This window comes from Corvus brachyrhynchos, unplaced genomic scaffold (assembly GCF_000691975.1).
Source record: "Corvus brachyrhynchos isolate BGI_N302 unplaced genomic scaffold, ASM69197v1 scaffold115, whole genome shotgun sequence".
Classification (NCBI taxonomy): Eukaryota; Metazoa; Chordata; class Aves; order Passeriformes; family Corvidae; genus Corvus; species Corvus brachyrhynchos.
This window is the reverse complement of record NW_008239553.1, coordinates 15,458,619-15,519,698: the sequence shown is the minus strand read 5'-3', so window position 1 is coordinate 15,519,698 and position 61,080 is coordinate 15,458,619. Positions and strand designations below refer to the sequence as shown.

At 35.8% G+C, this 61,080-nt stretch overlaps 1 long non-coding RNA gene across 1 annotated transcript; it reads left to right on the top strand.

The window, feature by feature from the left end:
• The first annotated feature begins 11,244 nt into the window (after window positions 1-11,244).
• Window positions 11,245-33,751, top strand: LOC108448599. The gene is made up of 3 exons (XR_001864555.1): window positions 11,245-11,257; window positions 18,104-18,106; window positions 33,625-33,751. It is a non-coding gene; the product is annotated as an uncharacterized LOC108448599 (long non-coding RNA).
• Window positions 33,752-61,080: the final 27,329 nt, after the last annotated feature.

Sequence of the window (61,080 nt, the reverse complement as noted above, 5' to 3'; positions counted from 1 at the left end):
CTGTGGCAAGATTATTGGATCAGTCTCCAGGAGTCTATTGTCCACATTATATTTGTGTTTGACAGAAGGAATTTGAGTTTCCTAATTGCCTCATTGTGCTTTTGGGAACTTTCTGTGAACAGTAGAACTAATGAGACTATGAATACGCATTTCCACTTTGTGCCTTTCTACTGTAGTTGTATATGTTTATGAAACATGTTGATGATACAGTGAAGAATTATGTATTTATAAAAAACAAAATCACTCAGCAATGTTAAAAAAATGTTGCTTTACAAAACTCTATTTATAGAAGATAAATGACTGTGTTTTAGCATTTATAATTAATTAAATATGCAGTATCTTAAATATATATATATTTTAGTGTTCTTATGAGGATACATGGTTATATCCAAAGCCAAATATTTTAGTCAACCAAAAGAAAGCGCAAAAAAACACCCAGCTGAAAGAAGGTGATAGTCTTTTTAAGGGTAAAACTACCATTACAGACAGTGTTCTCTTCAGAAGAAAATAAAAAGGAAAAACCCTCAGATATTAAAGTTGATAGAATGCATATCATCCTATGAATAACATATTGATGCTAATTGTTCATTGTGCTGTTAACCAGTAGAAGACGAATCCATCCCTGCAAAGGGTGTCTTTTTGGTGGAAAAGTTATTGTAGGATAGCAAGAAGTTCTGGAATTGTATTGTCTCTATAGGGGCAAGTTGTCCCAGTATCATTCACAGCCACCACTATTTTTTAATGCCTATGACACTCAGCTTGAAAGTCCATAGAAGAAAAATAAAAATTTTCTCCCAGGTTTCAGAAAAAAGGTCACAGACTTTGAACAAGGAGCAGGTGCAATGCAAATAGTCACCGCACAACTGGATGGTTTCAAGGCAAGCAAAAATCTGAAGTGCTTGGGATCATACAACCTGATTCTTAAATACATATATGCATCTCTATCAGAAATGGGGAAAGTACCTGCCAGCTACCCCATCTTCCTCTGAACCAATCCTATTAGATTCTAGAGACATCTGCCACGGAGTGTGCGTTAGGAGAGATGTGAGAGGTAAGAAGTTGGTGGATTGCAGACCCATTTGGGAGCATTTTGAGCTTTGTGCCTAAGTGGAACAAGGTGCAGAAACTTTTTGATGAGAGGCAAATGAGGACAGCATCCTTAGCAGAGGAGAGGGGATGAGGGATGATGCCATAACAACCTTCTCAGCACAGTTGGAGAGGTTTCAGTCAGTGACCAGCCCCGTCCTCATAGTTTGTCAAAGTGCAGCCATTACATCTTCTGACCAAATAGCTGGTTACAAAGAACTGGGAATAATGAAATGGTCACTGGGCACCTCATTTGCATCCACTGTGCTGCCCTTCTCACAGCAATACACTGGTCAGATATTGTTGCTGTCACATCACAGCTATTCTCATTTTCTACTAAATAAGATGCAGATAAGTGTAAATTTTCCACTCTTAAAAATTTTCCAATCTTCATGCACTTTTATCTGTTTATATTAGAAACCTGACTGTTTACCACCTTGGTTCTCTGCCGTTCTTTCTGAAGACTGCGGGATAGAGAAAGAAGCGAAAGAATTAATCAATGCTGTTGTCTGACAAGAAATCAGATGCAAAACTCCAGCATGTTAGGGAAAATTAGTCTAGGTTTTATATTTCGTTGTCTAGAATACTCTCTGGATTTTGTGTATTCCCTTAAATGTTTCACTACTGAGAAACACTTTTAAATAGCACATAGTAAAAATTAAATCAGTGTCATTTTTTTACTATTGCAGATTTCATTATGAAACATCTCAAGATTAAATTTATTCCAATAATCATTACAATGATGAAAAAATTCCTTGCTTCAATAATTGATTTATGCTTCATTTAAATGTATGGAGTAGTTTCAATATAATTTCTTATTAGCTCTAATGACAAATTTTAAAATAGCAGGCCTCTGAAATAAAAATGAAAATTTGCCATACAAGTTATTAGATTTAAATGGACTTAGTACTTAATATTTAAAAAATCATTTGATGTAAATAGCCATCATGAATCACTGCAAATATGATTAGATGTAATTAAACTTTTTCTTTACCCATATCTATTTTCTTCATAATAAATTATTTTATTTCCTCTTTTTATTTTTTTAGGATCTTCAAGAATTTGAACTGAAAAACCATGACATATCAGCACTGCTTATTCAGATTTTGTTATTTTGATCAGGAAATTAGATGTCTTGTCATAGATGTTTGTTTGTATTATGTATATGATATTTTTTCTTACATGTAATGCTAGTGTTATCTCCCTATGTGGAAGTTACATGCATGCTATTGTATGCACTCCACTAGAGAAGAAAGACAAATAGAACATAGAGATGACATTTGGCAAAAACCTGTGACACTTCTGAAACCTGTTAAACTATAATGGCAGAAATTAAAAAAAAAAAAATTAAAACTCCCCAACCCCTTATTCTGTAATTTGTTTTCCCTTCATATGAGGTTTAAAGGGAAATATTATTCCAACACAGGATCCTGTGTTGGAATAATATTTCCAACATTATTGTGGAAATAATAATTTCCACAGCACAGCCAGAAGGCAGCTCACTTTTTTTGGGAATCTGGTGTGGCTGCTCAATACTGACCACAAAACTCCCATTCAAGTCACAGTTGCTGTAATGCCCAGAGTGACTGTATGCTGAATTTACACAGCATGTTTATAATGCTAAAAAATAAACCATGGCTTTTGGGAAACTCTTTCCTAGAGCAGGGAAATTACTCACCTGTTTAAGCTTAGACACACAAAAGGTTTATCAGTGATGGAAATCTTATAGCAGAAACCATCTATTGACAGAACGCATCTGTTAGCTACCTCATGGTGTCAGGAGAAAGGAGAAAAGTCCCCTTTTAATATGCATGTGCTTGTATTAGAAATGCTGTAGCTTTACTTCCAGCTCTTTAAGAAAATTGTATTAGTTCCATACAAATCCTTAACCGAGAATATGACATTTTTCGAGGCCGGACATTTAATTTCTTTACAGTTTTGGCCATATTTTTTTATACAAAACATCTAAAAGTAATGCAAGTAACAGGACAAAAACTGGGAGTCATACACCTGAAATCATTGAACTAACCACGAAGAGGCTCCAGAGATTTTTGAGGAAGAAAACCACTGGCATTTGAGTACATAAACTGTTGAGAATTGAATTGCTTTTGGAAAGTAAAACTGTGTGATTCTAAGCAGAAATTATTTCATTAAATATTTTTTGCCTAAAACAAACCCATAACAAAAAGATAAAAAGTTAAATGGGAAGGTATACTGGAGTTCCACTGGGTTCTGAAACCCATTCTACTCAATATAGATCATTTGGGAAAGGGGATGAATGGTGTGGTGGCAATTTTCCTCATGTTGCTGGGCTATTAGTAGTTAATATTAGTTCTGTCTGAAGAGCTGCAAAGAAATTCCTAAGACTGAGTGACTGGGTAATAAAATGGCAAATGAAATCCAGCATTAGTATATGTAAAATTATGTCCTGGGGAAAAAACAATCCTAATTTCACAAATAGAATTGATTGTCCCAGTCTGACCATTGCCACTCAAAAGCAAGATCTCAAGGTTAAATAGTTATAAACCACTGATTGCAATTATCTCTGTGCTCAGGAGTCAAACTTAGTATTAGGAATTCTTAGGAAGAAAATGCATAACAAATAATTTTTCCATCTGTATCATGTAGGCAGCTGTCATCCCTTGCACCTCATAGCAGTGTATAAAGCATGACTGAAGAAGAGTAAAGGAAGATTTGGAAAAATGACCAAAGGTGTGGAGCAGCTTCCCAATGCCGGACTGGAGCTCTTCAATTCAGAAGAAAGAAAATCTATTGCCAAAGATAAGTGTGTTATAGACTGAAGAAAAGTATGATATAATGCAGCCTGGAAGGGAAGAACAGGAGTGACTAGGCTGTCTCATGCCTAGTAGGAGCCACAGGGGTGCCAAGGGAATCCAGCAGGTGTCACATTCAGGATAAGCACAGGGGTAGCATTGCCCCATGGGCATTGCAGCTCTGCCATAGCAGTGGACCATGCGGATGCTAGGACTTCATCTGGGGTCAGGACAAAATTGAGCATGTAAGGCTGGCTTAAAAAGTCTTTGAGACAGAAGTAGTTAATAGCTTGGACAGTTTTCTGGGGGAATGTGCTTGTTTCTTGTGTATTTTCTTGTGATATTTCCATGACAGCTCTTTTAAACCAGTGTCAGGTGCAGGATACCTGCTAGATAAATGGACCTGTGGTTTGACACTATGCATCTATTCCTAGCTGCAAGTACTTATTTGCAAAGAGTGTTAAAAATGCTTTGATATGAGCTGGAGTCTTCCTTTTTAATGGTTTTTATGTAAAGAATTTCTTTCCATTTTTTAAGAGGTAAGTATTTAATTCTGTATTTATTAAAGATTTTTCTTTACAAAAAATATTAGTGGTATTTTTCCTTGATCAAAAGTGAAACAACAGAGCTGTTTTGTTTGGTTTTTTGTGCAACATATCTGACTTTATCAATAATATCAGCAGGAGTTTGCATTTGGGATAATTTACTTTAGAGAAATGTCTTCTGATGAGGTAGAGGGCCATCAAAAAATATGACTGCTCAGTAGAAAGGTAGACCACTTTCTAAAGAACTGTTTTGAAAGTTATGGGTGGTTACTTTTACTCAGAAACTGCCTGTCATGCTTATATGTTTTTTCAGTGATTTCCCCTTGCCATAACAACAGAAGTTTAACAAACAGTATTTATGTGCTGCAGGCATAGAAGTGTACATAAACATAAAAGTAACAGAATGCAGGTTGCCAATCACATCATTCAGTTCTCCTGAAGCTTCCAAATAGTTTTACTTTGCTAAAAGTTTCTTTCTTTTGTAAGCTTTTGAATTCTGGAAAATCTATGTTTTCTGTGAGGGAAGTTGTTTTTTTTTTTCCACATGGAAAACCTAACTTTAGAAAAGATTTCTTCTCTTAAAGCATGTACGTAGCTCATACCTATATTTCACGTATCCACTTTTGGTGTTTGTTAATCCACTAACAACTAGCAGTTGTACTGTTTTAAGAAAAACAAAGATAAAAGCCAATTTTAACCATTTTTAACCATTTAGTGTTCAAACTCAAGGTGAATGAAGCAAGTGCATTTGAGAATGTGATGGAGAATAACACATGTGAATACATCTGTCACAATAGCTAGTTATAAAATATTTGCACCTTTTTCATAAAGGTTGCATCAGCACATGTAGCATACATATTCTGCCTTGAGCATTTGCTTCTCAGAAACACAGAAAGAAAAGCTGGAGATGTGAGGGAGTTTAACCATAAGAAATAAGCATTTTAAAATTCCCTTTATGTAGATGAGAAGTATTTCTGGCCTGGCAGCTCTCTAACAAAAACTAACAAATGGAAGATAATCATGGGCGAAACACAAGGAAAAAAGTCAACCCAAGAAAAAATTATATAAACTGACAAGAAGCACAGGGGAACAGTTAAATGTATCAGAGAAAGACATATATTGAAACACAGATGAAAATCTTGAAATAATGCACTTATTGTTGGGGATTATTGAAAAAGGCCATCCCAAAATGGGGGCTAAATTTCTTCATGACCTAAGATGGCCTTTTTACTTCAATCTTTAAAAAATACATTATTTCATTCACTTTAAACTTGTATATATATTCATGATTTTGTCCATAACTTTGCTAACATAAACATCTGAACAGTTTGTCACATTTAAACATAAATTTGAAGTTAACAGTTACTATTATTCCAAAGCAAGCACTCCAAATATACTTTCCTTTCAAAAATGACAATCTTGTAAGTGTGCTGCATTACCTAACGAAAGAACCCAAAACCTTTTGTCACTTTCTAAGTTTCTGATTTCTGATTAAAATTATAGTATGTTCATCTAATTGCCTTAATAAATAAACATCTTTAAAGATTATGTTAACTTTTCAAAATATAGTCATCCAAATTTTATAGAGAAATTGTGGAATTTACAGTTTCTAGCATTTTTGAGGCAGACACAACTAGAATGCTTTGATTTAACTCAATTTCAGGTTTTTTCCTTGAAAAGGAAAGAAAAATGAAATACAGAGGAATGTTTGCGTTGAACCTGAGCTGTGATACAAGATTTAAACAATCTAGCATATTAACTTTGATATTATCCATATAAATAATAGAATGCTAAAGCAAGAACTAAAAAATATGCAGTTTATAAATTAAGTCAATCATTTAACATTCACTATGCCTGAACATAAAGAAGTTTAGCAGCATGTGGTAAGGTATATAATTTTATGTCATATATTTTATTAAGATGGTTTAACAATTAAAACATATTTCAAATGCAATCTATATTTTTGGCATGAGAAAATAATTTGAAAGACATCAACTTGAATCACATAACAGTGATTATTTATAAATGTAAGATAGAGTCACTTTGATTCTAATAAGAAAATGCCTGGCCTGAAATCACACCTTCATATGCATCTAATGGTGCTCTCATTTTATCATATTTTAAAAATCCACACCTCATATTTTCTGTTTCCTTATATGGATGGTGCTAATGACATACATAGTAAACCTTCTATTAGCTTTGTACTTCAATAGAATTTGTTTAATTTCATCTGTCAAACAATATGGAGAAAAAAAATCCAGTTTTTTGATAACCCCAGGATTTAAAATGCATTATCAGTATGACAGCAGTAAATGTTTTCCAAACAATCTTATTTATGGGCCGTGTTCTTTCTTGGTGTAAACACAAATTTGAGCAGCATGTGAAATCCCTCATTTGTTTGCCATAAATTGTGCATGTTACTGATGTAAGATTTATTATGTAAGAGTGGTTGAGTAAACCAGCATTGGCACTGTTGATATGCAACATTTTACCTCCAGCTCCCTTACTGAGATCTGAATGGAGCTGGTGTTATCTGAAAGACATTACCAGCTGGTGACTGTTCAGTAATCAATTCTGTAGAAATAATAACATAAATCATAGAACTATGCAACCATGGAATATGCTGAGTTGGAAGGCACTCCCCAAACTATTGAGTTCAACTCTTTGTGCCTGAGAGCATTTTCCAAATGTTTCTTGAACTCTGTCAGGCTGGTGCTGTGACCACTTCCCTGGGGAGCCTGTTCCAGTGCCCAAACACCCTCTGGGTGCAGAACCTTTCCATAATATCCAACCTAAACCTCTCCTGGCACAGCTTCAAGCCATTCCCTCTGGTCCTGTCACTGGTCACCACAGAGAAGAGATCAGTGCCTGCCCCTCCTCTTCCCCTCACAAGGAAGCTGTAACTGCAATGAGGTCTCCCCTCAGTCTTCTCCAGGCTAAACAGAAAAAGTGACCTCAGCTGCTCTTCACATGACTTTCCCTTCAGAGCCTTCCCCATCCTTGTTGCACTCCTTTGAATGCTAATAGCTTAAATGTCTTTTTTACATTGTGGTGCCCAAAACTGCCCACAGTACTCGAGGTGAGGCTGCACCTGTGCAGAGTAGAGTGGGACAAATATAAATAACATCAAAAAATATATGCTAGTCCGTCTTGTAGTGGAGACTTTAAATGTGTAACATGCAAGTTTGACATTATGCCTCTTATTTTACCAGAGCAATATGTTAATACTGGAGGACTGTGAAAGTTTTCTAAAAAGTCCATCTGTCCTTATCCTACAAAGATATTCAGTAGTGAGAAAATGAGATTTTTTCCAACTGCATGTGCCTGGATCAGGGGAGGCTACAAAGATACTTGCAATGCATCCTCTGCTCCATTGGAGTAACTGAGTAGTGTAGCATGAAGAAATTTAGGCACGTGTCAGTGTTTTGCAGTTTTGCAAAGGATTTGATAGCGTTTCTGATGTCCTAGAATCTGGCCCTAAAGGCAGCTCTGAAGTACAAATCCCCAAGTGCACTATAGAGCCCTTTTGCTTAAGAGAGGGTACATCACTACTCCTAGAATGGCTGCAGACAGGTCTGCTTTAAGCTACAGAAAAGCCCATCAGGAGCCAGGGTCCCAAAGCGGCAATATAAGTTTTACAAAATACTTCTATACTTTATTTCATATTTATCTTTTGTACTTTTTGTACTCATTTCATATTCAATTTTAAATATACATATAAATCCCACTGAATCAATATTTTTAAATAGAAATGGATTTAAATGTAAGGTTGATGTTTTTCTGAGGTGGTGGCTATATGTTTTCAAACACTTTCTGAACCTCGTAACTTTTAGTTATTTTACAGTAAGTCTAATAGAAATGCTGACTTCTAAGGGCTCAGCAAATGCATGGTGCATCAGATAAATTTTTTTAAAATTCCTGGCTGGAAAAAAGCAGTAGCTGCTCTGGTGAGCCAGTGGGAAGTGCCAAGGCTACTCTGCTGGGCTGGCTGCAGGGTCGCTGCCAAGGATGATGCATTCCTCAGGCTTTTGGGCTTTGTGTCCACTCAGGTGTATTCAAAAATCTTACCTCCAGACTTCACCATGTTGGAAGAAAATATTTCTAATGTCATAGGCTTCAGATAAATGCAACCAAAGAGAAACAAACAGGGCAGCTGTCATTCTGTCCTGAATTCAAACTAATAATGGGTATTGTACAAAGAGATTGAAAACATTGTGAGGTTATATTCCACACAATCTTCCTCTTGTTTTCATCTGCATTTTCGCCATCTGACTGAAAACTATCCTTTTCAAGCACATGCTTTCTGCAAAAATGTGGAAAATATATTTATGATTTCTTTCCTTGCACTTTAAAAATATTTCTAAAGGTTGCTTTCATCTTATAGATTTAATAATTCTGGATAGAAGAGCATGCTCATGACAGGTCTGTATTTTCTTGGACATATTGCATTTGATTCTGAGTGCAGTTTTCAGATTTTTTAAAATGGAATTTTGTGGGGTTTGAGCGTTTGTTTTTCATTATGTTAAACATAGAGCATCCATATGTTGCTTTCCTTTGGGATCTTTAAGAAAACATACAGTCATTTAAATCTGGGCTATTTTATCCCTGCAGTTGTAAAATTCCTGTAGAAGATGACTTCTGCCTTATATGATATATTTTGCTCCCTCAGTTGTTCCAAATGCGTGTTCTAATTCCTTTTCTTCATTATACTTTGTATGACAAAGTTGCTGCAGGTAAGTAAATGTGCATAGGATATGAAACAGACTCTTAACTCCTGTGGTGCACAGTATAACTCAAAATCTTGACCAGGGTGCTCAACTCATATCCCTGGTTCATGACCTTCAGCTTGGTAGATCACAATAGGAAGTGCAATATCTGGCTTCTATGGTGTAATCTTTGTTATAGGAATAATACATGAGATCTTACATGCTTCTATCAGTTGCAAATGTTCTTGTAGCTCATTGTACAATATGTCAGATGAAATGGATTTAATGATCTTTTGTATAATGCATATGTTCCAATAGTAATTTAAAACCTAATTTATTTCCTTGGAAATTCATTCATCTTTTGGGTGCCATTTTTAACCATCTTAATTTTCTATTATACAAGCACAGGGGCTAAATTCCTTGCTCTCATATACATGTCCCACTCCCACTGGATTTTATACAAGATTTACACTGTCTAAGGGGAAACTTCAGCTTAGGAGTATTTTTACTTTATCACTACCATATAAGCCTTTTTTCTGTTCAAAACCTAGTAGTTATTTGGCAGTTGTGTTTCATTTCAGTCTTGCTGCTATAAGGAGAAATGCTTTTAAAGATATAATTTTTCCCAGATAATGTATCTCTGTAAATGACAAAGTTGACTTTGTGTCTTTCAAAATACCTCTGTAAGTTATTGGGAATTTTAACATTAGCTGCAACTGTGTCACTGAGAGCAGTTATTGCATTATTCCTTTTCTTTATTGTAGTGGTTGTTGGTGAATGATGAGTGTAGAAAGTGAAGAAAAAGGAACCTGACACATTTCATTGTCTGCAAACTCCAAAGAACTTCTAAGATCATGGGCAGAATTGTTCTTACATTTTTGCCTTTAATAGGAAAAATAAGAGAACAGGGGATTAGGGTAGCCAGAAGAGTTTTTAAAAGTATATTTCATTGGGAAGAGTGGCATCCTGGCAAGAACAAGCACATTAAGCTGCAGGGCATTGTTAAATAGAATAAATGTTTGGGCCAAAGGCAATGTAGAAATGACAGTGCTGGAAATTTAGTTTTTCCCTTGGAAGAGAGATTTTTTCAGAGAGCAATATAATTGGCAAGTTTAAATACATCTTACATAGAGTAGGATCAGTTTACCCATTTTTCTGAAAACTACACAGTAATATTTCAATCCCAGCCCTCTTTCTTATTAAGGAAGTATGAGCTGAGTATGTCTCTAAGGTGTAAGAGTTACAGTGCAGTTGCCTTCCCTTAGACTATGAAGTAGTGTCTGTAATTCAGATCTACAGCTTTATACTCTACATTCTCCTCTACATTATTCTGCTACTTTTACTATTCAAGGCAGTATATGAAAGTCCATCTAAGACATGGCATAATTACCTGCAGTAATCTGCTTGGGTAACAACAAGGAATGATATGATTTAAAAAGTCAGTGAAATTATCAAAGAGACATTGGGGGGTTTTTTTGGTGGTGGTTTTTTTGTTTTTTTGGGTTTTTTTTTTTTTTTGGTGTAAAACAACCAATACCACAGATACTGCAGAATAGTATTCTGTCTCTTCCTGGAAATTATGGTTAAGAAAAAAATGCCAGAAAGTTTTACAGAAATAACTCCTAGGATTTAGAAGAGTACATAGGTGTAGTGGGTTGACCCTGGCTGGATGCCAGGCCTCCTCCAACACCACCTTACCACTCCCCTCCACAACTGAAAATATAAAGTGGAGAGGAAATATAAAAAAGGGTTCATGGGTTGAGATAAGGACTGGAAGAGAGATCACTGACTGATTACCATTGTGGACAAAACAGACTTGAATTTTAGACATTCGTTGAATTTATTACTAACAAAGAGCAGGATAATGAGAAGTAAAAATGGACCTTACAAGCACCTTCCCCCCCAGCCCTCCATCCTTCCCAGCTCTACCTCCTCCACCAGGAGCACAGGGAGACAGGGAATGGGAGTTATGGTGAGTTCATCACCTGTTGTTTCTGCCACTGCCCAGGGAGAGGAGTCCTTCCCCTGCTGCAGCGTGGGGTCCCCCCACAGGAGACAGTCCTCCATGAACTCCTCCAACATTGCTCCCACAGGAAGCAGTTCTTCACAAATTGCTTCAATGGGGCTCACTTTTCCATGGGGTGCAGTCCCTCAGGCACAGCCTGTGTTTCCAGTGTAGACTCCTCTCTCCACAGGTCTGCAGGTCCCTGCTAGGAGCCTGTTCCAGCACTCCAGGCCTCCCATGGGGTCACAGCCTCCTCTCAGGCATCCACCTGCTCTGGCCCATATCTCCTCCATGGGCTGCAGATGGATCGCTGCATCCCCGTGGACCTCCATGGGCTGCAGGGGCACAGCTGCCTCACCATGGTCTTCACCATGGGCTACAGGGGAATCTCAGCTGCAGTGCCTGGAGCACCTTCTGCACTGACCGTTGTGTCTGCAAAGTTGTTCCTCTCCCATGTTCTCACCCCACTCTTCTCTGGACACTATAACATCTGCACAATAACTTTTCTTTCCTTCTTCTTAAATATGTTATCACTGAGGCATTACCAGAATTTCTAATTGGCCCAGCCTTGGCCAGCTGCCAGCCCATCTTGGAGCAACCTGGGATGGCTCTGCTGGACATGGAGAAGCTTCAGGGAGCTTCTCACAGAAGCCATTCCTGTAGGTCCCTCCTCTACCAACACCTGGCCATACAAACCCAACACATTAGGTTAAAAAGACATCACATAATAAAACAGGCCTAAAAAATCCAGTAAAAAATAATCTTTGGCCAGATTTAAAGTCAGAAAACCATACAAAAGTATGAAAATAAAAGTCCAAAACACAACCTAAAGAAAATTATGGCCCATTACAAAAGGTGAATGATACCCACAACCACCAGTTTATGAAAGCATTGGTTCCTCAATCCATTGGTGTCTCTTTCTTAGAAAAACTATTTAATCTCAAAAATTGATGTATTGAAATTGAAATATTTTGAATTGAAATATTTTGTACTTTAAAATAGTGATTCACAAGAAGTCCATCCAAAAAAAGATGGTGACATTTCTTAGCAAGTGTTAATACTTAAGCCTGAGCTGTAGATATCCATCAGAAAGTTTACTGGCTGAAGTTGTGTACTAGTTTGAAAATAAACCAGTGGGAGGCACCAAGTCAGAATAACAATTTAATGGAATTTAAAGAAAAGGAAAAAAAAGTAAAAGAAAACACTGTCAAACTGACAGAGTCAAGGTACAACCTGACACCCTGTTAGGCAGGGTGGTGGTAGCAGTCCGGTAGAATGGTGGCTGCAGTCCTCTGAAGCAGTGATCCTGTAGTAAAACAGTCTGCTCTTCCTCAAAAAAAAAAGGTAAAAGAAAACACTGTCAAACTGACAGAGTCAAGGTACAACCTGACACCCTGTTAGGCACGGTGGTGGTAGCAGTCCTCTGAAGCAGTGATCCTGTAGAAAAATGGTCTGCTCTTCCTCAGAAAGTCCAATGGTGGCTGTGTAGCTCCTGTCCTCTGGAAATCCAGTGGGAAGGGTTGTCTCTGGTGTTCAGAGTCCCAGATTATATCCACGATGGGATTCTTGGTTCCTCCCTCTGGGTGGAGCATCTCACAATGGGGTAATGAGTCATGAGGCCAAGTGTTGATTAGGCTCATTAACAGAAGATGGTCCGGAGGGAGTTATCTCTGAGTCAGGCGGCAGGACAATGATGGGCCATTAACAGAAAGATAGTCTGGGGGGAGGAGGCAAGGAAACACTGCCCCACCTGATTTCAACAGCTCCTGAGGATGGTAATAGAATACACTGCAACCCAGGACAAGTTGGCAAGAAATAGATGCCAGCCACAGGAGTTTATATATAGACACTGCTAGTCACTCTGAAGGAGGTATTGACTGGGACAGCCTTACAAATTTTTACACCTGGGGAGACAAAGGGGGGAATCAGATTTTGATATACCCCATGACATATACATATGAGAAGGGGGGTCAGGAACACGGGTGAAACAATTAGATGTAGAGAAGTAGATTTTTCCCAGTGCAGGGCTCAAGTGCTATGTCAGTTTTAGTATTCTTACCATGATGGTATAATACTGGGCTACACTTCTTTTGGTAAACAGTATTAGCATCTGTTCACATAGTTTCCTGGTAAAAAAATCAATGTAATTTATGAAGGTTCAGGATTATTTTTCTTTTCCTTGTTTTGCACTTAGGTATGTAATTTTTAATAATATCTAGAATCCTAGAAAACATAAGCACTATGATACACATTGGGGGTTTTTCAGCTTGTATACTGATTATGTTCTAGGGTATCTCTGCCTTTTCAATATCTAAAGATGTGAAGAAAAGTATGATAGTGTTATTCATTTGTTCATAGTTTTCAGTTCAGCTAAATTGAAACTGTACTTAGTCATAGCATATTCAACTAGAGGGTAAAATGCAACTGGTGTTCTTTGCCAGCTGGACACTTTGGGCATCTCCGAAGTCTTTTACTTTGCATTAGCAGAGTCTGAACAGACTAATTGTTTGTATAACAGTTAACTGCTGCTTCCTTGGGTTTCAACTCTGTGATCTCTGATCTGCATATTTGTGGGTGGACCACCCTGCTACCCAGATTCTTCTTGAATTTGACAAGTACACAGCTAAATTCACCTGTTACAGGCATCCTGGTGACATGAAGTTCTCTTTGTCTCTAGCAGTTACCAAGTGTCTTTTGAATCTTTGTAGCTTTTGGGCTCAAAAGATACAAGAAAGAATCTTGTTCAGTTTGTCTGAATTCTGCTCACACATGCACATTTATAAGGAATGAAAAAAGAAGGACAACTTCCATTATATAAATACATGAAGAGTTTCAGTTTGCCAATATGTTTTGGAATATTTCCCAAACTGGAAATCTCAGTGTTCACCATGATCCTTAAATAAAAAAGGAATTATTTTGACAATTTCACTGCTGCTTAGTATAAGTGCCTGTCATTGGTGTTACTATTACAGACCACAGATTAAGGGAGGGGGAGAAAAAAGTTTGTAATCTTAAATATTATATTTCTGGAGCTATGTTTTTGGAAGCAACCAGTGTAATTCAGTGATACCTATGCATGGTTTCCTATATGGATAAGGTGAAGCTGTAAGAATATCATGCTATAGACAATGAATGGGATTTTGTCAAATTTACCTTTTTTAGCAAAGCTGTTCTGCTGGCTGTGCCTGCCCGTGTATAAAACACTGCTACTGTAAAGCCATGTCAGTGGATTATACACAATTTCTGTTATACCTTTCAGGGCATCTGCATGGCATATTTAGGCGACACTCTTCTGTGATTCCTCACATTCCTCTTCCTAATGGCAATGGTTCATCACCAGCTGCCACACAGCTACAATTGCCTTCCTCTCAGCACTGTTTACTTTTGATTCTTCCTGGATGTGGTACATTTTGTTTCATGTTGTGTCACTGTTGTTATACTTACATAATGTACTTAACTATTGTTTAGATTGACACAGTGTTAGTTCTAAAATTGAAAATAAAATGTCATTATTGGCAAGAGCAGCTGTTTTCATGCACATCATTTTCTGAACTTCAGTTTATTAATCAGGCTAAGCGGGAGTTTTGTACAAATGGTAGTATTTTTTCTTGAAGTATTCTATGGGCTTTAGATTTCCATCATAACAGAATTGAGTGGTATAATATAGCAGAAATGTTTGATGTGATTAAAACTGTTTATTCTGGGTTTGTAATTGATTTAATTGTAACATCTAGAGGGCTGCAATTTTGAAAAGTTTCAGCCCTGATTGCCTATTATTCACATGACAATGCTATAATAAAATGACACTATAGTAAATGAAAACATAACAAATAACCCTGGTGGTTCAATAACATTTTGAAAGAAAATCAGTAGATATTCTGCAGAAATCACCTACAGGAACAGCAGGAAAAAAAGCCCATGTTTTAAATCAGTTTTTGTAAAAACCTGCTAAAAATTGGCTCTCCCAGAAACTGTCATAATGTTTCTCATCCCGTAAAGCTGTTTTGATTGTCTTTAATTTTAAATAATACCTGCTTGTAAAGTGCAAAAAACATTAGGAAAAAAGTCTTATTATCTATGTTGAAACAATAGGGCTGTATACCCTTAAATCTCACCCCAACTTATACTATTCTCCATGTAAAAGCCAAATGCAAAATTCATCAAATTCACTTGGAATCCAGGAGCGTTTAGATTTAAACCTTGAAAAATTTTAACTGGTCCTTAATCCCACACAGAGCCTAGATTTGCACAGTATCTATAAGCTCTTCTTAAAAACCAGGTTTATAGAGTAGGAAAGCCCTGGACACAGTATATTTCAGCACTGACTGACCAAGAGCATCATGCATGTTATATTCTTATTAATTCCTATAAAGAGAAAATAAAGTACTCAAATTATTTACAGTACAAATGATAATTATTTACCAGTCTTCATAGAATCGCATAATCAAAAAATCACAGAATCACAGAATATTCTGAGTTGAAAGGGGTCCACAAGGATGATTGAGTCCAACTCCTGGCCCTGCACAGGACCATCCCAAGAGTCATACCATGTGCCTGAGAGTATTTTTCCTCTATGAAAAAAATTGGTTCTAGGTGGTTTGCATGTTACCATGAATATTAGTGTCATGTTTTGAGTTGTTGGACTGACATATCTTGGAAGTATTTTTCTTTTCCTTGCTGAACATTGGTGTATATTCTACATTTGGTGATGAAATAGTAGGAAAGAGTTATAATGGCTCATCTTTTAGTGTTACATGCATTTCAGTTTGCACAGGAAGGACCTACATTTAAATTCCCAAATTCAAGCTTTTAAGCTATTAAACAATATCCATTCCTTCCTCTGTTTTCACTCTGTTGCAATTGTGATAAGTTCTGTGAGTGTAATTGGGCTTTATGGAATTGTGCTGTAATGTTTATAAGGACCAGTGAATTCCACTGACATGTTACTTTGCAGTAGGCCTTGAACTTTACATAGTAATGGATTTTACATATTTCCTTTTTAATTTTTAGAATATCGTAAAAATTTCTATAATTGGCTCTTAATAATATTTTCTTTGATTTTTTTACCCCTAATTTTCACAGAGTCATAGACAGATTTGGGTTGAAAGGGACCTTAAAGATAATCTAGTTCTAGATGTCCCACTACGGGCAGAGATGCCACACATTCGATCACCTTGCTCAAGGTCCTGTCCACCCTGGCCTTTAAAATTTCCAGGGGTGAGGGATTCACTACTTGATTGACTTACAAGCAATTATGATTTTTACCAATGGTTAGAATCAGTTAACATTTTTCATAGTTCTTTAAATGACTATGACTGGGTCTTTGACAATGTGTGGGTTTCTTGAACATTGCTATATGTAGTCAATTTAATCTTCAAAGAGAAAATAGTTTTGCAAACTGCTTTTAATTGACATTAGGAGGTGGTGTGTTTGATTTATTTTTACTTGACTAATTCAGTTAAATATTTACTGGAAAAATTCAAAAAATGCTTTACAGATGACACTGGATTAAACATTTGCTGTTGTTTCATCAATGCTAAATGATTTGTGTAGATGTTTCATTGAGCAGGTCTAATTCTTTCACTCTTTGGAACAAGCACTTAAAAATTTAGAGCAACACTGTTATTTCATTGAAAGTTATTTCACAATCTTTAACAGCAAAAATGAGCTATTAGATTTCCATATCACCCAAAAAGGAGGCAAAATGTATCTCTAAATGACTTCCTCTGTACATAAGAAACATAACTTAAAAATTCAGTATTTATTTTTTAATGTTTACTGATTTTGTTTAAAGCATTCAGGAGTTAAAAGGAAAGGCAGAGAACTGTCAAGGAAATTGAGACTAAAGCTACTACTCTGCTTTGTTTCTGTACTGATTATTCTGAAAAAGGAATTGTTGCTGGAATAGTAATACTACCAAGGGAAGGGCAATTGGTCAAAAAATGGAAACACAAAAATGTTCTTTGAAGTAAAAGTGCTATGTATAATTTCTGCAGTCTCAAATCACAAATGAAGATTACAATTTATAGAAAGAAATATAACAGAAGATGAGGATTTAACAAATTCTTCTGACAATGTGATCTTTAATACCATAAAACATATACAACTAATTTTGAACTCATCTGATTTTGTTTTTGACAGCCTCTGAATTGTTTAAAACATTGTATCCTATTATGTCCCTATCACTATGCATTTTGCTATGCATTGCCAAGAATATAAAACATAATTACTTTAGCATCCCTGAAGAAAGGTTAAGTAGGTCTTATGGAGTTTTTGAATACTTAAAAATGTTCAGAAATAGCTGAGAGAGTTGGGGTTACTCAGGACGGATAAGATTTTGGGGACACCTTACAGCCTTTCAGTACTTAAAGGGGGTCTACAAAAAACATGAAGGGACTTTGACAGTGGAGTGTAGTGATAGGGCAAGGGAGAATGGCTTTAAACTGAAAGAGATCAGATTCAGATCAGATATTAGGAAGAAATTCTTCACTGTGAGGGAGGTGAAGCAGTGGGACAGAGGTTGCCCAGAGAAGCAGTGGCTGCCACATCCCTGAATCCATTCAAGTACAGTAGCAGAGAACAAAAGATGGAACAAGAGATAGTCTACTCAAATATGATCCTATTCTATGGGTATAAACTTTCCTTTGTACACTTTATGTAGAGTGTACTACAGATGACGTCTTACAATTTTCTGGTTATCATCTTACTCTATTTTTTCTGTATCCTCAAGTAAGTTCATCTGATTATTTGGGCTGATTATTCGGGCTGATTATTCATTTATGTAAATAAGGGCTCATATCATAAAGAAAAAAATATACCCTTTTCTTTAGAGGAATGATACACTGCCAAAATGCCTTGTTTTACAAAAAGCACCTGTCATGTGATCTTTGTAACTTCACTTTGAGCTATTCTTAGCTGGTCATTGCCTTCAACAGAATTTGACAATGCAGTTGTCCAGACTGGTGTTCACAGCAGAGAAACAATAAGGAAGTGGCTTACAAGGTGCTGCTTCTTCCAGAAAACCTGCTTCTTATGGCCAAAACCTGTGTAGGCAATTTTTAATGCTCCAGCTGTTTCTTGAAGACCTCAGACTTTTACCTCTCTATGTAAATTTTCCTGTTCCTTCTGACCATGACAGCTAATTTTGAGTCCTTCCAATGTGACTGAAGCTTTTTTACTTGTTAGAAAAAAATTTGCTGGCAGAAACAGAAGGTAATCAAAAGGACATAGAAGAATCAGCATCCTTTTTCTTCACGGTGTACCAAACTGTGCCTACTGCTGTACAAAAATGGAAAATGAATTATTAAACTGAGAATTAAGTTAGCTACCTAATCACAGATGAGATCTAGTGCAGCCTTTGGGAGGTCATTCACATTCTTCTACAAAGTTCTACAATAATCTAAATAGGTGGTAGCAGATCATATTAAATAAAACTTCGAGAGTGTTATTTCAGGAGAGTATATTTTTAAGCCAGCCCCGTAGGTCTAAAAGTTTACTTACAAGCCTCTCTGCAAGATCAGAAAGTGGGCTGGTGCTCTTTAGAAAAGAGGATGCAAGTTAGCTGTTTCCTGGGAGGCTATCTCGAGTGAGTGCAGTTGCCCTCTCTCAGTATGCCAGGGTTATCTCACTGTCCCTTTAAACGATACTTGGCAAAAATCCCCATGAGGCAATTTAAAAAAATAACTTCTTGAGATCTTCCTGGATCACAGAGAAGAAGGCATGGAGCTAGAGGAAATATGGGGCTAAAGGGACATCAAAAGAAGTTAATGGAGGTGACCTGTTATTTAATATATGTCATAGTAGGGAGAAATATTTTCAGCCTTGGTGCTGCCTGAAGAGACATGGAACAGAAATATACCTTTTTGTCTTCTGTGTACACTGCTTCAAAGAAATATTTGAGTTCATCTCTAATTTATTTCTTCCAGAGTGACTGGCAAGAACTTTTGGCTGAGATTAAAAGGAGTAATAATGAAGGAGTTATTTGATCATTTAAAATTAGCACGTATACCATTCAGATGTCATTTTGCCAGAAAGTTTACTTGTGTAACTAGAAATGCAGTACAACTGGAAAAGGGGACAGTAACTGCTTCTTTTCAGTGAAATAAGGTGAATATTTTAATCTTTACCGGTGTTTTTGTCTTCTTATGAGTTGTAACACTATGGGAGTGACACTGGCACTGCTAATACTGAAATTTAGACTTGCAGAATTTTTTACTATAGTTTATGCTCCACCTACACATTGAAGTTCAGACACTTACTGTTAAGGGCATTGTTTTACCTAAAAAATTAATTTCATACATTGCTAATGAGATGGCCCTGAGGAAAGATGGGGAATTTGAGACTTGTAAATATACAATGAAATACTTTCCTGGAAGACCTACCAAAGCCTGAGAAATTAATAAACATGATTCAATTCAGAATTATTAAAAACTATTTTAAAGTAGTTGCATTTTAAACATGATATAGGTTATTTTCTTGCTAAAAGTTATCTATTACATATTGCATCAGAAATCAGAGAGCATCTTCAAAGTTGTTCTTTCCACACCCATGCAAATGACAAGGATTTACAGTGACAGGATAGTTCAGTGATTTGGGCATAAAAGATTTGTTTCATTGTCTCCTTTATAGAGGTGCTCCCTTCTCTGGAAGGCTGGTATATAATATTTCTCTTTTTCACGTGAAATAAGGCCTTTTTCTATTGTGGAGTGTTATGGCCATGGTTGATATAAATCCATATGCACGTACACATTAGAAACACTGCACTCAAAGCTACTTGCAATTCTTAATTTTTCAGAGCTAGATTCTCAAGCTGGAGAGTGAGTGAACTGAACATTTCAGTGTATAAACACTAAAGGGAACTGGAAGAAATTCTAGGGTCATTGATTAGGGACAAAATAGGAGAACACTTGGACAGGTGCACACTGGTCAAAGATAACCAGGACATTTATAAAGGGGAAGCCATGCTTGTCAAATGCTATTAACTTGTTTGAGGAGGTGACAATGAGAGCTGACAGGGGTGAAGCAACAAACATAATCTGCTTGGACATCAAGATGGCTTTTGATACTGGCAGACTGAAGAGCAGATACAGAGTTAGTAAGAATCTGATGATAAAGTGACTGATAGAATGTCTCTAAAATCTCTTAAGACTTAGTACTGCTGACATGACACAGCACAACGTGGGATAAAATGTAAAAAAATGATGTATATAAATGAATTTGATAGGGATTTTTCACAATAAAAAGGAGGATGGATGAATTAGAAAGTTTGTAAAGGAGGGAGGCAGAAAAAGAGGAGAGGTGGGAAAGGAAAAGAACTGACCTGATCATTTATTTCTGAAAGAGGAAAGGCCTTGAAGATTAGTCTATGAAAGATAAATGTAGAAGACAGGAGCAAAACCACCTGATATATCCCTCTATATCTGTCCATATCATCCCTTAACTTTGTTGCAAACAGGAAGTGGTTGCTGAAGGGAAGAGATGATTTTAAGTACAAGCTGGATATCTGCTGGGAACAAGACTCCTAAGAACTTTGTGTTGAAAAGGGCAAATTTTGGGGTTTATTCCTATATAGAAAGTGGCCCTGTGCTTGTATCTTCTTATTCTTTTTACTGTAGAATAGAAATAGAAGTGTAAAGGATCCTTGACTTCAGCTTCCCGTACAGTCGTTTTTCAGGACGTGTCCACATTCTGTTTCGCATGGTAGTATTTGCCTTTCAGCACTTTGCATTTGCTAAGAGAGGCAAAGAGAGTATTTAACAAATAGGTACCAACTATAATAGGTCTCAGGTGAAAAAAGTTAGTGAACATGTTTTTGAGACAAAATTTGTGGTTGGAGTGGATAACCATATGGAAAAAATGAAGTAATAATCAAACAATGTATAAGAATTTTCCATTCAATCATACGTTCTTAGTTTCCAGAATGCTGTGTGAAGTCACAATATGCCTTTTGGTTTATAGATAATTAATGTAGTACAGGCATAGAAAAAAATATTCCATTGTGAATAGAGGAAGCATAGATTACTGGTGTGGAATAGCCATGGGCAAAACAAAAAGACATCTAACGAGAAGAACTAAATCTTAATGGATAAGTTATTTTGGCGGGGGTTTTTGCTAGGCTTTTTGAAATACTTTGCAAAATCTTTGACAAATTTGTTTCATGTCCTGTTTTAAATTTTAAAAACAAGAGGAAAAAGTTTTGCAACATATACTTTAAATTAATTCATTAATTTTATTGTTTTTACATTTAAAAGCTTATGTTCTAGCTCAAAATGGTGATCTGTTATAATTTAATGTAGTAATCAGAGACAGAGAAATCTGGTCCTTAGGCAAGAGACAGGAACAGCCTTTGTAATTGAAGAATAGGTAAAACAGGTACAGCTCCTGTTTCAAAGAGAAATGCAGGTGATCAAGAACGTACAAACACTGTGAAGCATGATGGTACATCAACACTCCAAGAGAGGGCTGAGCTAAATTTTTATTTACTTACTGAAATGCATAATTTGTGTAACTTCTAGTTCTTAGCAGCTCTGCAACTGCTCCCAATCTTGACTGAAAACCTTATTTCCATTTAATTTCCTTGAGTAGAATTAAAAACAAGTCTAAGTTTAGGAAGAAATCTGCTTTTGTAGTTTTCTGTCAGTTAAGAGAGAAGGTTGCACCGTGATGATGGCTTCAGTGGCCAAATGTGTCAGAAAAAGAAAACAGAACACAACTAGAAAATAGAGGGTGCTTCCAATTTTTCAGAATCTGACTGTTTGGAGCAGATTCATTACCAAATTTGAATAATGGAAGGATAATAATGGGAAACAGGCTAACATTTTGGGACAACATGAAAACATAGCCCCAAATTTATTAATTTGTTGTTTTTCAGTTTTTTAGTCTTTTCATCATCACACCTTTCATGTGTTTTGGTTTATGTCATTTGAAGTAGTTGACGTATAATTATCACAGTATATCAAATACAAAATAGGTATATTTCTGAATAAGGAAACCCATGTATACTGGAATAGAACAGGAAAGCAGAAAGGTAAACTGGTGAAATAGGGAACATTGTGCATTAGTATATTTCTATGCATTTTATTAACAATCTGAATATTTTAATGCTACTTTGGATGCTGAAAAAAGACAAGGAAATTAATATGTTTTTAATATAGATGGCACCTTATATTTTATGCCTGATTCATTTGAAAATGTAGATTAATTTGCAAACAGTTTAGAGAGGTGAACTATTGAATTGAGTCCTATAAGATTTAGGATTTGTCATCTTTTAAAGTTGACACTCAGTGAGAGCTTGTCAATTACAAAGAAGTGAAATGAAGTGAAAATAAGCCTCGTCTTCATCTTCTTGTTATATGCTTGGTTGGTTATAGAGACACCATTTACAAGCTGAGAATAATTACTTGCAAAGTATTTTTCCCTTTAAACCAAAATTATTTCTTATTTTACCTTACTCCATTTTGAAATAGCAGCTACTGTAATTTCCTAATCTCGTAACCAAAATAGTCTTTCAGTACACGTGGCTACCTGAAACTAAGTGTATTTGAGTTGAAAGTGAAAAACACTGTTTAGAGTAGGATTTTTTTCTCAAACATTACAAATCCTCTTGTGATGGGTTATACAGAATTTCTTCACTTTATAAATCTACAGCAGCATGTAATTTGACAAATATACATATGATAGAGAGAGAATGGCAACAGTAAAAACCTTTTTTATTTACGTGCAAACATATCAACATTCTCTTCCACTTTAAATGGGTATTATGTTATCAGTCTCTTGCTTCTAGATTTAATTTTTGTAGAGCTCATTCTTTTAAACCTTTCCTTAAGCTGTAACGCAGTCTTTCTGATGTGGTTTTTTCAGATTGAAGTGAGGTGGCACTTTTTTTTCTTATCAGCTTTGTTCAGTACAATGAACACTTGGAGGACTTCTGCAATCAAATGACTTGTGTCATCCTGCCTTCTCTGCATCCAACATTCCTGTACTTCACATTTCTGTATTAAATTCCATTTTATCAAAATCCTCTAGCTGTTTTAGAAAAAAGTACTCTGTAATTGAATTATTTTCTTTTAAATAAAATAATAAGGGTGAGTCCAGCAACTCTGCTAAAGCATTACCTTTGATTTTTAACTGGAGCTCTGAGCTGGTTTTTTTCTTACTTTTTCCAGTGGCCTATCATGACCAGTCGAAAACAGAGAGACCAGATAATTTGTCTGTGGTGCTTAGCAAACCAGTGGCTCAACTTGAACTAGAAGAAGTCACCTCCCAACTCAGAGACTTGTGCCCAGACCACAGAGCTCCCTAAAATGAGCTCCTCCCAGCAGGAGTGTTCAAGAAAACATAGCAGCCTCTTCCTGGATGGGAACAGGCACCTGAGGCCTGTCATTTTATTTGTAAATGTACACAGGACTTAGTGAACACATATGCAAAATGTAGATGTCAATTATTAATTAAATTTTTAGAGGATATACCAAATTTTTTGCCATGCAGTTAATTTTCTTTATTAGTTTAATTGCATAATTGTATTTGTACATCATTCTTGTAGTATTTGAAGCACAAAGCAAATCTTATAACACCTCTTGTATTATTTCAATTTTGTCTTTTAGTATTCATACAATTCCCTAGTAGAATTCAGTTATGCTATTTAAATGTACAGTAGAATATTTCCTTTTTATTGCAGAAGAATGCTTTGATCTATCAAAAAGTTTAATTGCATTTCATGCACTAGTTTCTGTTTGCAATTAGGTGTATGTGTGGCAGTTGCTAAGTGTTTCTTTCATGTCCTTCCATTCATTTTTAAAGCAAATTTTCTGTTACACCATCACGTATTGTGCAGTAGGTGCTTCGCTCAGATTGTGGAACTTCATATGCATATCTGATTCCCCCAGTCATTCTTGAAGTGTTTTGGCAGTTTGGCCTTTGCTTATTTTAACCATTTCCTTATTGATTTTGATAGAAAAATGCATGGATTTATTTAATAGTTTTATATCTCTGACTCTGAATAGAGAATTAAAGATCAATGAGGAATAGAGTGCTGTCTGTAGCAACCCTTCCACATTTTTTTTCCTTATTTAAATAATACCTGAAGAAGGAAGTTTGGCTAATAAAGAATGCAAAACAAACAAGAGAGAATTTGGAGATCAGCCCTTAGGCTGATACTGTAATATTCCTAGCCAACTGAGTAGCATGACATTTCACATGGAATCCTATAAAACAGCTTGAGGAAAAAGGAAATAACATATCGATTATTACTAAGAATGTAGAAATACTATCTGCAAAGCATAAAAGACTACTGAATTTTAAATGGGCAGGGAAATATATTTGGTTGAATTGAGACTCTATTCTGTTTTATCACACTCCTGCCCTTACTTATCATCCTTTCTTCTCTCATGGAAAATGCTATTGATTTCTCTACTTCAAATTGCAACAGGTGTGGAAAATTGAAATATATTTGAATTCCTAGATAAATGACATTTGTTTAAATATCATTTAAAGGAAATGGCAAAATCAAGGTAAAACTACTGATTGGTCACACATAATCAATACTTCCTTTTTATTTTATTTACCCTTTTGGTATCTCTGATATGACATCCTTCTTTTTTTTTTTTTTTATGCTAGCTTTTCACTTATCTTTACTTGTAGTGCATTTTTATTCTTACTTTTCTTCTTCTGTTCCTTTGTGTTGATACTTTCCTTTTCCCAGTATAATTTCTCACTCCTCTGTTTCAACTACTACATCTAAAATTTGCTTTCTAAATCTAAGTCCTTTCTCAGTGTTCTCTCATCTACAGCCTTCATGCTTCTTTGTGGCTGCTCAGCCATTATTTCAAACAAAGCTTGTAGTTGAATAAGGTGTGAAAGAAAAGTGGAATGAAAAAAAAAATGGGAGCACACTCAACTGAATCCGTGAATCAAGATGCAGAACTCACACAGCTGCACACTAGGATGGAGAATCCCGGGTCTTAAAAATCACTGTCTTTGGTATATGGAAGTATGTGGAATTTTATAGGGTCTGGCCTATCTCAGTATTTCTTTTTAGAATATAAACTCTGCAGGTATAAAGCAGCAGGATTATATACTAGCCTCTTATCTGCTGTACTGGGGCTATCACAAAGGAAGGAAGGAAGGAAGTTGTTGTTAAAGTGCAGCCTCATTGATTAAAAATAGTTTGCCAATGCCATTGATTTCTCCTTTCAGTTAAACTATTTAGATAAATCTTAGATCCAAAGGAGAGAACAATCTGGATTGGCATTGCTGAATGAATATACAACCAGCTTCAGACAGCAGCCAGAGAAACTGGCTTCTCAATGTGGCTCTGAGAAGTATGGATCAGGTTGAACTGTGGTGATCAGTGGTTGACCAGCTGATCAGCCAGCCGGTTTATTTGTGAGCATGCTAATATGCTCAGAACTGCCCCTTGACATCAGAACAAAGAGGTGGGATGGAATATCAACAAAAGTTACACGATACAGATGTGACTAAATAAACAGCCCATTACAAACCTCACTGCTTTAAAGGCTTTTGTGTTGGTCTAAAGAGGCAGTGGGAAATCTTCAGTTTTGTTTTGGAAAAAAAGTTTTCCTTAAAGCATTGATGCTGGAAAAGAATATTTTGCATGTTCCCCAACAAAATTTATGTCAGAGCCAAGGACTCAAGGGAAAGTGATTACAGATTTCTTAACAAAAAGGGCTCATGATAAAGCAGCTTAACATTTTGTTGCCAAGGTAAATAGGAAAACTTATATTCTAGCTCTAGATAACAAAGTTGCCTTCAGTATCATTACACCTCTGTATCACCGTTTTAATTTAAAAAAATACTTCATGCCTTTTCTATATTTTTTCTTTTGTACCCCAGCTAATAATTTCTGAGCATGTTACTAACGCATTAGATGCTGTTGTTGAACTAGAGGCACTAATACTTCTCCCTCCTGTCCCAAATCCTACTTCAATATATAAAAAAGCAGCTGCTGCAGTCAAGGTAGCATGAGCTTTCTGAGGAGAAATGGAAGTAATTCCAAAAGCGATATGTATTTTTTGTGCATCTGACTGAATGTTTCTCATCTAATTTTGTTGAAATACGTGTTAGAATTTTGCACATAGAAAATTAAGTGAAATTATATAAGTGAAGCACAAAGGAAATGAGAAAGTTCAAAGTGTGCTGTGATTATAAAATGGAGTTCCCATCCACCAGTGCTAACAATAAACAGGATAGAGATTTTTTTACTTTTTTTTTTTTAAGTGTGAGCTAAATGTTATGTAAAATGGTTTATCTATTTTGCAAGAATTTTGTTTCAACTTGTTAAAATGTGTTTCAGATATAAGCATGTATTTATGAGGGTTTTTTTAGCCCCTTTCAATTTTGCTTTTCAAAATCTCAGATTAGGCTACTCAAATGCCTATATATTCATGCAAATATTATTTACTTCTTTATTATTTACTTCTAACTGAAAAACACAAAGTCATTTTTATTTATGAATATTTTTTTGTAATATGACCTGGCATTTCTCATCACTACCGCTTGCAGTCTAGTCTTATAAAATTTAATGGATGTCAAAAATGAGCAAAGTGTGAAAAATAAATAGACAAAAGTGAAATCCTTTACATTTTAACAAATGTCACAGAAAGATCTCTTGAAGTTAAAATCCACATGGAGAAAAATCATTTGGTTTTGACCAAAAGAAACACATCTTTAAGATATATGGCTAAGGGAAATCTTGGAATTTTCTGTCTTTTGAAAAGAGTAGACTTAATTTGTATGTCCTCTCAGACTATGCTTCATCTTTATTAGAGAAATCCTTCCTTTCCAGTGGTTTTAGGCAGATTAACTGGCCTAATTGGACCTAAGCTGCTGTGAAGAGAAAGGGAAAAAAGGTGGAGGCACAAGCTCTCCAAGTCCTCAAGTCACATCCTCCTGGTTGACTGGTCTGCTTAGCCAAGCTGAAACTGGTCTTATTGTCATGTTGGGTGCATTAATTGGAGAGCAGACTAATTTGCAAGAATGCTTTAGTGCCCTTTAAAAGGTGATTTAAAATTCAAAGTGATGGAAATTGTATAAAAGCATGCTGATCTGATCATTACCCAGAATTCAGTTTGACATTTCCTCTATTTATCTGTTTTTATTGTTTAGACTTTAAGTTTACTGTGAAAGACTTAGAAGACTGCAACAATTCATGATATTCTCTGGATTGGTTGATACCCTTCCTTTTTTTAAACTCAGAGAATGCACTTAAAGTAAACAGGTTAAGCAAAAAAATATCTTTTTTGGGGATGATAAAATAAAGAATATATTTACATCATGCAATGTAATAATAAATACAGCAATGGCTTTCTCTTGTTTCCATCAAATACATGAAAATACACTCTTTGGAGCAGTCGTACCAAATAGAGATATTAGCACCTCATTACCATAGGCTCGAATGGTAACAAGGATAATGAATTTATATTTTCCAAGCAAGAGACCACAAACACAAAACTATGCACTGTTTTGGTAAACTCTCTAGGTAAAGAGATATCCATTGCTGAAGTGCAACTGTGTTCATGGGTAAAGAATGGTTTCTGACAGCAGTACCGAACAGCTCTCCACAACATTTGAGGAGATAAAAAGATTATTTGTCATATGAAATTATACAAGAAGCCTTAAGATGGTTCACAATTAAAGTATATAAGTTAGACTCTCATGCAATGCAATAACCATGAAAAATTTCCAGGGCTTTTTGAGTGATGGACTGTAGGAAACTGCAATTGGAACCTTTCTTCTGCATTTTACTCAAAGCCAGCAAATAGATTTTAGTCCCAACACAAAGCAAGTGATGCTTTACCAAAGTGAAGGCAACTGATGCTATCCCTGAATCATACTATATTTGTCTGTACCAGAAACGGTTAACACTGGCTAATACTAGTGCAAAATCCTTGGTAGCCAGCGCTACTTCCTGAAACATTTAGATGCAATGTCCTGAAAACATATTTTTATTTGGAAGTTGCCTCCTTCTACTCCTCTGATAAAGAGAGATCGTGTAGGCAGGAATTTGTGTAGTAATTGGCACATTTGGATTGCAGGATACCCTCTACCCAGGTGTAGAGGCCAGTGTCTCCAAGGCCATTGTCTTCAGTGAAATTATGAAGAATTTGTATTCCATTATACATGGAATGGTTTCTTTTTGCATGTAGCTTAGTTCCTTGCTTCAAGAGACAAATGAAGTAGGTAACATTACTTTCTTATTCTGCACTGAAGAGGAAAAGAGATTCCACCTTCAAACCTAACAGTCAATGGTTTCAAATTTGGGTTGAGAAACAGGTCCACATCAGAGTATGCTGAAGTAATGTAACTCTTCTTTAAAGAAAAGTTTTAGTGTTGCTTTTGGGTTTTTTTCCTGGAGCTGTAATTTGTTCAGGCTGAACTGTGAGATTAATATCCCACTAAGACTGTACTTGCATCAAGTTTGTGTCACTACCTTCAGATGGCATAGTGAGGCAGAGGCTGATTTAGAGATTAATTCTTGCCAGTAACAATACGTCTGCAAGGACTAAAAGAAGGACATTCAGATCTTAAATTGAGTTTCTAGTCTGACTGCAAATGTCAATTTAAAAAGTGGTAAGTGTGACTATTGAAAGGAAATGAATGGGACCTCATGATTCCATAGTATGGAACTAGTCAATTGACATTTTAAAGAATCAACACTAAAATTTTGGCCTCTCTGTTAGCTGAATCAAGCTAGTACTTGTAAGATGTATTACGTGCTTTTGTCTGTGCAGCTGTCTCTTGGCCATTTCAACTTTATTGCATTTGAGGAATTTACAAGTTCAATTTTTTTGTTTTGGTTTAATGTAATGAAGTATTGGGGTTTACTTACTGAAAAACCACTGCCACACTCATAGGTTGAAATAGTATTGCTTAATGTAATGCTGCTTTTAAAAACAAATTTTGCATGTATTTGTTTCTCTATTTCATTTTATTCTCTGTTAAAGAAGAAAATATTTACCATGGTAACCTGGACTACATAAAATATGCATAATTTGTTCTAAGAGTTATGGTGATGTGTAATGAAGTCTGTCCCTGAGATATTAATAATGTTTTCATATCATGCAATGTGGTCCCATTGCTAGTTGCACAAGATTACCTGTGGGCAAAAAGCAAAGCATTAGGAAAAGCCTAAACAACTGATTAGTTGTAATATCATACACTGAAGATGGACAGTCTGTATGACAGGTTGCCTTGCATGAGAATTGTCTCCTTAACAGACTCTACTTCTATTATCACATTGAGTAACAAAAAAACCCCGATATGCAGAACGCATCACAATGAATGCCTCAGCTTCTGTTAAGCAAACAGCACACACTTACTGTCTTCTCAGTGCTGCAGTTTAGGAGAGGAGGGACAAAGGACAGATAAATGACAGTAATGCAACTTAAGAACAGGGTGTGTTCCACTAGTAAGAAATTAATGGTAAGAAAATGTGATAAATAGATGCACTTATGAGCACAGATAGAGTCTTCTGAAAAAGTGACTTAAATCGTGCAGTCAGATATTCACTGAATTCTCTGTGTGAAATATATATATTAGTTATCCATGCAACCTTGAATACGAAATCAGCTTTATGTTCTAACATAGGTAGGCATAGACACATCTCAAGTGCTTAATATCTAACAATGTGCCACTCTGGTACCTTAGATTTGCTGTGGACATCAGTAGGGTCAGAAATTTTCTCAGTATGCCTTCTATTTGTAAGAAGGCTTAATATAAATTTTTAACTCACTCAATATTAAAATCTGAATTTTTTTATAGCTTTTTGACCAAGTGGCAAATAGCACTACCTCTGCATTTTCACCTGAGCAGATTGAAAACTGCGCATCATGCTGATACTTTCTATGCAAACACCCACATATCCACTTCTTTACATAATTTGGAAAAGCTAACTTCTGAAGAAGCTAGTCTGGTATTTATGCTTGTACCCTTGGAATTATCTTTGGAATTGTATGTACTCTTTGTGATCCAAACCCTAGGACACACAGCTGATGCAGCTGGGCTATAGAGAAGATCACTTTTTAAGGAAGAGATGGAGAAAACCTTCCCCCTGTGCAGTGCAGCACAAAGTCAGCACCACCACACTGGTGCTACAGCCACTTGCTCAAACTAGTGCACTGCATGGTGGCATGGGCAAGTGGCAGATGAGTTGGTTTAGCTACAGGGAGCTGGACATGCCAGCTCAACTTCCAGAGTCCCAATCCTAAACTGCATAACTGAGATCTCAGAGTACTGCCTTAGATCTCCACATTTTGGACTTTTCTTTTACTTTGCCAAACTCTCTTCTGGGAGTTCATCTGCATTTAAGGCCAACTGATAAGAGCTCTTGGCCTGTTTAAAAGATGTGTGTGCTCAGCACTACTATGGCCTCAGAATGTTAAGCATGGCATTTTATCTGCTGGAGAAAATCTGTAGAACAGAAACAGTAATGCATGTAAGTCATGGGAACCTGACCACGGCTGAACTAATGGGCTTTCACTACACAGGGAAGGTTGCTGCAGGAGTAGAAGAACTCTATCTTCACAACATCCTTTGTAGAACAGATAACTGAAGGGATTAAATTAATAAAAAATATTATTCAGATTAGGCTGTGGGGAAAACTGTCTGTTAGTAGGGATAGTGAAGGTCTAGACAAGAGTGCCTGAGGATGTTTCAAGAATATCCATCTTTGATAGTTTTTAAGAATGGGTTCAACAAACAATTATCAGGAATACAGGTATACTTGATCTTGTTTTAGGCAGCGGGTGAACTAGATGACTTTTTGAAGTCCCTTCCAGCCATAATTTTCTAACATTCTGTGATTTTAAAAGATGGTCTGTAGACAAAAAAACCAAATATATAACTTAATGCACAAACAGAATCTATTTACTGAACAGAGAGTAGCATGATATTTCAGAATAAATGAACTAAATCAGCTGTCTCTTTAGTGACAAAGACCATTGGGTGATGAAGAACTAATCACATAAGTCACCTGGAAATTAAATAAAATATTTGGGACATACATAGTTTGAAATGCTTTATATTTTATGAAGAAAGTGTAATGAAAAAAGCACAGAGTATTCAATACTCAGGGACTTGAGGTTGCTTTCCGCAAAAACTAATTAGATAGCCTGTGTTTCTTGAGAACGGCTTTTGTTGTGAAATTGCATAGAAGTTTTTTGATATTTAAACTAAATTGTCTCTTATGAAGCAACTACAATATTGACCACCTACTAGACAAAGAATAAATGTGATCAAAAGAATACATTGTCTCACACTGCGCAGTCTACTATTTCTGCACATGCACACTGTACATATTAAAATACTTAAAAAGCATCAACTCTAATTAAAAAAGGTGAAATGTACTTAAAATAATTTACTGAAAAAAACACATATATCATATCATATCATATCATGTCATATCAAGATCATAACATCAGAAATAGCTTTTTGAAATTCATCCTCTATTTCTATTACAGTGGTACTTATCCTGAAGCATGGGCAGGACTTCACAGTTCAGTATGAAAGATAGATGTTAAGCATATCATGTGCAACATTGAATAATATTTTAAAAAATACAGACAAGGACAGGTAGGAGATCATTAGGATGCCATGTCAGTAGCTAATATAATGTGACAACACGTGAAACCAACTGTTAATGCTAATGTTAAGCATTTTGTTTCTTATAGAACTGGAAATCTAGTAACTACTTCACTGAGAAAAAAAACATGACATCACTTCTTAGCAATAATAGTGCTACCACTTTATAAGACTAGTATCAATAGAAACTATAAAAACTAATATGAAAGTTTACTGAAAGTCCAATAAAAAAAAAAAATACATGCCATGACAGATTTCCAGTAGTAGCTACATTTTGGTAAAGCTGTGTGGGTAGGATATTTCAGGATATCTGATGTTACTACATGAATTGTTCTAGATCATTCATTCTAAATGCACTTGGAAAATGAAGTTTTGTAAGTGTTTGACATATAATGTCAGTTTGGGCCGAGGAAAATCTTAAGGCTTGACAAGAGACATAATGCTAGGAGATGAGTGTTGTGTGCCAAAAATTAGCAAGTGCTGTGTTCATCTTGAAGGAACATAATACCCCCCTCACTAGCACCCTTTTTAACAAAAAAAAAAAGTCTTAAATATATCTTTACCCACATGGATACATAGAAATCAGCTGTAGCAACCAAACTAACAATATTGGCAAGTACTCTTAAAATGTACCTGTGTGTCCTCACTAAAATATTTAACCCAGTATAACAGGCTAGAATCAAAATTAAGCATGTTTTAAAATCCGTATCAAAGAGGCTAAAGTTAGCAGACACTGTAAAGCTGTAATACTGCTTCTTAAATTATTTGAACAGAACATAATCCAAAACCTGTGGTAAAAAATTGGATGGGCAAAATGTAACTTGTGTAGCATGTGTCTATTCCTGTTAGCTGAATTGCCAATGAATATAAATATATGTATATATGTATATATATATATATGGATATATTTAAAATATCTAAAGTTAGCAGACACTGTAAAGCTGTAATACTGCTTCTTAAATTATTTGAACAGAACATAATCCAAAACCTGTGGTAAAAAATTGGATGGGCAAAATGTAACTTGTGTAGCATGTGTCTATTCCTGTTAGCTGAATTGCCAATGAATATAAATATATGTATATATGTATATATATATATATGGATATATTTTAAAAACTAAGATATCTGAAGGGAATCTGGAAAGATGGTTAAAGCGTTAAGACAGTGTTTGGTAAAGTAAGGGGGAACAGATTACCATGGAAAATATTTTGACAGTATGTTTTTTCACCTTTTATTTTAAACTGGAAAATTAATTGAAAGCTCGAAAAAAAGAGGACATTACTGCAATCTCCGGAAAATTATACATGGTATATATTATTTATTAGAATAATATATTTTTTTGCATATGGGTTTTGCTCTTAGGGAAAGTACTGAAGTTTTTGAGGTTTTACCACTACATATAAAAGTGATTGTAATTAAAGTAAAGCCTGTAGAAAGAGAATAAAAATAAAATATGTTTGTTCTATCCAATATTTGAATTGCTCTTGTAAATTCAAAAGCTTTTAAATTTTATATTCTCATAGAGATAAGATAAAAAAAAAAAGAACTGAGCTCAAGATGATGGAAAAAGTAATTTTTTTAATTAAATAAAGTCTTTCAAGAATTTCTAAATTGGTTCAATCTTTGGACAAACTATTACTTTTGGAGGAAGAGGGTCTTCCCCTGCAAAGTAACTACTAGTTTAAGATTAATCAGCTTTGGCACAGAATAGCACAGTCTGTTGGTTATATTGTTCCCATCAGAAGGGGCTGAATTTTAAAATCTGTCAGGACAGAAACACTAATGTCTATTCATGCATCACCATTAAATGTTCTAAGGATGGTGCAACTGGCTGTGCTACAGAGAAGGTGCAGCTGAATGTACAGGCAGTGAAGTGGATTGCATGCTGTAGGAACTCCTCGTGGGCATGTCAGATCCACCTGCAGTCCCTGGAGGAGACCCACATTGGAGCAGGTGGATGCCTGAGAGGAGGCTGTGATCCCATGGGAGGCCTGGAGTGCTGGAACAGGTCCCTGGCAGGGACCTGCAGACCCATGGAGGGAGGAGTCCACACTCCTCCACAGGGAGCAGGTTCCCTGGTAGGACTTGTGACCCTGTGAGGGACTCAGGCTGGGGCAGGCTGTGGCCGAGGGGCTGCACCCCCTCGAAGCAATTTGTGAAGAACTGCTTCCTGTGGGAGCAATGTTGGAGGAGTTCATGGAGGACTGTCTCCGTGGGGGGGACCCCACGCTGCAGCAGGGGAAGGACTCCTCTCCCTGGGCAGTGGCAGAAACAACAGGTGATGAACTCACCAGAACCTCCATTCCCTCTCTCCCTGCATCACTGGAGGAGGAGGTAGAGCCGGGAAGGATGGAGGGCTGAGGTGAAGGTATTTTTAAGATTTTTTTTATTTCTCATTATCAGGGTCTGATTTTGATTAGCAGTAAATTCAACTAATTTCCCCAATTTAAAATCCCTGTTTTGCATGTGATGCTAATCGATGAGTGATCTCTTCCAGTCTTTATCTCAACTCATGAACCTTTTGCTATATTTTCTCTCCCCTGTCCAGTTGTGGAGGGGAGTTATAAGAGTGGCTTTGGTGGGTGCCTGGCATCCAGCCAGGGTCAACCCACCACACTAGGAAAATCAAAAAGTCACTTTGAGCTACCTCTCTGCCCAAGTTCTCTGTCTTCTGAAAATATCAAAGAAGTACAGGACATTTGGAGGTGAAAATAAAAAAGGTGAGTTTTCCTTGTAATACCTGTAATTCCCTGTAATCAGTGGCCTTTCTCAAGATATGATTCTACCTTTACTTTTGAACAGAATTTTCATCTTGCTGCAAAGACCCTACCAAATGCCTCAGTTCTGACAAAACCTGATTAGAATCCATCTTGTCAGAAAATGTCTGAACACCACTAATGTTCATTTCTTAGGCTACACTGAAGAGAATCTGCCCGTGTTGAATATTCCCATTATGTTCCTCAGTGTCAGGTGCTTGAAATTTGCCAAGTTTGTGATTTGAAATATCATATGCTTTGTAGGCAAGAACATATCTGCAGGAATTTTCTGCTAAAATATTAGCTATTTCAAAACAAATGGGGGGGAGGGGTGTTTACTAGACTTTTTAAACTAATTTTTTATGTAAAAAAATATAGCTGATAAAGCAAATGCTGATGATTAACTTAATTTCATTGTCACAGATCCATCTCTTAAATGATTCCTTGAAGCTGATCATCTTTTTACGGTAAAGATCCTGAACATTTACTACATTCTTAGGTGTGAGAGGAAGCCACAAGCACAGGAGGTTGAAAAGAGCTATGAATAAACCAGGCATCCTCATCCAAGCAAGAGTTATTCATTGGTCTTGGCATAGACTGCAGCAGCCTACGCACTGCTTTAATTTATGCTAAATGGCTGTTGACCCACAGTGTCAGTTGGCAACCAGGATTGTGCATTCTGTCACAATCTTCTGCCTCCAACAATTCATCTTTCTAGGGTGAGTTGACTAGTAGGGTGAGTTGACTACTTTGTCCCTATTGCCCAGAAGAGAGACAGACGGCCTAAAAATTCATTCTCATGAGTTTAAAGCACTTTTTAAAATAATAATTTAAAATATTAAACCATATATTTTTATGCAAGAAGAAAAAATGTTTAACATGAATAATATTTAGTATAGGAAATTATTAATTGAAATAAATTATCCTTTTCAGCTCCATAAATTCAGTCCAGTAGCCCGCAGTAAAAATAGGCTCTGAGTTGATTTGTAATGCAGGGAAGAAATAAGGTGGATTTCTTCATTGAGAGAAGATTTTTTCCTTTTTGTATGTAAATATATGTGTCAGAACTGGCATATTTTATCAAAAGTTTGCACAAAAGTATAAGTTGCAGCTGTGCTACTGAAGAGTATGATCAGAAGTAGGTTATACTATACAGTCCAGCTACAGAAACACCTTGAAAGAAAGTTCATGGCCCACACAGTGGTGTTTGCCTGCCTGATTGCAGGAGAAGTAATCCATTCCTACCTTCAGAGAAGCAAAATAAAGTCTAACATTTTGTGTATCTTGGTCACAAATCTGGTCCAGGTATGGACCTTATGATAGCGAATAATAAGGGGATAAGATCATTTTACTTTCACTTGTTCTTTTATTTTCTTCCAAATCTTCTGGTTTTCTCCCAAAATCCTGCTGTAACATATTTTAAATCCAAAAGCCATAATAAATTTATCACCAAATGCAGATGTCCATCACTGACTTGTTAATATTGGCTTGGAAGACAATGGCAGCGTTCTAAACTTAAAGAGATTATAAGTGCTTTGTTAGTGTTTACTAAGTGATTGCAAAATGTTGCTAGATACTTTAAAAGCACATCATAAAATAAATTATAAACTTTACTATCAAAGCATTTTCAAGGAATTCTATTTTTAAGGCCTTTGTAAGAAAAGTGAGCTAAAACAAGTAGGATAAACTACACCCAGTCCTGCAGGCACTAACATGTGACTACTCAAATGAACAGTCAGTAGGTGAAAGTACGGACATGCATAAGCATTTATAGGGAGAAAAAGCCAAGCTTCCTGTGTAGTTCTATTAAGGTGGATTAAATTTTGGGGGAATTATTTCATGGCATCTGCACAACATTTTAGAAAAGAAAGAATGTAAGTGTAATCTTGATATCTTCTACAATTAGAAGACTATATTTGTAATTCTTTAGCCCATAGGCATTTAGCATGCAGTTTGCCCTTAAGGAGAATGAAACGTAGCAGAATATGTAGCTATAATAATGACCTTGTGGCATCTCTAGGCACAACCTTTAACCTTGAATCCCAGTGGTAAATGAGCTCATGACAACCGTTGTGCTTGAAACTGCCTTGCTGCTCTTATAGCAATATTACTGTAGGGGGTAAATGTCTTTTCTAGTGAAAAGATGAACTTGGCAAACTGAAATGTTAAATGATAATGTCAGAACTTTCATCACAGTTGTGTGGTTTGTGTTAATACTTATGTTTACCAGCCAGTCTGAATTTTGCCTCAAGTCTAAATGATTTAACACTTCTATTCTCTCTACTTAGTTCTGCACTAATTTTAAAACTAGATTCAAAGGACACTCTTTGATTTTTGTGAAAGATAGTTTTTAGTCAAGTGGACCTATTTTTTTCATTTAACAGCCACTCAGATTTAGTCATCAATAAGATACAGAAAAACTAAGGACATTAATAACCTGGAATTACCAAAAATAACAATGCCAACAACCTAGTCATTAATGAGAATTACTAGTCTTGTTACTATAGAAACAAGACTGAAGCAAATAGAAATTATGTGTAATTTCTCATTCCCAAAAGTGACACATATTTTGTCATTACCATAGTAATGATATTATTACCCCAAATGCAATAAACTTGAAAGCTGCTTACCATGAGAGGACACCTCCACACCTGAAAAAGCTGACATGTCCTTTCTGCTGTTGATCTTCATTGAAGCTCTGCAAAAAAACCCTGAAAGTAAACTGACAAATTTATGAAGCAGTGGAGATGTTGGAGTCATCTCAGGACACTCGCCAAGTTTGCTCTTTTTACTTATGGCAAACCCAAATTTAGCTGTCAATCATTGTAGACCACAAAAGGACAAAGGTAAAATTCAGTTTAGTCTGCTGTCCTTTTTTGGTATGATCAGTAGTAATTGTTGGCTCAAACTGAAAAACAAGACAAAACTTCACTCACAAAATGGTTGGCCATTACCACTGCAGACAGGATTTGGAGAAAGGAATGTCTGTTTGGTTGTTTACTTTTCCTCTAGCTATACTGGAAAGCCAAACTGAGGGTTTCTGTAGGAATGACAATATATGTGTCATGGATGTGATGTGTTAGATAAACATAGGAAATGTTTTCTGAGAATGGGAATAAAAAAATCCTGCCTTGACAAAGGAAACACTGGAAACTTCTCTAACAACCACAACTAGCCTTACCATTCCCCATCAGGTTTGTTTTTCCACTTGAGATGAAGTACCCTGGAGGTCAAATATTTTGAGGATGGTGTCTTCAACTATTGTTGCTATTATCTTTTTTGTCCTCTCTGTAATCACTTTTTCAGTGTCGTGCCTAGGATAAATCCCCTTACATTGGAAGCAGCAGTAGAGTTACTGTGGCTGAGGTCTGACAGTGAAGTTGCCTCACACAATTAGCACAGGAACAAAGAGTATTCATGCATGTGTTGTCATTGAGTCATTCATCAAGTGACTCAGGCAATGAGTTTTCTGTTATTCCATTATTAATTTTTACTAAGACATTTTTATTGTTCCAGGACTTGACACACACCTATTGACATAAAAATGAAAACAAAACTCCATAGTGTCTGTGGAAATCACAAAGCAATCGCAGTGAAACTGAGAGTTATTACTCCTAGCTTTTGCTTCTCCTCATCACTGCTGGTTAATCAGTACTATTTTTCTTAAAGAATTTTTTACTGTGAAGGTGAGTGAGCACTGTCACAGACAGTGGGTTGTGTAGTCTCTTGAAAATGTAGTTCGGAAATACTCAAAAGACGTCTGGACATAGTCCTGGGAAGCCTGCTCTAGGTGGCCATACTGGAACAAGAAGGGGTTGGACGAGATAACCTCCAGAGGTCTCATCCAAACTCAAATTGTCATTCTGTAATTTTTGAGATTTCTGGAAAACCTGGGACAGTAGTTGATTAACTATCTAGATTTACCTTTTGGAGTGTCTCAGAATGTTGTGGTAACTCATGTCTCATCGATTCAAGTTGAAAACTGTTATTGTTAGTTTGGTAAATCAGGCTGATCATTAATTTATGAATTCCTTTTTTTGGCACAGAGAGCTGAACAGGCCCTTGCCCAGAAACCAAGTTGCTTGAGACTAAGGGCATAAAGGTAAGAGCTACTTAAAGGCAAAGGTATGCAAGGATTTTACGTCCCTTTAAAAAGTTGTGTGCAATCACATTTGGAAGGACCAGTAATAAACAATAAATAGAGTAGAAATAGAATGTCATAACTGATGAATTCCTGAAGATATTTTAACAGTACCTTATAGAGTTTACAGTGTCATTGCTTCTAATAACATAGAGCTACAAGGAGGGAGAGAAACCCAGGTCTCATTCTTGTTTTCCATTATATTTGCTTGTTGTATCCACACAACTTAAGAAAATCTGCACTAAAAAGCCCAATACGCTTAGAGAAATGATATGCAGTACAGTTCTAGATGAACATTCTGTTTATGATAACAGAGAAAAATTACACATCCGGGTATTTTCTGTTAAAATTTTGTCTTAAAATAACAGAAGATTTAAATGCAGCTACACATAGCTGTTTATTTATATGCCTCTATTAGAACTTAGAATTGTGTACCTTCTATTTTTACCAAATACAACAAATTTGGCAAATGCATAACCTTGTGCCTGCAGCGCAAAACACTTCTCAATTTCTAAGGCAGTGCAGATGATTACCTAAATACTTTACATACACAGAAGTGTGGTTGCTTTCCTCAAGCTTTATGCTTAAAATTTATGCAAGTCAGCTTTTGTTGCAGAGCTGTGTTGATCTATCAAAAACTGCAAATCATCTTCAGTGGTAGCTCTGCCCCTGAAAAGCACAGGAGTAGAATGAATGATAAAAATGTTGATTTTGCTCAGAGCACTGTAAGGGAAGGAGCCAACAATCCAGGCCTTGAACAAGCTAATGGTATTTAGGACTCACTCTGCATCACTGAGTTACAAAAACATGAAGAGACATGATGAGTATATAAGCATGAGCGGAACTTGGAAAAAAGCCCTAATGACTGACAAGAGTTATTTTAATGATAATACTCCAGCTCTGGTGTAAGTTGCATGAAGATATGTGCACACAATATTCTTCTGTCACTATTTTTGGACATAGTGGCTAGCTAATAATTAATGAAGCAGCAATTCATGTCTAGTGGCATAAACAGTCAGTTATTCCTTTGGATAAAAATCTGAATTTGATTGACTCAGATCCACTGTTTGCAACCCATAAAATCACAGTCATGAACAATAATTGATTTATTCACCTCCCAGTTGGCAAAACTGTATACTGAGAAACACTGAAGTTGGTACCTGCCTCTTACGTACAGCTTACAAAGCGGATTAAGGTCATTACCTCTATTTATGGATCATATGATAATATTACATTATTTAATAATGCATTTTTCAGTGGAGAAAATCTTGACGAAACATCACTGAAATTACAAGAAGCACCCAGAATACTTGACTTTTCTGCTAACCTGGGTATTTCACTAACCAGCTACATCTTTTGGGACACATCTGAATTTTTTCACTTTGGTGGTTATGTTGCAGGATCTGGTTAAAACCATACTCTTATATTTTACTCTTGTTGAGGCTTTCCTAAAAATATATGTATGTATGTAAATCACCTGATTTCTTGCCTGATATTTGAAATAATTTACTACCTTCTGAAGCTTTTACAGATGAGTTTAAGCAGCAAATTCTGCTTTCATCAAATAAATGGATTTAAGCATGAATAACACTGCCATCTATATCAGTATCATACTGAGGCCAAAAGACTGTGGCAAATGAACCAGGAAGGCTCACCTCTATGCAAGATACAGATAAAGGCATGTAAACACTTGATTTTGATTGCAAAGTCAATCATTCACAATCTGATTCTCTGGCTCAGAGAGGGCCAGTTTACTCTTCTTTTAAGGGCATGTGCATTTCTGCTCTGTAAAGGTATTTAATGCGGAGTGTGAACATATTTCCTCCTTAGGGCAGAATGTACAGTAGATGCAATAAGGTAAGCACTTGCAGGCCAGGAGAAACAAGAAGAGTATGTGTTTAAAAGGTGTGGCTTTATTAGTCTTATCCACGTATGTCAGTCTTGCAAAAGTATTACAAAATTTTAACAATGCAAGGCACAAAACTGACTTGCTCACCACACTTTTGAATGAAGAGGAGAGACATAATGTCATTGTGCTTATCAAAGAAAAAACAAACCCACAATTTCTGAGGAGAATGTCTTTTACATCTTCTGTATCTTCAAGATTTTCTAGTCAGTGCCACAATTAGTGAGATTGCAGTCTATTGTTCTGGTGTTGGGAAATACCAGTTGTACAGCTGCACACTGAAAGTGAATTATATTCCATGGTGTAATGCATTATTATGCAGGCTTTAATTATAGGATAATTGACTGGTCTTTTCCACAAAATTCTGACCTCATTTACTTTGATTCTAAATATTTGCAAAACTGGCTTTGACATAATCATGAAATATCTATGTTACTTTGACGCATATGACCTGAAGAAAGACTTGCCTGACCGAAAAAGTTTGCATTTTCTGGCCATATTCTTTGAGCTAATGCATTATTACACTTATTTTTGCAAACTTCTGTCTGCCTATACACTTAGAAGATGGTGGTAACAAAGAAAATTCTTCTTGCTGGAACAATTGTCTTGTCTTTGGCATATGAAGAATCTTATATGTTTGCTTAGTGTTTCATGTTAATACCAATGTCCCAGTTTACGACTGAGGCACGCAGGTACTGTCTTAAAGAACTATTACTTTTAAATTTCAGTCTTATATTTGTCTTGTAGATAAATTCAGCCACTTCATTATATGGTTTTTAAATTTATGCTTTTTTTCAGACTCCTAATATAGTACAGTTATGTAAAATTCTTTTTTGTTTTTGAGATACCTATTCAAATTGCAGAACTCATTCCTTTCCCTGTTTAAACACATAAACCAGAATTATGAGTTTCAGAAGTCTCAGTCATGAGAACTGTCATTAAAAGAAAATAAAACTCAGAATCCAGTTCTGGATGTGACAATATTTAAAACTTCCTTTATACTATTAACTAGAGGAAGCTGTTGAAAAAATAATTATTTTTATCTGTATTTATATAGCTTTTCTAAGTGAAAGATTTTTGCTCAGATATTCGTTTCAGACTATGAGACAAATGCCTATACTTTGAAGATATGTTCTTTAATGATTTGTTCCCAGGATTTTAAATTCTTGAATTTTCTTCTCTTTGCTGGTTTTGGTTGGGTTAAATATTTCTGTGCTGCAAATATAATATTTTCACATTGCTGAGTAGATCAAAATACATTTTATCTGTAATAATAGTCCTTAAGTCAGCAATATTAAAAGTTTTTTTATCTTGGTAGTCAGCACTGAGTTACTCTTAAAAGATCCTCCTTTTTCTAAAGACACAAAACCCACCCTAATCTAGAAGAAGCCAAATACTATGAGACAACTAGCCAGATTAAGATTTTTTTTTTTAAATTGGAACTCAAGATGACAAGTAGGCTTGGAGAGAAAGGAGATTAAACAAATCTTATTCCTTACATGGAGTCAGGAAAGCAAGTAATCACAGTGACATTAATAAAAAGTCGTATTTGAAATATAGTTGAAAGAGCATATAGCATTGGCTGGCTGTTCTTTTTAAGAAGACAAATATGAAGAAAAGTTGCACTTTTCTTATTTGAAAACTAGGTAGAGTCTATAGATGCTCTCCTCTTTAGGTATATTGAAATTTCTTTCCAGGTTTATTGGAAACATTTAACATTTATTGAAGTAATATCTGTTCACACAATACTTCATATTGTAAGAGTGTCAAAATCAGAGAAAGATTTTTGGGTCACAGCTGGAAAGACATTGACTCTAGAAACTTGTGGCATTTTCCCGTATTCCATTGACCATCGCACTGCATCTCATTGTCACATTCTTTGCTTCTATTTTTTATCTTTCAGAAGAACTTTGGAAATTTCACTTTTTCTTAGAGCAGCCTCCTGCTTCCTCAGCAGAAGAGACAATGGAAATTTTTTTTTTCTAAGGATGAGGATAAAATAGTTTGCATCATTCTCACGCTTGGATGTAGAAATTTAAAATTTGGTCTACCAAAACGGACTATCTCAGGTATTTAGGAGTGAGAACCAAGAATCAGCAAAGGTGTTTTGGGGCAAAGTAAAGTAGATAATAAGTCTTGGAAAGTCAGGAAGATTTTGGAGGGCAGATGGGAGAGATGGAAAGATCACATGCTTCATGCAACAGTCTGTGCCTACCACCCTTCCATTTCAAGTAGTCCTCCCAGGTGCAAACTCCTGTGTGCCTAGACAAGAGCAAGAGAGTGATGCAGAAGGAAGTGGAAGGAAGGAGACCCAGGAAGGAGACCCAGACAAGGCAGAATGCCTTGACAAGCTTAAGGTTCAAGAGCAAACTGGTCTCTCACAATGCTAGAAGATATTTCCACCACCAGGTGTCCTTCAGGAAGACCCTTATCCACCCGTGTAGTTTTCTTCAAGGCTGTCTATGTCCAGCTGTTGAGAAATAAAGTGAGTATAAACTGTTTGGTGGTGCACAGTACTTGAGCACTGGTAAAGTGGTAACCAGAGCTATGAACATCTCCTAGAAAAATTGGTTTGCTATCCCAAGAGGCCAGGAGACCTTATTTGGCATAGAACTAGTTCTAGAGAAAGGAAAGCAAAAAAACCTGGAAAAACATTTCTCAGGCTTGGAAGAGAGTTTCCCGACTGGCTCTTTTAAACTGTGATGTGATGACCTAGCAAACCCAAAGCTTTAAAAACACTTTATCCACTAAAAACACATCCATGATCTAAACATTGGCCAATGATCTAAAATGCTTAAGTGGTTAGGGCAGTATCATATCTCTACCTATGTGTTACTCTGTGGAAACTATGATCATAAGAGCACTTTGTCTTCTTTTCATAAGAAGTATTTTTAAAAATCTATTAAAGAACACACATGTGTGGATTATTAGAACTCAGGGACAGAGCTGATAAATGAGCATTTTCTGCAAAATAAAGTGCATACAAATATGACCTTATTGCTCTTCTGGGGAGTGTATTTCAGTTCAGAGTGAAAAATATGAGAAAGTATCTTTTTAAATAGATAGTTTTAAATGGAATTATCTTTGTTCATTAAAATAATGAAATAACATTGGGCATGTATTTTTTAATTCTCTGATCTTCTCCCAGACAACGATCCTATCCTCCCACTTCTATCTGTTATGACCTACAGGAAACTCAGCAGTGGCATACATGGAAAATATTCATCACTGACTCACAAGAAAAGTCATACTCATTCATTTTCTTCCTTCCAAAAGAAAAATCACCACAAAAGGCTATTGCCATTTAGTGTTCTCTTTCCTAGTTGCAGCATGCTGTTAGCAATACCATTACCACATCTCAATGGGAAAACATTCTGTCCATATTTTCAAGAGACATTATACTATTGACTTGGAGATCTTGTTGACTTTTCCCAGCTGTTTTTATTTATTTGTTTAAAAAATTGCTACTGTGGATTTCATAATCACTCTCTTCTCCTGGCAACCAGACATTAATTTTTAATCTGCACAAAAAAGCGGATCTAAGTGGAGAGGAAGTGCAGGCAGTGTGTGAAAGGAATATTTTTGAGCTTTGGGTAAAAAAAACTTCATAGATATTAGGTAAAAAATTGCATTAAATTAAATTAAATTAAATTAAAATTCAGATAAAATAAAATATATAAAATTAGGGTGAAAGCTCAGCATTTCCCAGGTCTTCTGAGACCCCGAGTTATAACTTAGATTAATGAATATGTGAGCTTGGTTATAACTGTACACATTGCATAGGGCTGGGGCCAGAGTCCTGGTCATGAGCGACAGTTCATCCTGCCTTTCCATCCTAACCTGTATTTACTTAAAGATTTCATATATTTCTGTAGACCTTCAGGTCGACACAGTTGTGTTTTATCATGTATTAAATAATTGCCCTTACTAAGACTAGAGCTGGACTGAACCAGAAAATTCAATGCGTCTGACATAGGCACTCACATTTTCAAATATAAAACTGCCTTCAAAGTAAAAGAAAACTATCTAAATGTCTTATTTACTTTTGTGTTTGGGACTAAAGATATGTGACTTTGTCATCAAAGGAACTTGTGATGTTGAAGTGAAATTAAATTTGTGCCTAAAATGCCTAGACAGTATACAAGATTTTCAAAAACAACCTGAAAAGTTTTCATTTCTTTCTTCTTTACTTGTGCTAAGGACAAGTGACTTCACTATCAATGATGCTTATTAGAATCCTGTAATATAATGAAAATGAAATGCATTGTGCCCAATATGCCTTAGTTTTCATAATAATGACAACACATATGCTGTATTTCTTTCTTTGTCTTCTTTGTGTCACTGATATAAACTGTCTTTCTGCCATCACAAACTGTGAATAATGTATGAAATAAATAAAAAAAAATGTGAAGTATGAATAGAAATAAGCTGTGCAAGAGACCCATATGTTCTACTTGGGGATGGGCTTGATTCGCAGCCTATCAAAGTCAATGCCAAGAATACTATGGAAATTAATGGGCTTTGATCAGGCTCTATAGTCATATATTTTGGGCCTGGATTTTTAAGTAGTAAGAAAAGAAACAACTTGTCAATGAATAGTATTCTTTTTCTTTGTGTTGCTCTTCAGGTGCCAAGAGCTCTCTTGACACCTGAAGTTTGGCTTTGTTGCCGCTTCTCACACTTGGCCCTGCTACCTGTGGAAGGTCTGGGTTTAAGCATATTTGGATATGATATTTGGATATGAGATGGGGAAATAGAGCAGCTGAGCTTAGAAGGTGATTGGTAGTTAAACGAGATCCACTACAATCTAACTCCATGTTTATTAGGCAGATGAGTGTCTCATTCAGAGCCTTGAGCTTTGATTTGTTAGCCCCTTGAGTCATTACTTAATACATGGTTGACATTTAAAAATAATACTTCTTGCACAAAGGGCCAGCTTGTGAACACCGGTCCTGGAGAGTAACACTGCCTGGAGCTCCCGCCCACAGCTGTAGCAACGCTAATGAGTAACATGTAGTAATAATGCCAGCTCCCATGAATTAGGGATGAGTAATGGGCTTCTGGAGGAGACTGCAAGATGACATGGGAACCTCCAGGCCTCCAAAAAATTTTGGCTCTGTCACTAGGAAAGCCTTTCATATTACCTGCCTCCCAAACTCACTCCATTCCTGAGGAAAGGAGCCAGTGCAGCCTGCTGTGGGAGGGCTTTCTCTTCTCTCAGCAAACTGACAGAGGACTTTCCACTTCATTCCCCACTTTCCACATGAAGTAGGACAGGGAGTTTGCTTCTTGCTGTCTACTTGCTGAAAAAGAAATTAAAAAATGATCCTTCAGCAGTAAACAAATGGAAAAAATTAAGTCTATAAGGAGAAAATAGAGCTGGTATGCTGGTAAGATTTTACAGGAGATTGGGAACAAGAGGTTGAGAAAAAGTTGAGAGAAATGCAAGCTGAGGGCAGAGCTTGAGATGCAAACTGGTGGTCTCAGTGGTGGGCACATGGGGCTTCAAGTAGGGCCAGCCTGATAGGAGAGGAGACCATGCTTGTGCAGGGCTGAGGAAGCTGATAATAGAGAATTAGTTGTTGACGAGCTCATTAGACCATTCTATGTTTCTATGTAGCACCAAATGCTTAAAATCACATTGCTGATTTTCCATGTTTCTCCCTTACAAGGCTTCAATCCAGACAGGGAATTTGGAAAACACAGCTCAAAATCCTCAATACTGTTATTTTTATTATTTGAAATAAAGCATGACAATATCAAAGTACCATTTTCCTGTTTTCTGAGAAGCAATACCGAGAGGAACTCAGAGTTTTCAAAAATGCAAGCTTTTATTTCTGAGAAAAATACAAAACCTGACTGTTTTTTAAATATGTATTTACATGTCTGTATATTTATTGTTTTCCATGTAAAAAATATCTTGACTCAAAAATGGCGTAGGTTGGGCCATTAGGAGTCCAGGAACTCTCACTCAATATAAAGGAGCCTTCTGAGGAGGGTGGTAAGAGGAAGGAGCCTCATAGAAGAAGCAAGACAAGGCTGACCAGACTCTCCCAGCAGTCCAGAAATGTTATTTAGGTCATGAGTGAAATGGTACAAAACAAAACCAAAACCTGAAGCTATCCACATCTCAAGCCCTTTTTTTTTGTTAGAGACAAGCATTTTTCTGTTTATGCAGCAAATTAAAGCAGTACAAAGCCTTTAATTCTGATTAAAGAAGTACAAAATTTAATTTAGGATATTGAACTTGATGAAGAAGAGGTCTTACCTTCAAATGGTAATAGAAGGGGAAACATCCTACATAGTCTCATCTATAGGTCAAATATGTTCTTTATTTCTAATGGAAAAGTGGAGATGGAAAATACAAGTGTGGATTTGTGGTATACACATAAGACAAACTAATTTTTTTTATATATTCCTAAGTATTCAGAAATAACTGCTTCTGTCTGACATTTGCAGAGCTTCTAACTAGCAGAGATGAAAATACAGGAAATTTTTTCACAGAAAGGAAGGAATAAAAAACTAACCAACTTTGCATTTTTTGTACTTGATTTTTTCCACCTGATTTTTTGCCTTTTAACAGAAAAGTACCATTCAGTAATTCGTAAAACTGTATTTTCTTTCCATATGAGTAATGATGAGTAATGTACTGATAACTACAACAGAATATGTCTTGGTACCCAGTAGAAAAAAAAATAGATTATAAAATTCAAAGGACATTCCCCAGGTATTTGGCAGGAGAGAACCATTCTTGCTCATTTAAAGACTCTGTGTAAGAGTATTGCTCGGATGCAAAGCAAAGAAAATGCATCAGAATAAACAGACCACATCTAACAAAAACATTACTTAAAATCTCTAGGAACCTAGACAGAAAAGCTTTTGGTAACATTCCTTCTCTCTCAAAACATATCTTTAGTCAATCACATGCCCATTTCTGCTCTAAAATCATTTGCTTGCTGAAGCTAGTAGTAGGAGCTTTTGGACCAAATCTGTTATTAACATGATACTGATATAAAATAGGTATAAAATAAATTGTTGGGCAGCACCTATAAATGAAAACACTGGAAAAGAATGGTACTTATATCACTGATTTGGAATTATTTGCATGAGTAGATAATTTCCACAAAGGGATAGAGGAAGTGAACAAAAGGAGAGATTACTATCAGAAAGACTTCTGATAAAATACATTTTCAACTTGAATCATCTCTAAGCCATAGACTGTGTGGATAGATTAAAGTGGACCAATTTTTTCTTTTTTTTTCTTTTTTTTTGTCAGTTGAGGAAAACCTTTAGCTTTATATAACCATGCACAAATTATTTACTGCATACTATCACAGAGTCACACATACAAATAACATGCAAATCTGCCAAATTTATAAAAAGAAATATTGTACAAATATTTATTACTCAGTAAGTAGCATAGAAGAGGTATACAGTAATAAATACAGACTATTTTAAATTTATGCAGTCAGAGTTAGACCTACAAAAGTGTTAAACCCCAGCAACGCTGATGAAAATTGACAGTGATAAAAGAAGTCTGAATGCAGCCTAAATAAGCATTTTAATTACTGTCCTTAGTTGAAATGAATAAGGCTGTGAATTAAACTTTCATACTGGGCAGGTATCTCAGTATCTAGGTTAAACACAGAGCATTCAGGCATGGGATGTAAAGTAATAACTTTCCACCATGACTCTTAAACAGTGCCATGTAGCAAATATCAGTTATGCCTAATGTATTTAGATCTCTGTGAAATACCTCCATATTGAAATGGAGTATAAGCAAACAGTTCTGTATGCATGGGTGGCATGGGTGTTGATGTACAGTTGAATCATATTTGATGAATTTTGCAGTTTTGGTGGGCTGCACGTTTCTAATTTGCAGTTATGTGTGAGCTTGAATTGCAAGCATTTGAAACTATGCTGCAAAGATATCGAAATTCTTTTTTGTTTCTTATGACAAGTGGAGCAAATATATACCTACTACAGATATTGTAAGGACTTATATTCCTGTAAGTATGCAGGAATATAAACTAAAGAGCCAGTAATTTATAAAAAATGACTAATATGCAAAAACTTACTATTTTATTGGGATTTGCAAGCACTAGATCTGTTTTACAGAAGGTAGATTCTAAGTCATAACAACCGGTGCATTGTTAAAAATCATTGATAACCCATCTATAACAGCATTTTGATTTTTATTTCAAAGTGAAAAACTGTAAATTGTTTCTACTTAGCAAGCAAATATATACCTCATCTCCTGGTCCCCAGGTCACAAAAGAGGGTTATCCTGTCACCACCGCTGATTTCTTAAAAGTGTGACATGTATTTAGTTGTCAGTTCTGATCAGCAGCATTCACGAATCAACATTACATCAGCAGCAAAGCACACCATTTTATGCTCTTTTGGAAGATAATTAGAGTTCCCTTTTGTTGCAAATAAGATGTAAAACAGCTATAACTGCTGGTGAACGTGATTAAAGTAACCTCTATAGAACCCCATTATTCTAGACAGATTCCTTCAGATGCATAATTTCCCCATTTTAAGAAAACATAATGCATGCATATAAAATTCAAATTGTCGAGACACCTCTAACAAAAATTAGTTGTCTATTAAGGCATTCTTAGTAGCTGGTTAACATGTAAAACTCTTTAAGTGTATTTTAAAATAATCATGAAATAATAGCGCATGTCATTAAAGGTAAACATTTTACAGTGAGAGGTTTGTTCAGACAAGAGCTGTGTATTAAACTTTTTCTTACAAAACTCCCATTAGAAGAATATACCACAGTCTTGTCTCTCTATCAGGTATGTACCAGAACATCCGCCTGCCCCCAGCTCCATAATCATGGCTCACTATACACAGACAAATTGGGGAACATTGTCATTTTTCAGCACATAATTTATAGCTGAAATGCCTTCATTAGACCTCACCTAATATTGTAAAAAATTTTGTTCATAGAAAAAGTATTCACCCACTGTTGGAGAACGTACATAACTTTTTTATTTGGAATGTGTGGTCTGATCTTCTACAGAGATTGCTGGATAGTGGAAAGACTGTCCATGAATAATCTTTTTCAACAAGGGATAGAAAAATTGATCAAATAAGCCAGTCAATATTAATCTAAATGTTCTCGCTATTATCCCATTTACCAGTTTTAGAAGGTATTTTTAAAAAAATGTGAAAAAAAAAGAAAAAAGGTATTTAAAAAAATATATCTTGCTTTCAAATAATCAGTTGTGATTTTGTAGCTGAGAAAGGAATTGTTATAAGACACATGGATGATGTTGCTAAATATCCGGTATATCATTGTTCTTTAGTAGCAAGTGTCAAATTTCTCCTGAGTGTAGCTTTGTGCATTCTATGCTCTATGATGTGGAGAGCTGGGTATAGGGGCTGGTTCTCGAATGGTGCAGGACACCTCAGGGCAGCTGTTGAGCAATCTGATTTCAGAATTGGATGGATAGAGTTTGACTCTTAAGCATACAGGGGCAGTATGCAGTGTAGTTTCCAGAATAAGGTCCTTGATAATAGTTTGCCTCTGAATTATGTAACAGATAATAGTTTATTTGAAATTTTCAGAAGATAATAAACTATGATGAACAAATTAGAAAAAGATTGCCAATAGAGTGACCATTACTTTTGCTGAATTGTTATAATTATAAAATCAAATCCTGGTTTGCTCTGTTGGGTACCTCAACATCTAAAGGAAATGCTATTAAAGAAGCTTACAAATGAATAATCATTCCCAACAACTCACAGCAGCACTCACAGCATGAAAGTACAAGAAATAGGGAAAGTTTTCAAGGAGGGAACTGATTAGGGTGAGGATGATTCTCTGTCAGAAAAATGTATTGTGCAAGTGTCCTCTAGAGAAAAAATTTTCACCTGAAAAGAAACAGCATTATGAACACTACAGAACTGTATATTACAGGACACTGATCTTATTAAGAACCAATGCTAATTTGCACACTGTCTCCCGCTGAACTAGAAGCCAGTTTACCACTGGGTTTGTTAATTTACGCAGGACACCATTATCTTTGGTTGGACTTAATGTATCAGAGTAGATAGAGGTCATTAGCTGCTGGGTTCATGATTATCTAGCATGAATTACAGACAGTATCACAGAAATACATTTGTTCTGAAGCTTCATTTCTCCTCATGTGATTTTTTCCCTATTGGTGTTTAATTCCATTTGCAAAACCCTAGACATTGTGTATTAACACATATACACGCATACTGCTGGTCATTTTGTTTTGTTTTCTTTTGTTTTTTCTTCATTAACCATTCAGAAAAGTAATGCAATTTTAAATAAAAATAAAGTTCAATAGGATGTACTTTCCATCTTATAGAAGTAACAGTCAGCTTGACTTTTTTAAATTTGCAATTGTAGACATAATTACAATGGAAGCTGTAAGACCCCCATTATAAGTAAATCAATTATTTAGGTAGTTCAGTATTGGGGAAAGAAACGGATAAATCTCTCCCTTAGATGCTATACCATGCATTTATCTAAACTTTCCACTGGACTTCTGAAGCCTGTCCTGCACCCTAAAATGTTGTTAGAGAAAGACACTATAGACCGTCATTGGAATACTGGTTTTAACTATAGCTCTTTAAAATCTTACATCCACAAGAAATAAGCCTATTTAATAAAAATATTTGTGTTTTCTGGATAAGTAAACACATTTTCATAAAGATCTATGCTCATTCTGTTTCACTTAAATGGAACCAACCATCTACAAATTCATTTACAATTTTTAGATCTGTACAAGCACATTCCTAATAGCAAGGAATACTTTTGTGTCTCAGCATGATATCTTTAGAAAGAGGGGCATTTTCATTTATTTAATGCTAATACTCATACAAGGTAAACTGCTTAGGCATATATGGAGTGTGTTTTCATGGAAGCTTTGTGGCAACAGGAAAATAATAGAACATAATTGTACAATAAATGGAATGTTTCAGTTTCAAAATTACTCATGCTATGGTGCAGTGAATAAAAAGGATACAGGAAGATTGAGATACTATTTGCTGGGTTTTGAGCTGCTTTGCTTACAAATTATTTCATTCTAGTTTTATGTGTATTTTAGGAATAGCTATTCTTTTTCACTAGACAAATATCAACGGGAAGATAGACGTGATCTCTGAATACTGTTAAAGCTCAAGGTTCTGGAAGTTTGCATTGTTATCAGAACTTGGTGAACTACTTCAGCTATGTAAACTACTTGCAGCAGCTATGTTTTTTTAATAAATTTAGCATGCTTTTGGTTCACAGATTTTATATAAATAGGGATTTTGTGTTTTGAAAGTGATTTTCTTTCCAAGATATTTCTCTTCTTTACATAAACAATTTAAGCCTTGTGGTTTGTCACGAATTACCTACTAAGACTGTAGTTTTGCTTATTTCTGCCTATTTTTATTCATTTGATCTTACTGGTTACTTGAATAACATGGTATTTTTTCCTTCTCTCTGCATGGTTGAAATATTCATGAGGAAGAGAATGACTTGAAACATTACGTGTGGTAAGCACGCGTGCAAGTATTCATGCACCCTTAAACTTTCCAAAAAACAGCGTGTCTTGTAAAAATAATTGTGAAAAGTAAAAGCAGAGCCTGTATACTTACCAAATTGAATTTTTGATTGAAATTCTTGCACCCTGAGACTTCTGTGTTTAACTGGTCGTTGATGTACATATTACTTCAGTACCATTCTGTCGGGTCAAGGTGATGCAACAATTGCTCTTCGGTGGGGGTATGGCAACAGAAAGCAATGGCATTTAGGAAGAGATTGTTCCCACTGCTATGTGCTCTCTATACCACTGAGGTCATGTTTAGCAACTGTAAAGTTCTCTAAACAGACAAGCAGATCAGGAGGAATTCTGCTTCCCAAGACCACACCAATTCTTTAATTTTTTCTGCATATAGGGATGTGTTAGGTTTGAGCACATGTATAAACTCCTACAGCCTTTATTGCAAACTTTACTGAACTCAAGAAGAAGTTTGCTAATGTCCTAGATCATTCTCCAGATAATAGACATTATGAATATTTCAAATAGAGATTAATTACTATAAAGCTAGTTACCTCCTAGCTGGGCACAATGTCTTGTCCTTTTATTGACATGAAAACTGTGCTTTCTTGCTTAAAGATGTTAAGGCAATGAGGGTGGAAAAAAAGAGAAAATAAAAAGGAGGCATTGTATACTTTATTTCACAACTATTTTTGCAAGATCTTTTGAGCAATCTCTGCAAATATTCCATTTTTTATGTACCGTTTCAAGACCAGTAACCTCCAAATAAGATAAAGGTAAAATCCAGTCAATTATGTGGTTACAGCACTTTCAGTGTAACAGAATGTCATATGCTGTTTTGAATAACTCCTTACTATAAACTTATACTGAAAATAATGAGTTAATTTAAAAATCATTACCATCATCTTTCAAAATGAAATCTTATTGAAGATAAACACATTTTTCTTGCACATGGTACTTAGGATTTCATTTGCTTTAATCCCTTTGGGATATGTCATCCCCATATTCTGGTTCTTTGCTAGACCTTGCAAGGCAGTTCTCCCTGCAGCTAACCTTAATAGCTACCACCCTACACTGTCTCTTTCCCCTTACAGATGCTCCCTATCACCTTTACCTTTTATACCAAGTCATATTCATTCCTCTGTGGATCTCTCAGCTCAAGACCTTTACAAAAGTATCTTTATACAAGACACGACAGGAGAAAACAAGGCAGACTACTATTATCTGTACAGTCAGCTTGTTAAAGATTGTGGAATACAGGATTCTAAAAAGATTGCTGACATAAGAAAAACATGCATGGAGGTAGCAGTGCACTAGACATGATACCACATGGATAAAGACTAAAAATTTAGTCAGAGCTCAAAAGACTGAGCTCTTCTGTTTATATAGAAAATTGTTATTTGCACTTCTTTCTATTTTTGAAACAGTTCAGGTGGAGAAAGAAGGAGGGCATGAAAAAAAGAAGTGCTCTTCATACTCTCAGATCTTGGTCAGATGCTTAGCATTCACACATATTCATTGTTTTAGGCATTCTTTTTCTTTTTTATAATGACAATAAATTCTCTACTATTGAAAAAGAAATTCAGAACACCCAGATATGCCTTTTTCTACAGAGAGAAGGAACTCTTAGGCTGTATTATGTTGAATTGCCACTAAATATTCTAGTGACCACAACTACCAGGATACAGAAATGTGTCCCAAGAAACTCATTTACTCAAATCGTCTACCTCAGGAGAAACAATGTAAAACTGAATTAGGAGAACTCCTCTGGCAAAACAACAGGAAACTCACAGAAGAGACCTATTAGCAGTACTGTGTGATATACCACCTAAAATAGCTCTGCTAAAATGGACCTGGTAGAAGTAGATTCCAATATATCTGTGGTTATTTGTTATCATGAAGCATAAAATAGAGTGTTGACTTCTTCTCTATTTATGAACACACCATATTTGTTTTGCTGTAGATATCCAACCCAATAAAAATGCTTACTGCATTGTAATCCAAAAATGATTCCCAGGGGTGATTTATCTACTGCATCTTGGCAGATTTAAATAAAAAGTTTTCAAAAATCATAGAGAATAAATTTGAGGAAGTGCTTATAAACATCACAGAGTTTACAGACAAGTTTTCTACTATTGAACAAAGGCAAAAAAAAGAGAAGTCTTCTGGCATAAGAACTGACAGATTATGTTGCTGTCCACAATTGTGGAATTGAAATGACTGAGGCCAAATGGTACAGAACATGTAGGTGACGTCATTCTTCACATCCAGGAGGAGGTCACTCTACCTGTGGAGGAAGTGCTGACAGGATGTTTATGTGGGATTGAAGTCAGATATAATTCAGGCAAATGAGGGCAGGAAGAGGGTGTGTAAATAGGAAGTCCCTTAATTTTGTTTAATTTCCTTAATTCTCTTTTTATTGTAACTTCTTTCATACCTGAAAAATTAACTCTTTTCCATGCAAGAATGATAAAAACATAAAACAGATTAATTGTCTTCATACACTTCAGCCATTTCTATAAACAGTTATTTTAGTTTTACTTTCTTCTTTATTTACATTATTTAGGGAAAAGTAAGCATAAATTTCACTGTCCTTTGGCTGTATTTATTTATTTATTCCAAGTGGCAGTGCAAGTTCACCAAATCTTAAATTTTGAGTTGATTAGTTCTTAAAAAGGAAAATAGGTGACACTTTATATAACATTATTAGCACTGTTGTTAAAAGATTCAAAGGAAGATTTGCTGAGAATGATTTTGACTCTAGTCACTTAGAAACTGATGCTTACTGATGTATTGTCCTCAAGTAGATATACTATAAAACATGCAAATGTAATGATAGCTTTGTTATACATGATGAGTTAGAGGAAAAAAGAGTTTTATAATAATTGCAATGCCTATAATGAAACCATAATATTAGCTTGTTCTCCATTTCTCCCATCACTTCATTAATTTATTTTTTGAAATATACCAAAGAAAAAATACCTAAAGCAAGATGAGAATTGTAACGAATGTCTTCTCCTGCTTCCAGACAAGTATACAGAATGAGCATAACTTGGTGAGTTACATTACGATAGAGCACAACAAGCGGAATTATAAAGTTACTGTGTAAATGCCCATATTTGCAGGTATTCACAAGCAAATCACAGCAGTAAGTTCCAGTCCCCTTTCACAGATTGTCCACATTAAAACACTGGCATATATTTCATAGACTAAAACATTCGTGAAAAAAAATACAATTTGCCTATATTAGATGGTAAATAGACAATATCAAAAACCATTGCTATTGTGAAACTTTGATGTCTCTGCTTATCTTCATACAAAAAATTCCTTGCATTCATAAAAAGAAGAAACAGGTAAGCAATGCAAAGGAGTACTGTGAAGGCAAGTTCACAGACATCTGGTCCAACTTTGCTCTTTTTTTTCTTCCCTGCCCTGCTCCCCCCACCTTTTACATTTCCCTCTTTCCATTTTCCTTTCCTTAAATTATTCTAGCTGTTATTTTTGTCCCCTGTAAATAAACATGATGGGATGGTTCTGTACAGTATCTGTAAGAGATAGGGCACTCTGTTTCATTACAGATTTCAGTAGAAAGGGAGACTTATGTAAATGTCCTTGGTGACTTACACAGACCTTCTTCATGATTTAATAGCTTAAAATTGGATCCTGGTCCTGCAGTCGTGTCCTGCAGCATGTTTTCGGATCCTAGCTTGTATCAGCAGGTAAAAATACTGGCAACTTGCAGAGTCTGGTTGCAGAACATTAGCTTGCTATGTTAAGAGAAGAATCCAAAGATTCTTCTACAGAAGAGGGATACCTGTCAGAGATTTCATGACCAAATTTTCATTTTCCTACTTCACTGCACTGAATTATCTACAGTTTTTTTGTTTAAACACCTTATCTCCTTTTTAAATATTATTTTACTTCTACTTGTAGCATTCCTTGCAGCATCAATGTGTATAAATTATATATAAATCCCACTGCCTGATGGTTTTCTTTTTAAAGTAAGAAGAGATTTTTGAAAATAAAAACTATTCCTCCTTTGAAAAAACAAGGAACATGTAGTAGCACCACTCTGTTCCCTAAGACAGGTAGAAAAAACTTAAAGCTTCTCTCAGCATCTTCATGATCAATAAGAATCATCAGGTTACTGAAAATGTAACACTGCTGATTTTAAATCATTGTCTCCTGCCCTCAGCTGTAGAAAATTGGTGGCACTACTGCAAGGAGGTGGTGTCTTATCATGACTAAGCAGAACAGGAGGTAGGTTAATAATTTCAGCAGATGAGTGTGATTTCTTTGAGGAATGTAAATGGGTGAGCAGCAGCTCCAGGTAACAGAGGAGAAATTCTGAAGACCATTTCCAAATGCCAGTTGTTCTTTCATAATTTTTTTCAAGTTCTTACCTGAAGAACCTAATGCCACGATGCAACAACATTGTACAGCTACTAATTAGCAGAGTCCACAAACCTGAAAAAAACACTTGGGCTTGTTCATACCCCTCATCAATGAGGTAATTTGTGTGAAAATCAATCCTTTTTCTATCAATATGCCTTTCAAGGAAATACGTATTTTTTCCAATGAAGAGTCTTAGCTTGAAATGTGTAACTCAAAGTAGGGTTGTAACCCTCTTTTTTAAAGGAATAAGTGGGGGAGGTGAAGGGAAACCATTTCCCATAATAAAAACCTGCCCTCATGAAGAAATGTCAATGACAACATTTCGCTTCTACCAAGACAATATTTTGGTAGTTTGAGAAATCATCCAGGGCCAACAAGATTTCAGTGCCTCATCACTTCAGCAGGTGCTTTATGCCTCAAACCAGATATATGCTTCTGAAATGAGGTGAGGATTTCAGTCTAGCTGAGTCTTCTCCCTTTTTCATGCAGTACTTGTCACACAGAAACTGAATGTCACTATTTAGCCTTGTGATTACAACACTCACCTGGCAGTGGGGAGACCAGAATTCAATTCCTTTGCTAATTTGTTTGAATGGTTTCCTCAGTGGAATCTTCCAGCCAGTGAGTTAGTCTTGTTTGCTTTCACAGTGTCTCTCTCTGGCCTACTGAATAGTTTTTATCAATTGCAAACCACCATGCTAAATAAGGTACAGACAGTTGTCATCTTCAGCTGCCTGAGTGGCACATGCTGCATGTGCCACGCTGGAGCCAGGTAAGCTGTGAGCAGGTCAGGTGCAAAACTGCAGAGTCCTGTTGCATCACTGTACAGCAAAACCCTGCATCCAGTGTAGTGGTCAAATGCAGCAAGGAGAAATCATTACAAAGAACAATAGTTGGATAAATGTGAAGCAATCATTCCCTAACTCAAAAATTACCTAAAGAAACCTTCAACTGTATTTACATCAGTGATCTGAAACTCCTGACAGAACTATATGATCAGAATGCATCATATATTACCCAGGCTGGGGCTAATCATTAATTAATTCTTTTTCGAAAGTGTATTTATCTGTATGTATGTGCTTGAAGGTTTTATTTGACACTGCATACTAGGCTTAAAAACACAGTGCTGCTGGGTTGCTTTCTAGTATCAAGTGTTAATCAATTATTGTTATACTATTGCAATAAAGCTTTGTAACAAGGACAGTGAATCTTTTTCATAAATTTCAGACTACAAGAGAAATGCAGGCATATTTGTTTTGTCATTATTTATGGAATCTGACCTGGAATGAAATGCTGCCTTTTGTTAATTTCTACTGATGATTGGATTTTGTACTAACACAAGTAAAATTAGGCAGAGCTTCATTGCAGAATTAATCCTGAAACAATAAATAAAAAGTTTAAATAAGAGTTTTGCCTTGAGCCAAGTTAAAGAAAAGATATCCTGCATCAATCCCTGCTACACTCATTCACGCATATACCTTTCTATTTAAAAATAATAGTGCTACACTTGAATGAACAGAACTTGCCTCTGATAGAAGATCTGATTTTAAAAAGGAGCTCAAAGGAGCAAGATCTGCAGCATTAGAAGTACACCAGAAGTAACTGAAATCAGTGAAACTAACACTAAACAGAGCTTGCAAAATCAGGTACTTTGGTTTTGAGGAAAAGGAGAAAAATAGAAAAAGTGAAATAACAGTACATTTACCACTCCTTTGGTGAGAATAAATATGTTTTGGAAAGAATGCAGTTTCACTATATCTGATTTATCCAGCATGGCAGAAGGATTTACACAACAAAAGACAAAACCTTTTAATAAAATTGAATGCAATGTGCGATTACAAAGTGGACATTTCCTCTTGTCCTAGTGAATAACATAAGGATCTTGTATGCCATTTTAGTTCACAACACCTGTGATGAATTACTTGTAAATGCAATGAATAACATTACTAGGAACATGTCAAATTATACGTTGATAATGAATTTTTGGATGCATCTGCTATGTAATTGTTCCCAGCGGATGTGTATTCATTTTCACCTGGCATTATTTTCCTGATTTTGGGGTTTGTTTTCTATTATGCATTTTCATTTCTATCATAATTGTTACAGTGATCCCTGTTCTTTTGTTCTAATCAGGTCCCTTTGATGGTGTTGCACATTCTGAACAAAAGAGGAGGGGAAAACACACCAGGCTATTGGCAAAACAAAACACTGGTCTTTATTTGTGACTTTCTAAGTGCCTGCTTGGCCTCAGAAGGTTGGGTGGTGTTGAGAGGGACCAGTTGTTTCCCTGAATGCATCTGCCAGCTGCTCCAGGCATGTGTTCTGCAGAATAGGAGGTGAATAAACACGAAAGGCTGCCCTGCTGACAGACAGGTACATGCTGCATTTACTAAGTGCATCTGAGACTTTTCTTAAAAAGGTAAATAAAGTGAATTAGTAGCATAAGATGGTATGTTTGTTCACAACACTGATATACAGAATGATATACAGAAATGTTCACAATGAAAATATCTGTCATCAATTTATGGTTTTAGTAAGCAATCCTACATTAATTGTGTTTACACAAACTTTCTGTATAATGTACAGTTTCTCATGCAGAGGTCATTTTTACTTTACAGAGTATACTTGTCTCTCAACATGAGTAATTTCAAAAAGCTGCCAAAATCAACTGATCAGTTACTGGATATATGAGTGCAGAACTTGGGCTTTTATTAAAATTTTACCTTTCTTTGTGATTCAGTAAATCATTTACAGCATCTGCCTGAGACCGTTTTCCACTCTGAAATATTTGCTCTGCACTTTACACCCTTTTGAATTCTATATTGGTATATCCAGCAGCTGATATTTTTCTGTCTCACTGGGTAGTGGCTTGAACTACCTGAACAACTTTAGCCACTCTGAAAAGAACAGTCTAGTTCTGGTCTTTTCTAGATGTTCAGGATTTCAGTTCAAGGACTATTTTTGAGATAAAGGAAAACACTGAGCTTCATATCTAGATTTGATTTTCTCCCTTCCCCTGAATTAAGAGGGATGTATTTGTCCCTGTCTATGAGAAATGTCTACAGAAATTTAAAAAAAAACTTAATTAAAAAAACAAAACCCAGAGCCTGAAAGAGCTAAAAGCTCTTCTCTTCTCTTCTCTTCTCTTCTCTTCTCTTCTCTTCTCTTCTCTTCTCTTCTCTTCTCTTCTCTCTTCTCTCTTCTCTCTTCTCTCTTCTCTCTTCTTTCTTTGAAACACTCATTGGCATTCCAAATTTTAAAAATTTCTTTAAACATTTGTAGACAGCCTATGTTCAGCCTGACAGGTCCATGAGGTCTCATTATAATCATTTATGGGAATCATAGAATTGCAGAGCTATTTTTATTGGAAGCAACCTTAAAGATCATCTAGTTCCAACTCTCCTATCATGGGCAGGACACAGGATAGGTGGGGCAAGGATATAAGATGCTGCTCTTAAAAAAAGAAAAAAAATTCTTAATGTTTGGCATTATGAAAGGTGATATAGTCTGAAGGTAAAATACAACTGGTCTCTTTAATCAACAGGGAAATGTTTGTATTCAGAGTACTTTTAAACTATTTTTCCCCCAGTGCTTCAATATCAGTCTCCCTGCATGCAGCACAGCATGCAGCTACACAGCATGTATCTAGATTTTTTTCTTTAATTGTGATTGTGAAAAATAAACTTAGCATGACATCACCAACATTAGTTTGCAGTAATTTTTACAGGTCTACAAACATGTCTTCAAAAAGAGCACTGCATGAATGCAGATTATATTGCATTTATTCACATTAAATAATTAGAAAGTGAGCAGTAAATTGACAGTAATGTAGAAATGTGTTTATTTATAAGGCTTAATAGCTGCAGTACCATATCAATACTTTGTACACAGACAGCACCTCTTAACAAGGAGTATTTTCAAAAATGTTAATGAGCTAAATATTAGGGTCACATAGAATTAAATTTTAGTCTTTATTATGATAGCCTGGGCTAAGGAAATAGATGCATTTGACTTCATAGTTACTTCATGAACAGTGGGAGCAGAATCCAGTCAAATATGAGCTGTTAATAACAATACTTTATAGATATGTTGTAATAGAATTTGGTTTGTACTTATAGACTATGTTTACATTTCACAGTCAGATATAATTGTTTTTCTCTTCACTATCTCTTCATGCCAGTAGGTCTAATATGAACAACAAAAATATCTATTCACTGTGATTTAGTAAATGACACCAGCTCTTCCTATTCAAATCTGGACTTTGAATTTCTTCAAAATAAAAGATTACAGCTACCGTCTCTTGCATATTTGGAAGTTAGCCCAAATTGCACCAATAGGCATACACAGCAAAATATTTAATTTAATCATTCATTAGTCTAATATGTATGTTCCTCCTCTGATCCTGCACATTTCTAATGAGGCAGTTGAACAACCTCAATTTTTGTTCCTCTGGGATTTTTTCATCTGTCAAGAGAATTTTGCCCAACTATTTCCAAAAAATTATGAAAATTAAATTCAAGTATCTCAGCTTATAAAAGCTATAATAAAATAAATGCCACTTTCTTCATTATGTTAAACCAATTAAATCTAATTTCTCTTCTGTTTCCATACATAAGCAACAGCTGTACATGCCATCCATTGGT